This window comes from Chelon labrosus (assembly GCF_963514085.1).
Source record: "Chelon labrosus genome assembly, chromosome: 23".
Lineage (NCBI taxonomy): Eukaryota > Metazoa > Chordata > Actinopteri > Mugiliformes > Mugilidae > Chelon > Chelon labrosus.
In genome coordinates this window covers 2,871,357-2,942,643 of record NC_140356.1, presented here as the reverse complement: position 1 = coordinate 2,942,643, position 71,287 = coordinate 2,871,357, and the positions used below count along the sequence as shown (strand labels likewise).

Genomic DNA, 71,287 nt, shown 5'->3' with positions numbered 1-71,287 from the left:
GAAAGGTTATCTCGGGCGAAATTTCTGTGAAGGTTTCAGTCGCCATTCTTGAAAGTGAAGCAGGAAGTAGAAACAAAAATGAACCTGCCGGTATTAAAGACACAGCACCAACTAGCGTTTGGGTGGTGTTTTTACTAAATGAGCCAGACTGACAAGCGCACAGGTATAAATGGCTCGCACCGGCGTAGGCTACGTGTGTAGCTTACACAGCCTTTGTCTCGCAGAGGTATAAGCACAGCGATCCAGAGAGTGAGCGGTTTGATCACCGGTACATCGACCACATTTCCTTGAGCAAGACACTGAACCCTGAGTTGCTCACACACTAAGCTTGTGCTTCTGTGAAAGAATGAACACTTGCCATTGTGACTCTAAAGCGCTACCAGTGGCAATTAGTAGAAAACAAAAGTTCATCTGCTGCCTTTAAAATGTGGGTAAACTCAACCTGAAGAAAAGCTCTGTTTCAACTCAAAAAGCTTAGTCATAACTAGGGATGTCCCGATCCGATCACGTGATCGGAAATCGGGGCCGATCACGTGGTTTCAGACTCGATCGGAATCGGACGTTACATCCCGATCAGGGATCGAATATATATATATATATTTATATTTATTCTCATTATTTTTTTTATCAGATCTATAATATTTCAAAACAAATGGGAAAAATAACAGCTTAGTATTTGCTGTTATGTGGTGGTACAGAGTCAGAACAGAACAACACAGAAACAACGTATGCGGCATGACGTCACTTTGCTGCGTGCTGTAAAGGAAGCAGAACACGGCAGCAACTTCAAGCTAGTGGCGCGAATATGTCTGCGGTGTGGAGATATTTTAAAGTTGATGAAAGAAATTTCGCGATTGTTGATATCATAGAAGGATAAAATAAAAAATTATCCGGATATCCTGGATCTGTTTCTTCGCTGTTCTTCATTTTTTTTAATGTACTGTAGAAGTATCGGATCGGGACTCGGTATCGGCAGATACTCAAAATCAAATGACTCGGACTCGGACTCGGGGGCAAAAAAACCTGATCGGGACATCCCTAGTCATAACTAATGGTGAGTGATGTGTCGTTTGAGAATGAGCCGGCTCTAAGTGCCGATTCTTTTTAGCGAACAAGAAGAGCCGATTCCTGATGGGGAGAGCAAAGGCTTCAGGGGGTCCCTCCCAATCACATGCGAGGACAGAGATGGATCGTACCATTATGTTAAAAAGGAAGGGGGGTTTTGATTAAAATGCTAACAATAGTAACTGTGTTTTTTTGTAACAAAAAATGCTCAAAAAGAAACCTTTTATGAAAACTGCAAATGAAAATCTGCTTACCAACACACAAACTATTGAAAATTGCTGAATTAGGATAAAAAATAGAAGGCTCTCTTCTAAGGGAGTCAAGCCAAAAGAGTCGAATCTTTGAAAAAAGGAGTACATCCCATCACTAAGCATCATTTCTTGTTTCGACTTGATACTATGAGTTAAAACAGCTCATTAGGTTACATTATCCATTGAAGAAAACTCATTTTGCACTCACAATTTCTCACTATTTAAAAAAAAACAACAACTACTACTATATTCACATCAAGAGCACTGATCTTGTTTGTTCAAAAATGCATCGTTTATTTAAAAACAAAATTTACAGGCTATATAAAAGCTGGTCTTGGCATATGAAGTAATGCTCTCTCTTAATGGCATGTAGAGAGGAGGACACTGTGGGATACATTAAAGGATTATCTTATCTTATTCCTGATAGGGAAACGGCTTCTAAAATTCACCCATCCATTATGATGCCGATGTTTTTGCTGTAATACCGTGGTTTAATCCTCTTTTGTAGAGGCTTGTTTCAAAGGTATCACCATCTTTTAGTAATAGTTCTGTCTGATTAAAAATACAAAAATGGTGCCAGCCTCTATATTATCCAGTATTCATATCACTTTTAACATTTTATAGCAGTCACACAACAGCAGTATCCTCCCATTGGAGACATACATTGATTTAGTTCTTCCTATTAATCTCAGGTCTACTTTATACGAGGCCATGGTCTAATGCCTCTTCACATGACAAGCACTGGTTGGTACAGTTGTTGGATTTGCCTCTTTCTAAGGAGTATCCGCTCCATCAGTGGCTTACTTGACGTCATCAAATGGCTTCGTAGTAGCTAGATATGAGTGAGTAGTTGTGGTGGTTGGCTGCTGTTGCTGTATGACTTCTATTATTTAGCTGCATTGCTCTTTAAGATAAACTACACTAGAGTAAGCAATCTGGGTGGTTAAAGTGCTAAACAAAGCATCGATCTGGGTGTTTTTTTGCGCATTGTGGTGGTTTTCGAACAGCTCATCAAAAACAGCATTATACGGCATATCTTTCTCAATCTCCTGCCATTATTTGGTACAATACACCACAAACTGCTCACAGTGTGCTTCCTTTGTCCGCTGCCTTCCTCTCTGTTTCATCCCCTCCGCCCGTTCAATCTGTACATTCGATTTTACTCCTGCAGCCCGATTCGTCACGGCCCTTTCAGTCATTCACACAGCGTATTCTGTAATTTCCATCCGCGTCTCTTCCTCCTCCTCCTCTCCCTCCACGCTCGTCTCTTCCTTCAGGTGTCTCAGCGTTGACCTTGAGAGAAATCAGTATTCATCGCAGGCAGACACCTATCAAAATGTAAATGATGACAGGTAGTATCAGGTAGAACAGTGGGAGTGGGTGCATTGTGCGCCCAATGAGCCGTGTCTCTGGGGGCCAGCTGGATCGATCCATCGAGAGGACTGCAGGAGCTTCCCGCAAGGCGAATGCTGGGCGGCTGTTTCGTCTCTTTGGCTGGCATGGTTACCAGCTCACACGCAGCGGGTCATGGCGAGAGGATTTAATGGAGATAATAGCTGGTGTTGTGGCTGCGATACTGTCATCATCGCTGCTGCTTTTCATTTCTCCAATCCGCGGTGAAGAAAAGCAGGCATTTATTCCTGAAGCCTTCTTGGCCGGCTCATTTCATGGATTTGGGTCTTATTGGGAATCCATGTTAAAGGCGAGACATGAGTTGCAGTTAAGCGCTGCTGAAGGGGTGTTCAGCCCACACCAGCTCTGACCTCAGTTGGGGTCTATGTCCTCAGATGTCTGACAGCAACATAGAGGAGCTTCACGAAAAATCACAGCAGAAATTGTTTTTTCATTGTATCTACTGCCTCTTGGTTCCATCCTAAGAAAGCATGGCATCCTTTCACTGTTATGCTGACTAAAGAAGAAGGATGCCTTCTCGCTCAAACCACTCCTGTTATGTCTTGAAGACATTAAAACTTGGATGGCCTTAAACCTGAAAATAAAATAAAACAGAAGTGATGATGTTTGGTCCCAGTGGCATCTGTGAACCCCACCCTGTTGATTTGTCATCTTATGTAAAGCCAGTAGTCTCAAATTTGGGCTTTAAGATGGACAGTGATTTTAAGTTGGATCGGCAAATTGGTGCAGTGGTTAAGTCCAGCTTTTTTCACCTTCGGCGGTTGGCAAAGGTTATAAGCACACTTACACACCAGCACTTCGAGACAGGAATCCATGTCTTCATCACATCTCGGCTGGATTACTGCAACGCACTTTATTTTGGGGTCAGCCAGTCCTCCCCATCCTTACCCTTCTGCTTGGTGTCTCAGGTCAGCTCAGAGGGGACAGAGTTTTGTCTGTTGCTGCTCCCAAATTGTGGAACGATCTACCACTGCACATCAGACAAGCCCCCTCACTGTCCATTTTTAAAACTTGTCTTAAAACCCATTTTATTCCATTCAGTATGGACTGACCCATTTGATAGAATGGGATTCTATCTCTTCAATTTGATAAGTGAATGGCCAACATCAAAAATGCTTCCAAAAGGACTTTCAGTGTGGATTGGCCTTTGTATGTTCGATCTGGGAAAAACTAGAACAATAGTGCATATTATAGGAGACCTACAGCAGATTTTATTATGATCATTCTCAGTTCTCTGCAACAGGAGAATGAAGGTGCATTAACTGAATTTGTTCCTTTGCTGCTGATATAATACACTGACATATTACCACCTTAAAAATGTGACTCGTTCAAATGTCATGTGGAAGAACAAAGCCCCTCTGCACATTACATGTTAGCCTAATGTCCTCATAGAAATTACTCATCCAGACCATTCATTCATTATCTACTACCGCTCGTCCTCTAGAGGGTCGCCAGGGGGAGTGGAGCATGTCCCAGCTATCATAGATACACACCGGACAGGTTACCAGTCTATCACATGGCTAACACATAGAGTCAAAGAACCATTCACCCTCGCATGCACACCTACAGCCAATATAGAATCAACTTTTAACCTAACAAGCTTGGCTTTGGACTGTGGGAGGAAGCCAGAGCGCTGGCACAGAAAACCCACGCAGGCACAGGGAGAACGTCCAAACTCCTCTCAGAAAGGCTCCAGCCGGCTCTAGCCAGTTAGCATCAGTGCTAACCGCTACACCACTGTACCGCCTTCATCCAGATCAATTTCATTCAGTTAATATTATAAATATCAGCCTCACTGTTTATCCTTTCACAAAGTGTTCTCTGTTAGCTCTAATGTAACCCTGCTTTTGTTGTGAAGAAACCACAGCACTATTTAGACGTCTCTGAATCAGGATAACTACGTATGATTATCAGAAAAACACAGAATAGTTGTGCTTATGTTGTATTTATGAGAAAATAGTGTCTCAATGAGTGTTTGGTGTCACATGAAACTGCGCTTCCTGTTATTGTGGTGTTAAGACAAGTTTTACCAATTCAGCCAAGGCCTGATTTTTACACATCAAATGTAAGACAAGATGTAAAATTCTTTAAATTATAAATGTAACATTGTGATTATTAAACAGAAAAAATAGACTAATACAGCATAATATAATTCATGGCCTGGGAGCAAGACCAACTTCCCCTCCCACAATTTTTTTGCTGTTGGTCTGGAGTCGCTCTGTTGGGAACTGATTACGCTCTGGCAAAGATCTGTCAGGCCAATAAAAGCGTTTGGGTGGGTCTTATGCAGTGATTGGTAGAAGGGTAACACTAATGTAGTCATATGGACTATGTAGGACTATCCAAATATGCGCAAAGGTAAATATTTCTCTTGAAACACGCTCCATAATCAAATCCCACTACGCCACGCTATATAACTCTTTGTCTTATTTGGACGTACCTTTTAAGCCGTGTCCCATCAGATGGAGAAATTCCCTGAAAAAGACAGAGGATTTCTGTTCATCACCGTCCGTTCGTGGCATGGCATGCCTGCCCTCGACAGGACAAAAGTTGGGATTAAAATTCCGATTCATGACAGATTTATTCAGCAACCAACCCATCTGCTCGACCTCCGTTGACCTCTATCAGCGACCTGTGGAGACAGATAGAATCAGAGGGGTCGCTCGTGACTGAGAGGAGCGGTAAAGCAATAACCATACGAGAAATCTCCCGCTCACTGGAATGGAACAGAAATCTCTATTCATTTACTTTCAAATAAAGCAATTTTCAGTTTTCATGTGTTAGGCATTCAGCGTATACCTCTGTACGGTTCCTAGCTGCTGTCACTTTCTAAAGCCAAGTTCAGCCAGCTTTGAAATGACTGACTTTCTTATTTATTTATTTATGTATATTTACTAGATAAGCCAGACAGAAAAACTCTAAATGATCTTACAGTTTTACCAGTTTGTATATTTGTCCTATCAATTCCATTCAGTTAAATTCAAATCACTTTATTTGTCCCCAAAGGGGACAGTACAAAGTACAATATTTCCAACTAATTTATAGTGTTTTGTGCATTCTTGCAACATTTAAAAAAAAGTTAAAATGTGTAAGTTTGTATAGCTGCATCCATGTCTATAAGTTAAATTGATTAGAAAGATGCTATAATATGACTGGGAGGATTATGTCAGTGCATTTGAGATGGTTCTGTAACCATCTCCAGCCTGATGAGCAACAACGACTCTGTTCCACTGCTCGTCCCATCATACACTTCCACAGAAAATGTTGTGTGAAGATCAAACTGTGACAAATCTGAGATTTCTTTAAGCAAACAGGGCACTGGATGACGCCTGAATCTCATTACGTTGATCGTAAACACTTCTGAAAAGATGGACTCGAAATGGACTTTGAAATTGAAATCCTAGAGGTGCACTTACATTTGCACCTCACAGATTTGTAATATTGGCACATTTTTCAGACTAATGAAATACAAAAGCATAATACTCCATTTTCATTTCATTTGTTTGATTGGGTTCTTTTTGTTCACTTTCAGGACTTGTGTGGAAAAAAACTTTTCAGTGAACGAGACAAAACACAAACATGGGGACAGGGTATGACAACAAAAGGGTCAGTAAAAAGAATACTTCTATTTTTAAAAAAAAAAAGCACAAGGGCTGGGCTAATGTGGCTCTAATGGATGTTAGAGCAAAGAAAATTTTCCTTATGTGTTATGAAACTCAAGTACCCTCCATCAGGGTTGTACCTGCCCTCTGTTACTATTTCTGACACTGACTCTCATCTCCTCGTTTATCTTGTTCACTTTGTGCTGCATTCACAGAAAGTGGGCAGAATGGTAAGCCAAGAAAAAAAAATCCAACTAGGAAGAGTTTACAAATTATTCCAAAGTGGTTAGCCTCCGTGGCTCTGTAGCGGCTTAAGTTAACGATTAGCTTAACAATTAACATTGGCTTCACAGAGTAACACATTTCTAAATACTGGAGGTCCTGACTGATTTATGGCAACACTCATAGACTGTATATAAATATGGACAATGCGTCCCCACGTCCTTGCTTTGGCCAAACTGATGCTATTGCAACTTGAAGTGATCATGATGTCACATCCTGTTTCTGTAGCATCAAATAACGAACTAAAATGAAACATCAGAAAAATGGACACTTGAGTATACATCAGCATTATATTAACTACCTAAAATGATAGAACCATCCTTGAAAAAAAATGATTTGATGTGTACTTTAGTGTTTTAATTTGGCAGAAGTCCCGTCCACTAACATGGAGGGGGTGGAGCTATGGCCTATATTGCAGCCAGCCACCGGGGGGAGCTCTACTTACATTGGCTTCACTTTTGAGGAGCTGTTCCGTCATCCATCAGTCTACAGTAACACTCCATAGGGATTTATGATGGGGCCTGTTTCAACTAGTGTGAAAATACCTCGGCACGCAGTTGGATAGTCCTTTGAGCAATCAGTGCAATGAAATACTTCAATGATTAAGGCATTCTTAACAAATGCCTTAATAACCCTGAATAACCCTGTTAACTGTTCGCCCTTTAAAGTTATTTTGCTATCAACATCTTTTACAACAGACATGATAGCGAACTCTAAACTGGTCGCCTTTCCGACGGCAGCCATTTTATTGTAAACATTTTTAACACAATGGTACTCAGATGATGTCTATGGCTACGTTGCTTTTATACATGGTTTAGAGTTGATCTGACTTCCTGGATACTCTGTTGCTATTTTGTGAAGGAAAAATCACAGTCGACGCCGTTTTATTTTACTACCAGCAGTACACAGAGCGGTGTTCCAATATCCACAAAGCTTGCCAAAGTGCAGAAAAGTGTAGGAACCGCGGAGGACATATTAACTAAGCAATAAACAGAAATATTGTAGTTTTGCCAAATCACAGCATTAATGTTAATCAGCTGCAGTTCAGAAAGTGTGCCAGCAGTTGTAATTATTGTCACAGGATCACAAACTTCAACTTTCACACTCTTAATCGTGCAAGTTATGATTAAAGTCGCTACTCTTGTGGTTTGAAGATTAAACTTTTTCGTATTTCAGTTAAATTTTCAAAGTTAGTGTTATGAAAGTGTTCTGTCCTGGCACACTGATGAAGTCATTGAGTTTCATGAGGCAGTAAAAATCTACCCGTAACTGCTTTTGTCCTATTGATTCATACGTATTGTAATTCTGGCCTGGTGCATAACACTTCTCTGATATATACAAATCAAGCATAACATTATGACCACTTTCCTAATATTGTGTAGGTCTCCATTGCATTGTCACAAGATGGTCAATGTTATTTACTTTTCCGGACTCAGTTCGACGATTTATATCATCATCTGCTTTTCTTTGTTGCCTGTATATGCTCTCACTACATGCGAGACGCTGTCAGTTGCTTGTGCAAGGTTAAAAAACAATTGTAACCCTCCACGTGATTTCAATGTTGGTGCTCTAATGTTGTAGATGGAAGCTGCTATTACCCTGAAGAACAATCAGCAAACACACACGTTCACATAACCATCTATGCTGGAAATGCAGCCAGCGTATACGCTTTTATTTTATTCCTCAATCTAGCTCCATTACAGCACATCTCTTGCCGTGGAAGTCATCTGAAGGTCTTCTTTGAATCTCTCTACTTCATTACCCCTGAGCTTCCATATGAGGAACGAGTCCAATAGATCATTATTATCCCCAACAGTTCGCTGCACAACATTTACCACCGCTCTGTTCCAGTGGCTGCATTGCCTAATGCTCCAATCACTGTTTTTTTTTTTTGTTTTGTTTTTTTCGTTTTTCTTTTTTTTGCATCACACCCAGTGGTGACGTAGGGTCAGGCCATGTGTTTGGGAGAACAGTATGGTTAAAATCAACATAAGTACTCCACAATCTACCAGCAGATCTGATAAATTGACTTTACATCACTTGTTCATGTGGTGATTAAGGTTAAGGAACACTTGTGGTAGTGAAGTCTGGTAATATTACAGGACAGGTTTAATAAATGATTATTTTAAGAAACACTCACCTGCATGCCGTCTAGTTAAACTAAAGTAGATAATTAATCACTTTTAAAAGCATAATTGATCTGGGAGAATTTTTCTAATTAACCCTTTTATCCCTTTTTCATGCAAAAATGTTGAACATTCTTTTAAGCTTCTCAAAGGAGAAGCTTTGTATGATGCTTTTCTAACTTGGTAGCATTGGTGCATGGAGAATTGCATTGCACGGAGAGTAACAGATATTGTATGTTTCTTAATTGCTGTTTTGTATTTCTTATTGATGTTAAATTGGTTACTAGGATTCAAAATAAGTACTCTTTGACATTCATACAGCACATTTCTGAGTTCGAAAATAGGTTTTGCTGCTGGAAACCAACAATCTGACAATCATTCCTTCTTCATGCAGTGATTGGCCAGGAGAGAAAGTAGGCGGATGGAAAAATGAAAAAAAAAAGAAGACTATTCAAGTGTGATTCATTACTCTCTTTAAAACAATCATTAAGTTTCGACCATGTCCAATAAGGCAGGCCAGTTTTTCAGAGTCAGAAGAATAATGGTGAGTCCATTTTCCACGTGGGCCATCTCCCCTTAGTTTACAGCAGATTCTCGGTGGAACCCAGATCTGAACATCACCGTCAAAACACAGAAAAGTGAGTTGGAGCTTGGCTTGGAAGGCTAAGAGCAGAAAAAGTCTTCACAGCGTTTAATAAAAGCATGCACGGAACTCCGATTGAGTCGTCTTCCGCAGGCCCAGCGACTACTTTAGCATTCACAAAGAGCAGAAATAAAATGTATTATTAATATTGCTATCAGAAATGAATAAATGTCATATTAAGGATTTCAAATTTTTTAAATATGATCATATAAGTACGGTTGAACCCTGATACATGAGTATGTGCGCAAGCTGCAGCTCGAGGTTATGGAGTCATACATCATACAAAGATAATAGATCTGACACTTATGTGACTCAGTGTCATGTTGTGATAACACACTACAGAGTCATGTTTACCATAATTATGGACATGGCTGTGATACAGCCTTGCAATCTACTGTTCGCCTCACCACTCACCAACTCAATGGCCTCAAATGTAGAATCATACAAATAATAGCCACCTTCCTGAATGTCATTTAATAACCTTAAAAACAATAATATACTGTTGTACAATGACATGAGGAGACGGCACTGAGGCGTCACAACGTGACAGAGGAGCTGCATAATTTGCGTTGCGTATTTTTATTGCACTGCTTCAGGTCAGTGTTCATCAATCATGCCACTGCAACCTTCAAGTTAAATAAGAAATACAGGAAACTGAGATTATTATGCGCTCTGCAAGGTGCTGATAGGAGAAAAACTATCTGGAAAGGAGAGCACTGAGGAGGAGGGAAGGGGAAGCGAGGTCGCCGTCCTGGCGTGTGCCGGTGTTTGTAGGTGGAAGTACACCGGTGGATCGTTGCTGTGGTGGATTTTTGGAGAGACACGTTTAAAAGGCTCTCTGCACGGGTCAGATTTCCTCTCCAACTAGAACAGTTATGGGTGCAAACATGCGCCTGTCGCATGGATATCTCTGCCTGCAGAATAGTGCTGCTCCATTAATTAAAATAAGATTTTAATCTTGACCCAGGCCACTACAAACTCATTGTTGGATATCCACTGAATCAAAACAAGGTCATTTTTTTTCTAATGCAAACATATGCGTGACAGTAACGGTTGGACTGGAGACAAGGCAGGGACAAAAACACTGGACAAAACCCCAAAGCTGTACTTATATGCATGCCAACCTAGCATTACACAATAGCACAGCAAGCTAAAAATACATTTTGTGATAAAAGGGACTTGTGGGCAAAAACTAAGGAGACATATGTAACCTTAATTGACAGCACTGGCCTGGTCATCATTCATCCACACAGCTTTGTTACATACCATACAGTATGTACTGTCAAGAATTCATACATCATAAAAAGTACCTGTAAATATGGAGTTTAGAATTTGACAAAAAGTTGTTTGACAAACTCATACTGTGATAATCTCTTCTCCTTTCTTCCTTTTCCACCTTTCATTACAGGAACCAGGGGGTTCCTCTCATCCCTCCATCCATTTTCCCTCACATCCTGTCTGTTATGTTGAGTGGGACTCAAAAACCCAGACAAGGACCCAAACATACCATTCAAGAGTTCAAGCTAAAAAAATATAAAAAAATTGGAATTTAGACAAAGGTGTCAAAGGTGACAAAACGAGGCTCCAAAGCTAACAAAATCAAAAAACAGGAGGTCCACAACTGGACACTGAGAGTTCAAATGTCCAAAGGAGGTCAAATGAGACTGCTGAAGGCTGGCTTGGAAACACTGAAACGTCCACAGAGGTAAACAGAAGATGAGTGGGAGGACCTGCAAGGTCCTGAAATACAGCTTCAGCCATAATTGGATGAGCGAACACAGGTAAATCAGCAGGCCAGACTCAGATTGATGCCCAGCAGCAGCCGCAGCTCCAATCAGCACCCCTCAGACAGACAGGGCACAAAGAAAGGAACACAACAAGGTAGGCCACCAGAGGGCGACAAATCTCAACGTCCCTGCATCAATTAAGGCGTGTTCTTTGTTAGTGAAAGATAGTTGAAGCTTTGTTATTGTTTTTGGCTTCAGTTGATGAACTGATTAGTTGATGATTTGTTTTGCTCATCAATAAATCTCATGGGCCAGACTTGATTGTTATCAGAATGTGTCCATATATAATTTACATATAGTCTGGCGTGTTTTAGACGATACAAAGAATAAAATAGTCCATCAGTCAATCAGAGCAACAATTTATGTGACATTAACTGATTAAGGCATCCTCAACAAATGCTGTTAACCGTTCATTCGTCATTTGGCTGTTAATTATCATTTACATCAGGCGTGATTGTTACTCCGTTACCCCTCCCAATTGATTTTTCTCTTTGCCAGAGCATAATCAGTTCCTAACAGAGTGACAAACTGGCTGCTGGCTATCAAAACGTGCTCCTATTTGGCAATTCTTTATTTATTCATTTATCCCTGCCCCTAACATTTTGAGACAAGCACAAATCATATGTTGCCCTTTTGTCCTTATGAAAGTAATGCCAATTGTTCAACCAACAGCGAGAGCTTGAAAGATTAACTTGCTAGCTGGCATGATCAGCTGAGTTATGAAAGCTATCTGTACTTTCTAGACAACTACCTCCGGCTGGTCCTGCATTTTGATTTCAGATTATATTGTTGTTCAATAGCCTATATTTTGCAAGAGCCTTCGAGACAGGCCCGACACAAGCATTTTGGACAACCCATATAAGCAATGCTCATAGTGACAAAGCAATACACAGTTTAAAAATCTAATCAGATGTTTCCTAGCAACAACATGGGTCTGTATGACAATGCTGAGAAAACCCAAGAATGGGTTGCTCATAATACAAGTAATAAAGGTTGTTAAAAATGTTATCAGATTAACATTAAGCAAAAAGAAAAAAAGGAATTAGGACAGGCCTTTGACCTCTGGTAGGAGTGGGAGAGACAATACAGTCTCCAGGTCAACGGCAGTGCTGATAAAAATCCTAATCAACGTTCCTCGCTCTCCCTCAAATCAGCTGAGTCCGAAAGAGAGCGCACAGCTTGTCAACACCATTCGCTTCTGCCTTTGATGATCGGCAACTTGCTTGTCGGCCGTGGGGAACCTGTCACCGCTAACCTCCAGCTGACTCCGGCTATCACTGAGCCCCATTCCACAAGCCTCAGCAGAGGCTGCATGCCATCAGCTTTGGAATTAGACTGAGAAAACTTCTGAAATGGTAATCGTGAAAAGGCAGGAGCTCCTTGCCAAAGAGAAATGTCTGATATTTACTGTCGCAAAATGACTCATGCACATCAAAACATCAGCTGTTTGAATAGATGTCTCAATCAAAGTGCAATTGCCTGACCTTGAGTATGGGTGGCAACTCTTTAGAAAGGAATCATTTTCAGAAGAAATAAACTTCGCTGTCATCAGGACATGAAAAACAGCCCTCATGCTCATTATATTTCCCTATGTAATCTAAGGTGAAATTCAAATTGCAAACACTAAACTGTAGGTACAGTTTTTAGTCAAACATTTAAATTAAACTCCTTTTTTCGGTACAAAACTATAGATATGAATGAATGTCAATCTGCAGTTTACATCCTTATAATATTTATGTCCTGGGTATATGCGTCGTTGTTACTATGAAGTGCTTTGGGTACCAATAAGTAGAAAAGCACTAGATGAATACAAGACCAATTACCATATATTGTAGAGATAAGGCTCTTTGAATGGAGCTGGATCTTGTGGATCCATTCTTTCAAAGAGCTGTTCAAAAGACTGGCTCATTTTGTCTATTTGTTGAATGTTATTCATTCATTCAGTCATTCATTCATTCATTCATCTTCTGTAACCGCTTATTCCTGTGAAGGGTCACAGGGTCTGCTGGAGCCTAACCCAGCTGTCATCGGGCAAGAGGCGGGGTACACCCTGGACAGGTTGCCAGTCCATTGCAGGGCCAGCACAGAGAGACACACCTATGGCCAATCAGAATCACCAATGAACCTAATGAGCATGTCTTTGGACAGTGGGAGGAAGCCGGAGTACCCGGAGAGAACCCACGCAGACACAGGGAGAACATGCCAACTCCAACACCTTCCGTGCCGACCAGGACATCTCGGACCCAACATCTCCGTCGCCAACGCTGTCTCAAAGCGAAGCAGGAGCGTCGTTCATTTTAAGGAGAGGGTCAATAAATTTGATTCATTCACGAACGTCACATCTATTGCCATATATTATATTTGTGCAAACATGTTCACCTGCTGTGATCATGGCGTATGGCATGATCCAACAATGCTTCCCAGCAGAGATTGCAACACAACAAACACCAGACCTTAGCTTTGGTCTCTTTCACCCCGCAGTGAGTACACAACAGAGCTGCCCGAAAGCCGGGGTCGGCCCAGTTGATATCGGCTTGCAGAAGGTTTGGGAGTAAGTCAGTCACCAAGAGCTAATGGTGATGAACTCATAAATGGAAGCCAAGGGGTCACTTGTGGTATTGCTGCTTGAGTTTAATATTAAAAACTAGTTGTTCAAAGCAATGTGACAATATTAGGTTAGGTTGCTGTTAATTTACCCACTAAACTGTAGCCCTCCCAAAGACATTTATCAGGAGCCACCACAGTGTAATACAGCACAAAAATGAAGTGCCGGTATTTTATATCCAGAGGTTCAAAGGTCAACTTTACAGGGACATCATAATATTCTGCAAAAACACTTAATTCCTTCAAAGTCTTCACCACAGACGATATATAGAAACAGATATACAACTAACCTGCCAAAACTAACCAGCAATGCAGTAACTATAGTTATGTTAGCTTTTCTGTTCTATAAATCCATTTAGTTATTGTTGCCCTACTGCTCTTAGAGAATTTCTTGACAGTGTCCAATATATAAACGACAGCTGATGCTGATCAAATGGGGAGTTTGAACAAATAAAGCTACTTTTTAATCAGGTTTATCTTTTTGTTTATGTTAAACTGTGACTCGTCCATAAGACTAAATAAAGTCGAGGTTTTTATTTGGTCTCTCTGTCTCTCAGAGCGCAGTTTCAAGAAAATACTCTCTTCATTATCCCGTTTATGAGCCGCTCCACGAGCAAATGCAGGGCACGCATTTTGAATGCCGCGCATCCTGGGCTCGCAGATGATCTTGTCAGTGTAAATAAATCGTCTGTGTGGTGCATCAGTGTTCGGTTATCAAGTTCCCCCGTGCAGCCGTAATGAATAGTAGCAGCAGCTGTAATGTGTGCGGAGCTGCACGCGGAGATTAAAGAGGCAGCCAGGGTTTAGATGTGGCTGTTGGTGTGATACGTTTCACGTATGTGATGTACAAGTAGCGAGGGACTTGTCACTTGCATTTATGCCTGTGTATAACAATGCCTTTGTCGCCTAATTTTAAATCAGGTTATACTCAGACACGTGCAGTGGAAGGCAGAATAGGTGTGAATAATGCCGCTATCACACCTTATTCGTAAGTATTCCCTGTTGTGGCGTGCATCTAATAACGCCGCAGCCTGGCAGCGGCGTTGTAAAGGCGTACGACAGTAATACACACATCACATCTGTTTCTGTAGCTCCAATGTTAATTCAGTCTCCATCACGTTCCAGCTCGTGCTTGAATGAGCTGATGCGTCTCCCCGAATGCCAATAAAATCCCTATTTGTCTTTCATGTCATTCTTGTTTCATCCTCCAAAATTACTACAGCCTGTCCCAGGTGAGTGAACATTTGCTTATCGTCATGGCAACCTGGACGAATTGTGTTAAAAATACAAGTCGCATGTGGGTCACGTGTCTCGACATGAGGATTTCCCACATCCCAGAACGACACGCTATTACTGTTTGCCTTCTTTTTGGTGGTGCTCATGCTGGGTGGGACACGTCAGGCCTACTTTTATCGTCACGTGTGACGCTAAAACTTCTGTTTAGCACACTTTGAGCTTGTGTGCTCACTGAAGAAGTGGTAAAAACATGTCACCGGTGGATAGGAAAGTGACATTCCAGGCCGCTGATGCCATCAGACAAGCAGGACAAATGCTAAAGCAGCATGAAAACAGAGTGTCAAGACCAGAGCACTTACTGCTGCTGACATGGAGGATAAAGAAGAGGCTGCTATTAACAGTGACTAGCAGAATGTGTGTGTGTGTGTGTGTGTGTTGATTAGCCCGTTCGAATCCGCTCACCTCTCTGTCACCACCTCGATTATCCATAACGGCACATGCAAGACAGCGAGGGGAGGAATGCCTCAATTCACACCACTAGAAATCGGGGGGGCCAATTATGGCAGGCGGTTGCCATGCCAATGGGAGGCGGTCCTTTTCTATAAAAAGCCGGTAGTGTGTTACTTTACATAATTCCAGTCACTTTGGATTTTCCACTCTGCTCCTAGAGACTAAGGGGGCTACATTACTCAAGCAGGTTTAAGGAGGCACGTCCAATCACGGCCCCATAGTTCCTGCAGCTCCACACCGTTGGGTTAGACCTGCAGCTAATCTCCAGATGGGTCTTTTTATGTTGATTTCATTGGTGGGTGACGACTGGAGACATGGTGTTGTAGTACTATAAAGATTCATGAACTTTTAATTCCCTGTCCATTCGTTAATGATGTTTAGACGGACTTCATCTACTTACGGTCTCCTTCTGTTCACCAATGGACATGATTTATCCAAAAAAACCTTCAGTTCAGATGATATCTTTGAGGATGAAGTTAGTCCTTCATGACTGAACATATGCTGAGCTTCATAAACAACCGTCTATGTCCTGAAGAGTTTCTCATACTGACATTTAATGTCACACATAATACCCTGATCAGCCACAACATTAATACCGCTCACAGGTGAAGTATATAATAATAATAATAACTTTATTTATATAGCACTTTTAAAAACAGGGTTTACAAAGTGCTTTGACAAACAAAGCAGAACAAATAAAAGGAACACAGTTAAATTAAAACTCAAAACTTAAAAATTAATGAGTAAAACGAAGACGACATCACAAAAAGGCGAGTCTATAAAATTGAGTTTTAAGAAGTGATTTAAAAGAGGTTACTGATTCTGCAAGCCTTATCTCCTCAGGTAGGTCGTTCCAAAGCCGAGGGGCAATAACAGAAAAAGCTCGGTCACCTTTAGATTTAAGCCTTGACTTTGGAACCACCAGGAGGCCCCCACCCGAGGATCTAAGGCTGCGAACTGGCTCATATGGGGTCAACATTTCTGTTATATAGCGTGGAGCCAGGCCAAGACGAGCTTTAAAAGTGATCAGTAAAATCTTAAAATCAATTCTATAACACTGACCATCTTGTAGTAGACAGTACAATGTTCTGCTGAAACTTTTGGACCTGGCATTCATTCATGTGGATGTTACTTAGACATGTAGCACCCACCTAGACCAGACCAGGCACCCCCACCCCATAGCAATGACACTCCTTTATGGCAGCAGCCATCCCCAGCAGGATGCAGCCTGACACAGACACACACACACAAAAACGGTTTAGGAACAACTCAAAAAACAGGAAGAACAGCACAAGGTGTTGACCTGGCCTCCAAATTCACTAGATCCCAAACTGACCAAGTATCTGTGGGATGATCCACAGAGGTCCTTCCCCCTCAACCCATAGGACCCAAACTCCCCCACTAACAACATTCTGTTACCAGACACCACAGGACACCCTCAGAAGGCCCATGTCCATTCTCTGATGAGTCACAACTGTTTTGGCGGCACAAAGGAGACCTACACAATATCAGGAAGGTGGTCATAATGTTATGCCTTATCGGTGTAAGTAACGCATGAAATATCAGGATGATGCAATAACCAAATGGAACAACTTAAACAGCTGAATAATATATGATGGAAACACAGAGCTCCCCAAACCTTTACCATAGGGAAACGCTGTCCTCGACTTTGCTTGCCACCACCAAATTCATCATGCTGACAGTGGTGTTGACGGTATTTTCTTTTCAGATAGAGAGCGGTGACAGCAAGGAGGCCTGGCAATATTTTATTTTTACTCTGAAACATTTTGGGTGGGAAACAGACAAGAGCGTCACCTTGGTAACGACCAACTATCAGCTGGAGAGGGATGGGCGACAATTTAAATTGCTTTGTATGTGGACGGGGGTCTGCGCTGTTTGACAGAACTATGGGAATGAAGTACAGGTGTTTTATTATATGTATGAAAGGAGTGGCAGTTTAACTAGCGTACTGACCGGTGCTTGCTCTCAACCTCTTGCTTCGGTTGTGCAGCCTTGTAAAGCAATATAGTGTTCCCACTCACTGTTATGGGCTTTTAGTAATTTTCTGGGGGAGGAAACAAAAGCAATCACTTGTGAAACTGTAGTGGAGACCCAGTGACTAATATAGCAGCTAATCTGTCTTTTCTTGCAGACTGATGTGCTTGCTCTGTGGGTTATTTTTAGCACAGACCAGTGATTCATTTGAGGAAAAGAACAATATTTCTCTGAGCTCACAATTCCAGCACTTCTACTTCAGATTAATCGACGATGAGTGTCCTGAAAAAAAGTTTCATTCGGAGGCGTTCTTACCTGCGCTCCTCATCTATCACGCGACCCTCTGCGACGCCCGGGCCGCTGCTCCACTGAAGCCGTGAGGATTTTTCCACATTACAGAGATGGAATTTATTAATCTCCCACTGGTGTCAGCCTGCTGGCAGTGATTTAATGAGCCAATTAATGTTAAACAGAGGAGTCGCGCAGATTAGGGGCAATTCATATGAAAAATGACTCCTTAATTGTGTTGAACGTGTAGATGTACTGTACGCGCTCCTTACTTTCATTGGAATTAATAGGGTGCAGCAGCTTTAGACGAAGACCACTGGACTGTATCAAAAAAAGAAGAAGTAAAAGTTCTAGATGAGGAAAAGATTATGCATCTAGGCATTTTCTTTATTAATGCTAAACAACACTGGGGTTATTTAATTAATGATCAAAGTTTAGAACTTAAACTAAACTTCAGAATAACTCCATGTTTTCACTAAATCTGGAATATTAGAACTAAGGGGTGGCTTGATCACAAATTTTGATAAATGAGTACTGACAGAAAGGAAAATCCTTACAACTAAAGTAGACTAAATTTAACTCCATCATTGGACATGTGAATGAAAGTGACTCCAATTGGCTGAGTCAACCAGTCAGCTGCTTAAGATTAGTCTATACTTCAGCAGCAGATACAGACCCCTACACCGTAAGGTCTGAGTGGCCCATGTTGCATTTATACTTAAATGCTGCATCTTTCGGTACCTATGCTGCTAAAACAATTGACTGGGCCTATTCAAATGTGTTGAGTTTCCGTGTGTACTTCAAAGAATGGCAACAGGAAGTGATGACCTTCACCAGTCCTAGTTGGATAGACGTTTGATCAGATGGTGTGTCGAAGGCGTGATGTGAATAAGCAAAATCTCTTTGGACCACTCACAGCTGCTGCTGTCTTCATCACCGGAACATGTAGTTGAATTTCCGGGGACGTGCATGTCGAGCAGTGTTGACTGATCGGTCAGTTTTACACCCATTAAGGTGGTGTTTTGCAGGTACTTAGCAAAGTAGCCAATTTTCAGAAATCAAAAAACGTGAAGGCCAAGGTTTAATTTGCATGGCACAGTGCAATTAAACACTGTGACCAATGTCAAGTCAAGATGGTGAACGTTTAAAGAAGCACTTTTCCCCAAAATACTTCCTTGGAAAAAGACACTTTCAAAAAATGCTTTGAAAAAGTTGGGGTAGTGTATGGGTGTGCATCCTCACACACACGGTGAATGTTCGACATACTGTATTTCCTTTGCCTTCACCGTATTAATCATAGACACCATGTTCAGATGTTGAGAAAGAAAAAAGAATTGCTGAAAATAGTTGACACAAACTTCCTCATGGGACTAGAAGAAATGCAATCGTTTTCCAAGCGAATGAGTTACAGGAAAAGTTGTATGCTCACAGTGAAAAGATTACAGACTTAAATCATTCATCTTCTGTAACCGCTTATTCCTGTGAAAGGTCACAGGGTCTGCTGGAGCCTATCCCAGCTGTCATCAGGCGAGAGGCGGGGTACACCCTGGACAGGTCGCCAGTCTATCGCAGGGCTAACACAGAGAGACAGACAACCATTCACCTATGGCCAATTAAGAATCACCACTTAACCTAATGAGCATGTCTTTGGACAGTGGGAGGAAGCTGGAGTACCCAGAGAGAACCCACGCAGACACAGGGAGAACATGCAAACTCCACACAGAAAGGCCCAGTTGCCCCATGGATTCGAACCCGCAACCTTCTCGCTGTGAGGCATCAGTGCTAACCATCTCGCCACTGTGACTTAAATCAAAGTGTGAAAAATGAAACATTATCATGGATGGAAAACATCTCTGAGTCTGGCTAATCTACAGTCACTGGGATACAAAACTACAATGCTTCTGTGCCTATTTCAGACCTAGAGTCGAGGTTTGATGAAGTCACATTGAATAAATGTCTGTCAGATGCCTTCTGATTCACTGTCATTGAGTCATGACAGACGTGCTCAATCAACGTAATGGAATCTCCACGTTCGATCAGAAGTGGAGTCAACATGTTGTGTCTCTGTCGTCCCTCAGTGGTTCAGCAAACTACTGAGCGTCACGCTTCAGACGTTGTGGACAAGATTTCCTTTCCATTATCTAATGCCCTCTGAGTCTCTAAATCTGTAAATCTGCCTCGAGAGAATCAGGACACGGTACATGAACGCCAATAATTTAACGAAGGGAGGCTTTCATTCGACATTCACACTTAGTGATTTGACATGACGCTGGGACAGACTGAAGAAAGTAGACTTCGTATGGTTCAACACTATTCAGGCTTCATGTCTGGTAGTTCTAACAAATATACCAGCAACAAACACAAACAAAGCTCTGAGTTTTGTTTAATTCTCCGTCTCTTGTAAATGCAGTCATTGGGTTAGGGTTAGGGCTAGGTCGAGGTTAGGTTAGGGTTAGGCAAGCGGAATGCAGGAAGGTGAAAGAAGCTCCTTTAAAGCCACGGTTTTATAGGTTGCAGTCAACTTCAGACACAATGGAAGCCAAGAACTTTACTTTTCCATGCCATCTCACAGCATGCAACACCAGCGACCTATATTCTCGCTGATGTGGGAGACAAATGGGAGACATTTGCACTGCCCAGAGCATTACAGGGACCACGATAGGAGCAAGGCAATCCTCGTGGTCTGTGAGTCTGGGCGATTACTACACTGGTCGACATAATAGAAGCCCATTATCTGAGGGCCAGAGAGGAATGACAGAGGTGGCGAAGTCACCCGGCAGATTAATGAGATTGCCATGTAGTTCGAGGACAATGCCTCTTGGCCCAAGCCAAAACATTTAGCAGAGAGTGAGCTGTGAAGAGAGATGTCAGATGAAGGGAAGGGACAATTATTATTGGCAATTATCTGTCAAATGCAGTCTTTATTTTACATGAAGGAAGGTGAGATATACACCAATCAGATACTTGAGCAGTTTGGGATCTAGTGAATTTAGAGGCCAGGTCAACACCTTGTGCTGTTCTTCATGTTTTTTTGAGTGCCATCAAGGAGTGTCATTGCTATGGGGTGGGGGTGCCTGGTCTGGTCTAGGTGGGTGCTACATGTCTGAGTAACATCCACATGAATGGAGAACACTGAATCGTCACAAGATGGTCAATGTTATTTACTTCTCCTGTTAGTAGTTTTAATGTTGTGGCTGATTGGTGTAATTCCACTGAAAATAAAGGTGTATTAATTGCTGTCTACCTCTCTGTCTCTTAATTTAAATGGGTAAAGCTGTTGCAAAGGTACCCACTGAACACAAACTTCCATCAACATCTAGACCTCAGTGTGCAGCTTCACCCATTTTCCAAGAACATGTGTTGGAATGTTCCTCTGGAGTAGTGGGAAATGTCACTGGTTAAGCAAACCTAAAGTAGTGAGTCACAAAAAAATATTTTTTCTGACTTCATAAAGTTGTTTGACTTAGGAGTTATGGTTAGCTTTACCGCACGGACTGAAATCTTTTCTGAATCAATCTGTCATTTCCTTTGGACTTTTCAGTCACGCGACTCCCCTGAGGTTGCGTCTTTCAAGCAGCAAAACAGTGGAAACAGCGATGGAGTCTATATTAGTGCGCTCATCCATCATTGATTCATACAGACACACTATTTGTATGCAAATCATCCCTCATTCGGCTCTGAACTGGGCAGTTAATGGTGTTCTCTGGGGCCATCTGTCATTCCGTGTACTTGACAAGGCTTCCTCATTCGCTGACATGTCTGTCCTGCTCCGTGGGATCGGCGCACCTCGTCTCTCACGCAGAGAAGCGCTTGCCTGTGTGGTCACGGCGCTGATGACAGCCACTGGTGAGTGGTCTTTGGATAACCGTGAGAAGCTCGCTCACACATTCAGACCCATTCACACACGCACCCCTCGCCGCCTCTGCAAACATTTAAAAGCACTTCCAAAAAAAAAACAAAAAAAAAACACTACTTGATACAACCAACCTGGTACAGAGTGTTGGTGTTGGAGCTGAACTAACACCTCTAAATTGACAATCTCAGCAAAATGTGTTGACATAAAGTTATTTAATTCCTTATAACTCAACAGGTGGAATCAAGATTGAATGCCACAAAACAGATGTGGAAGGTTCAAAGCTTCAGTTATTTTAGTGAATTGCAATTCAATAAAATAAGCTCATGACAAGAATTACAGTGGTTTAAATTGAGATTGTTATGCTAAGGGTTTTACACTGATCAGGCATAATATAATGCTTATCCTTATGATCATTCTAATATTGTGTAGGTCTCCCTTTTGCCTCCAAAACAGTTGTTTTAGCAGAGAGCAAGCTGTGAAGAGAGATGTCAGATGAAGGGAAGGGACAATTATTATTGGCAATTATCTGTCAAATGCAGTCTTTATTTTACATCAAGGAAGGTGAGATATATACACCAATCAGATACTTGATCAATTTGGGGTCAAGTGAATTTGGAGGCCAGGTCAACACCTTGTGATGTTTTTTTTAGTTGTTCCTAAAGCATTTTTGTGTGTGTGTCTGTGTCAGGCTGCATCCTGCTGGGGATGGCTGCTGCCATCAAGGAGTGTCATTGCTATGGGGTGGGGGTGCCTGGTCTGGTCTAGGTGGGTGCTACATGTATAAGTAACATCCACATGAATGCCAGGTCCAAACGTTTCCCAATAACAAGATGCTCAGTGTTATTCACATCTCCTGTCAATGGTCATAATGCTGTGGCTGATCGGTGTATATTATATTATTATAACATAAATGAATCAAAAATAAATAAGTGCACGCCCCTGCTCGGTGTGTCATCATCTTTAATTCTACAAAAATTACATCCTGAATATCTTCCTGTTGACAGTTCTTAAAACAGAGGGAGAGAAAATTAAAGATTGATTTATTGATTTATTTAGGTAGAAGTCTATAAATAACTGTCAGTCTTAAAGGTGGTTGGAACAGGAAAACAACCTCGTTGTTTAGGCTAATGAGCAAGAAATTACTTAACAGCACCTGAGCCCTTGAGTCCAGGAATATTCCGCCCGGAAGATCTGAATTATTCATTTATTTTATACAACCAACAGGAAGTCAACCACCTTGGGCAGTGGGAGTCTAGGTGGTGCATGCTCTGCTTGACTATGCCTTCTCACATTGTGTGAAACATCTGGGTTATTATCATTTTAGGCTCTTAAAAACACCAAAAAGCATCCCAGCACAGACACATTCTGTCTGGACAACTTTTTTTTGAATGACAGTCACTTGGACCCTGGTGCAGACAGCCGTGGCTCCTCACTGCCTCAGTGATCTGACTCCTCACTTGGCTGCTCTGCCGACTGTCAGCGATGATGGTGGCCATGATGTCTGCCTCCAGGAGGCACTGACCTCAGGCGGCTGTCACCTGGCTGAGTAGGAGGCCAGAACCCATCCGAAACAGAACAAAGGCCTGCCGAAGGGAACTCGTTTCACATCAGCTGATTTGGAAATTCTCAATGAAGAGCTGGATTGATCAGCTTGTTAAAGTTGGCAAATCCACATTTCAGTCAAGAAGTCCAAACACAGAACACACAGTAGTTTTCCATGCTTTTTTCATAATTTGCTAAAATTTAGAATGATTTGAAAGAAAACATGATAATAAAATATTAAGTTGTGCGGAAAGGACTACACCACAATGATATAAATTTACGCAAATCTACTGAATTTGCAGGAAGCCAATCCTCAAGAATCTTCTTAAATGTAAAGGTGTTAATGTACAGTGTATTTTACAATCTAAAACTCGAATTACATGGAAACCAGTCAGCCACAACATTAAACCCACTGACAGGAGAAGTAAATAACATTGACCATCTTGTGAGAATACAATGTCCTGCTGGGAAACTTTTGGACCTGACAATCATGTGGATGTTACTTAGACATGTAGCATCCACCTAGACCAGACCAGGCACCCCCACCCCATAGCAATGACACTCCTTGATGGCAGCAGGACACCCTCAGAAGGTCCATGTCCATTCTCTGATGAGTCACAATTGTTTTGGAGGCGCAAGGGAGACCTACACTATATTAGGAAGGTGGTCATAATGTTATGCCTGATCGGTGTATATAGAGCTGCGTCTTATAAGGGATTAAATAGGTAGCATTAGCAGGAATGAAACTCCTAACCCTCATCTTGCTCCTCCCGCTGAACTACACCTACAAAACGCCCCAACAACACATTTAGCTTGTTATAGAAACCACTATAAGAGAATATATAAGAGATTTCCTTTCGATGAAATTCTAATTAAGGTGATCCCACGTCACAGCGTCACTGCGTGTCTGAATATTCATGCCAAGGCTGTGATTGGACTCACGTCACACACGCTGGAAGCTTTGTAAGGAAATAGTCATAAATATTGCTGGCACAGTTGGCCGCTCAACTGCGACTAAAAAAAGGACACCCACGTCAAAGCATGAGGAGCATCACTGAAAAGGCCTCAGAAAATGCCAGTTATAGTTCATCAAGGGGCTGCATGAAAGGAAATCAGAGGCATTGGAGCTGGATTTGGACAAAGTGGCTTTGTACCCACTCGCAGTTATATTTTCAGGCTAAACCTGAACACGGTGGCTTAATTATCATTTGAAAAATGTCCCCTTTGTCCCCTGTTTTCCTGGTTGCTGCTTACACTAACACAGAGAGTCACTCACCGTGTTCGGCGTAATCAACATCAGCCAAACCTGTTCCCGTTATACGTGGTCGAATGCAGATTAAATACTCTGAAGTTAGGGTCATGATGATGTTAAACTCACATAATGTTAGTGTTATTATAAGAAATGTTGGTGGAAAAAGGCTAATAGAAACAAGCTGCACCAGAAAGATCCATCCATCTTTCCATCTTATATATAGTTTTAGCCTCTCTTGCTCCAGAGCTTGAGTGCATTTTATGCCTCTGCAGGCCATTTCCTGCAGATGTTTGCATCTCCGAACCTCCTCAGTTAACCTTTCCTCAATGTGTTCTATCTTGTTAATCCAAAACAATCAATTTGAAAATTGAGGAGATGGAGAAGTAGCTGGAAATACTAAAGCTACTGCCAAGCGGACCAATCACAGCTCCTGCGGTCTGCATCACCATGACGCATAGTTGCATTTCTTGGAAGGTGCACGTCAGGCTACGACATAATTGGGGTCTTTACCATCCCTGCAAATACCAGGTTTGTTAACGCTTCATTGTTAAGCTACACAGGTTATCTACACTGAGTTTATCTGGAAAAAAAATGAATGAGTTTGCTTGGACCATGAACAAAAAAGTTAAAACCAAAACAATGAGCTTAAAGAAGCTAAAACGCCCGTTGCTACAAGTGTCCTCTTTCGCTGTAAATCCTCAACTGTCACTCAAATCTTGGTATGGACTCCACACGGTTAGTTTTTTGACAACCCTTTCATTCTTTCCTGTCGTGTAAGGAGTAATTTTACCGTCAAGGTGAGGGAAGTCATGATTGTTTCCCCCTTCCCTCTTATTTCTGGTCGCTGTGATCAATTTCACGCTCGGTTTAAAAGGAGGCCCAGTTATTTGAACTGATTGTGAGGATTTCTTGTCAGCCTATGATCAATTTCACGCTTCGTTTGGCCAGATTGCCACATCATTCGGGCTGCCGTACCGCTACAACGCAAAGTGAAAATATTTTGTGAAGATATTTTCATTTGTCTTGCTTTTGGAATTTGTCTAATCATCCACACTTGGCTTCTCAACTCATATGGTTCTGAGATTACCGGATGGCTGTGGCTGGTGGTCCGCATTCAGAGGAAGGTTTACAGTCAGTAAATGAAAGCATGGATTGTCACTGGTGTGATTTTTCCTCGTTGGGGAGAGGTCAAAGAAGAGCACAACTGCTGTAAGCCCATGTGTATCCCCTACAGTAGCTTGAACTGTGTGCATGTCACACTGTTGTACTGAAAATTCAGCTAATGTAGAGCATGACAACATGAGTCCGAGATGTTTGGAATGTCTGAAATGCTCTAAACCTTTTCCTGCCTGAAGAGGAAAAAAACTTTAACATACTGATTATGCCTTTGGCCACGTCCTCATGCCATACTGTATATTCTAGTTCTACCAATGTTGCCTCCACAACTGGATTGCTGTAATTCATTACTCTCTGGTTGTCCAAATAGCTCTTTATAAAGCCTCCAGTTGATTCAAACTGCTGCAGCGAGAGCATTGACGGGAATTAGCAGGTCATATTACTCCAGTTTTAGCTTCTCTTCATTGGATCCCTATAAAAATCTTCTCCTTACATACAAGGCCCTTAAAGGCCTAGCTCTATCTTATCATCTTAAGGACATCATAGTACCATATCACCCCAACAGATCACTTCGATCTCAAAGTGCAGGCCTACTTGTGGTTCCTAGAGTTTCGAAAAGTAGAATGGGAGGTGGAGCATTCAGCTACCAGGCTCCTCTCCTGTGGAACCAGCTCCCAGTTTGAGTGTTAGTTAGTTAGGCCTGGCTCAGGTGGTCCTGGACCATCCTTTAGTCATGCTGCTATAGGCCTAGGCTGCTGGGGGTTTTCCCATGAAGCACTGAGCATCTAACCTCTAATTTCTTCTCTCTCACTATGCATGCGTCAGTGTGCTACCACTGTATAGCATGTTATTAGCTGTGTTTCCCTCTCTCCGTCTTTAGTTTTTATGAGCCCTCCGTACACCCACTAAAGCTTCCTACAATGAATATTTTGAATGCTAGCTCTATTCATTCTATTAATTCGTTATCAGTCTCCCATGTAACATGCATCAGCTGTACCTCATACTCTTGTCTGTATGCTTCAGTCAGATGCATGTAACATCACATTCCTCCTGCTGCTCTATCCTCCTCCTCTTCTTCTCTTGTCTTTTTCCTCTTTCTGTCTCTACCTAACCGGCTTCACGAAGATGGGGCCAGCGTATATGTGCTGGGTTCTGCTCAAGATTTCTTTATGTTAAAAGAGAGTTTTCTTAGTGCTGTTCCTGGGGGGTTCACCTTCCATAATTTATTAATTATGGAAGCAATAATTATTTATTTTTGTTTTTTTTGCTATACTATGACCGCAGACTCATTTGAACTCTGTGTGTGCGTGTCTGTACACTTTTAGTTTAATGTTTGCAATGAATGAAATAAAGTCACTTTACACAGTAGTGAGAAGGTGCTGGAGAGATCTGCACCTACCATAGCTGCAGAACTGCTGCTGCTGCACAGATCTCAACTGATTCTATGTAGTAGTAACTAATAGTAAGTCATTTATTTGAAGAGTCAAATCCAACAATTCGAACCATAACAGCTCGCATCACATGGTTTGTCACAATAAAATAAATCAAATTGTTTTTCCCCTACGAATCTTCAGGTCTCACCTGATAAACGTTGCTCACTTACCTTCCTCTTCAGCCATCTACGCTAGAGAAGAGGCTGATGACCAGGTGCTTCAGAGGCAGAAGAGCCTTCAAGCTTTCTCCTTAGCCAAACTGAAAAATCTGTGATTACACTAATAAATTCCACTTCTTTGCTCAAATGTGTGTTAATAGGTAATCCTCTGGGGACTCTTAAAGGAGTCCTTAAAAGCATCTTTTTTTATCTGTGTGGTTTTACACATTGGAAATTTGCATTTGATCCATCACTGGGAAATCGTGGACAGCGTCTAGGAAGCAGTTTGGTAGGTTAGGTGCCTTGCTCAAGGGCCCTTCAGTCATGGATGCTCAGGGAAAATGCTGCTTATTAGCCACATGCATTTACACTGTCCTACGCTACTCACTACCTCAAGGGGGAAACTATAGGAACTAAGACAAAAGCTCCCTCTCTGAAGAGCTCCCACAAGAACATCTGTTTGCATCCATTCTCAGTTCCATTTTGAAGGCTAACATGCTGCAGTCATTCGCTCAACGTACACTCATTCAAGGTTCCTCTTGTGCATGGAACATACTGTACCTACCCTCAAGTAGGAACCAGCACTGCAACAAATGGAATTACTGTGATGGATCAGCACGTGTGAACTGATAAGCTTATATTGCATTTTACTTTTGCTTGTGTGATCATCAGAGGAAAGAAAATGTTTCTGAGCAGGTTTTTTTTCTCCTTCTCTAGTTTGTGTAAGCGGTTCATTTCTCCAACAGTAATAGGAACTCTGGAAATATTCCCAGGCTCCGAAAGTATCTAAAGGGAACTAGAGTTCATGGGTTAGTGTCAGGTTTGGGGTTGGATTACTAATGCAATTTACTAAGACATCATTCTGGATAAGCCAGGTAAGCTAACTTGGTATAGAGAGGGGGTTAGTTAAAACTGTTCTCTGCTCTACCCCCACCAGTTACAAGGAAATATTGGATCCTACACTATACTTATTTGTTTAATTATTTTTTCCAACGCTCATGGTCCTACAGGAACACTTCACAGAGCGGTTGGCATGGAAACTTGGAGTATTCACAAGTAAAAAGTAATAGTCATATACTGTTTCCTGTAAGTAAAACGAACCTTCTCAGGAAAAATGGACACTTGAATATGCCCCAGTATTATATTAACTGCCTAAAATAACTGAAACCATCCTTGGCTGGTTAAAAATTATTTCATGTGTACTTTTCGTGTTTTAATTTAGTCCTATCCACTGACATTGAGGGGGTGGAGCTTATACTGAACCCAGACACCAGGGGGAGCTCTACATGCTTTGGCTTCACTTTTAAGGAGCATTTGCATCGTTCATCTTTATACAGTCTATAGTCCGCATGCATTTACTGATAAACTTTTTAATTTTAATTAATTTACATCTGCATGTGTGATCATTAGACGGAAGTGGAGCAGTTTCTTCTGATTCTCTGATTTCTGACATACAAGGGATTAGTTTCTCCAGCAGTTATAGGAAATTTTAAAAACTTCCCAGGGTCCAAAAGTGAACTGAGTGAACTGAGTTCTGCTACTCAAACGTAAGTTGTTAGTATCAAGTTTGGGGTTGGATTACTTGTGCAATTCAGAATATTTTCTTTCTGTTTGACTGTATAAGGGGTTTATGTGCTGGATTAGCCAGGTGGTATGGCAATGGGATTGGGTTTCTAACATGGCGGTACGAGTTCGGCTCAGTGGGGGCATATGCAGGTGCAGGACAGGTTTAGTTTTCAACCTTTGCAGAATACTGTTTGAAGCACTGTGCATGCATTCAACAAATAACAGTCTTTTTCCATTATAGCAGTTACAGTGAACAACAGAAAGGACTTAGGCTAACACTGCAACTAAAGGAAAATAGGTTGCCATGTACAGAGTGTCTCTCAGTAACAATAAGAACAGAGTCTTTGGACTAAAGTGACATCGTCCCCGGAGCTTGCACACTTGAACGTGATCCATCGTTCCCCCTTTTTTTTTTCCTCCTCCCAACTGGGTCACCTTTGTTTTAGTGAAAGTGATGAGTCACCGCCTCTTCTCAATAGTCCTCTGCCAATGTTATCTAACCCACCTTTACCGCTCTTCTTTAGCGTTCTTCTAGCCACTTGCAGTAGCTCGGAAAAAAACACATGTTTCGGGGAAAATTGCAGCCTCCCTCTATCTCTCTCTCTCTTTCTCTCTCTCTGGGAACACACATCCGTCGTGTAATTGTGGTGGTGGTGGCGTTCTTGCCTCTCTGTCACCGTCTCCCAAGATTAGCCGTGAAGGGTCAGCAGGGGTGCACCGATAAACTTAGACTGCATTTTACTTCCGCTCGTGTGATCGTTCGGAGGCAGGGAAAAACTCTTTGAGCAGTTTCCACTCACTCTCTGATTTGTGGCATATGAGGCGGTGAGCTGTTCATTCATGACACAGCTGGATAATTGTGGACGGAACTCGGAGAGCAAATGCTCAAAGAGATGCAGTATCTCTCAAAACCTCTCTCTCTCTCTCTCTAACACACACACACACACACACAGTTGCTGGAGCGATTTTTGTTGACAGCCTCTCTGAACGCTGACATCATGCAGCACCTCCCCACCTCACCCATAGATACAAGTCTTTCAGCTCCGGTCCTGTTTGATCCAGTGGAAATAAGAAACAGCGTGTTGTATCCAGGCAACAAGTTCGTTGCCAGGTGACAGATACAGAGGTCCTGAGACCAGAGAGTGTGTGTAACAATTCCCCATGAATAAGACAAGGCAGAACATCAGTCACCTCCTGCAACTCACACATTTCTTTGATAATTCTGCTTGGATTATCTTTCATATTAAAGCAAGCAACACACACGCGATTGTTTGCCCGCACATAAGCCCCCTTCTTCTGTAATGCATGCAACAAACCCTCTGCACGTGAGCAGATGAAGTGACAGTAAAACTCGGTGGCTGGCAACTGAACCTTTTGTGAACTTTAATGAGCTCGCCTAATTGCCGCATGGAATCATGATGTACACAGCGGTGGCTTATCAGAGAAGACATATCCGCCAGCAAATATGAAAACAGCCGTAAGTGGTGGGATTATCAAACATGTTTCTTGCCAGAACGCTGGGCCTTTCATGTGGCAGCCATGAGCAGAGATAATGATCATTTCCTGGGCGCTTCAGCTGACAAATCCACCGCCACCATTAAAGGCTCCCACTCCCCCCCCCAGAGCTGTGCTGTGTGGGGCGACTGCGTACTTTTACTTTGATTTAGATGCAGCTGTGTTAGCAGGGGGCATTTGTTTACTGAGACAGGTTTAAGTCAAGGAAAAATATATTTGTAAAGCCAATAGCGGATGGTACACTGAATGCTAGTTTACGCTAATGAGTATTTATTTGGTTTTCGTCAAAGCCGCATCAAATTATCACCTGACTTTGACTTCCCCTCAGCTCTATGGAGCTTTTCAGCCTCTGTTAAGCTCATTGTTTCGGTTTTTACAGGTTGCTTTCATCAACCAGCCATAAGCAGCACAAGCAAAACAAGTGAGGCTACATCCACTGTATGGACAGAAAAAGGAAAACTTGTGACTAAATGGCAAAGAAATTCAAACACTTAGAAGCCAAAGCCCCAACAGATTCCCACAAATGTTGGTTGATATAAAAATTGAGCAAAAGGGAGCTGGCTGATGGTGTCCAACTTTTGGAAATTTTTGGATCTGGCATTTGTGTGGACACGAAGCACCACAAAGCACCTACCTAGACCAGACCAGACCAGGCACCCCCCCATCCCATAGCAAGGACACTTCTTGACACAGACACACAAACACAGACACAAACACAAAAACGCATTAGGAACAACTCAAGAAAAAATGAAGAACAGCACAAGGTGTTGACCCGGCCTCCAAATTCACTAGATCCCAAACTGATCAAGTATCTGTGGGATGATCCACAGAGGTCCCTCCCCTCAACCCATAGGACCCAAAGGCCCCCACTAACAACATTCTGTTGCCAGACACCACAGGACACCCTCAGAAGGCCCATGTCCATTCTCTGATGAGTCACAACTGTTTTGGAGTAATACAATATTAGGAAGGTGGTCATAATCGTTAGAGAATAATTTCTCTTCCCTATAGATAGTTTGTGTGGTTAATGTTAGATTACTACTGGGGTCAGTTATCTGCCCTATTTTCTCTTTGAGAAACATGCCAAGGCCATGGTCCCTCTTTTGGCGTCTTCAATCTCACTGTCTGGCTGTCAACAGACACAGCTGGAGAGTTAGCTGATAATGCCATCCGTCACTGTCCGACAATTTGTGTTTCCTAGCTGGTGTGAGTCCTTATCTTCATGTTTATGTACAACAGCGAATTGGATGTTGACACATCTCCCCTTTGCTGCCTCGGCCCACCTTTCTGGTATAAGAATGTGAGCTTTACTGTTTGTCCCTTAGAACTGAGGTGAACTCATGCACTTATGTTGTGATGACGAAGCTTCTGTTCTCCTCGTACGAGCCTAAATAAACTCCTTCAAGCATAAGACATACAGGACTTTGGTACTTCTTCTTCTTTATCGGCATCACCACAAATTCCTCCCTAACAATAATGTTATGCCTGATCAGTGTGCTCAAGGGTAATATAAGTACTTGTGTTAGCCGAGCCAGTGAGTCTGACAAATTGAAAACCGAAAGGTGTTTCTTGTTTACGTTCTTAAAATGCAAGCAGCATATATATGCCCAGCTATCAGAGGGTGGGACACCATCAGCCATTTTTTGATCTCAGCTTCCCTCAATATTTGACATAAATTTGACAGGTGACAGGAAGCATGACTCTGAATGCTTATGTTTTGTGTTAATGTGTCGTGGCGTAACAACAGCATAAGGTGTCAGACAATTATCTAAGTCGAAATAAATGGTAATCTGGCACAACCTACTTTAAAAGCATTAAGTTAGTGGACAGCAACAGGGAAGCAGACACGTGAGACAAAACACATTCATCCCACATTTATTTCCCTGCCATGTGAAAGAACGGCAGTCATGTCAAGTTGCCGGTGTTGCCACTAACATAATCAGACCGTTGCTGCCACCCTCTGGCTGTAGCTGGTAACAGCCAGAACATTTTAAATGATTAAAAATATTGAGATGGGAACCAACCAAACTGTGTACACAAGACGTTTTTCAGTTCCAACTAGAAAGCTTTTTTTTTTTTTTTAACAACACACTAATGGTGGTGAAATAGAGAAAATGTGTTTGATCAGTGCAGATATTTGAACTGTAGATGGAAATGTGATTTCTCTTATCTTATATGCAGGAAATAGCACAGACTGGACTCGAACCCAAGCCACTGCATTGCTACAGCCGCTGTTCATTTTGCTTGCAGAGATCCTGTATTTTTTAAATTCCTGGATAATATTTTATGTATATCTTATGTATATGGTTCCTTCATTCATGCGATCCTTTAAATACACAATGTAAGCTAAGACATATTGATCTGTGTAACTACTTTTTGCATTACATCCTTATTTAGTACACAAAAGGTCATTGGTAATAGAGGGAAACTGTATGTGTCTGCCATCTAGTGGACAAACTTCTGCTCTACAAGTCTCTGTCTATCATATTTTGCTTGAGGTTCTATGCATAAAAAAATTTGTTATGAATCTCAGGCCAATTATACATACCTACCACCTGTCCTGGTAGCAAACCTGCATCACAATACTAAAATAAAATAAAATAAAAATAGCCTCAAACCTGACTTTTCCTTGTATGGAGCTAAATTTATTTATTTTCCGGACACAGTCACATACATGAATGTGATTAATCAAGACCGCATAATCAAAAGAAGGGTGCTGTATTTGAAAACCAGAAAACTGTTTTTGTTTAATCATTGTTTGATTTTAAAGGTGAACACCATCAGCATCACGACAGCTGAAATCAACAAACCCATGCTGAACCAAACAATGCATCTGTTAACGTAAGTGCTCCTTTAATTGCTAAGCTTCAAAAAAAGAAAGAAAAAAAAACACACCACATTGTGACTCTGTATTCATTAGTTTTACAGTGTTTTAAGGGTTTCATTTAAATCTTAGTCCAGCCCTCAGAAGACCTCCAGGTCTGCAGAGTTGTACACCACCGCTGTGTCCTCAGTGCCCACAGCGACTTCTCCCTGAACCTCCTCTTCCTCCTCTTCCTCTGCAGCCTCCTCCAGTGACTCCAAGGCCTCATTGGTATCACTAGCAAAAGTCTCCCTGGAGACGTCATCGTGCTCCTGCAGGTTCAGTGTCCCGATGGCTTGTTTCATCTTCTTGGCCACCACGTGCCGCCTCCTCTTCTGGGCGGCCTTCTTACTCTTGCAGTCTTTCTGTTGCTCCTCGAAGAATATCTGCCTGATCTGGGCCTTGGTGATGCTGGGTGTGTTCTTCAGCAGGTTGAGATACACCCCGCCTGGCGTCCGTCGCCTGCTGCCGTCCATGGTGTACACGCCACCGCTCTCCTCCAGCGTGGCGGTCTCCCCGAGCAGTTCTATGGCCTTCTTCTTCCCGACGGTTTTGACAACACGAGCTATCAGATCTTTCTTAGGCTCCCGCAGCCTGTGAGCGATCTCATCCGTCACCTTGTCGTCAGGGTCGTCCTCTGTGATCTCATACCGGCCCTTGATGTCCATCTCAGCCAGGGGGCCAAGTCTGTCTTTAACTGGCCTCTTCCTCTTTGAGTCCCCTCCTGCTCTCTCGTCGGACCCCCGGCTCTTCATGTACTCCTCCAGCTCTTCATCCAGCATGCTCACTTCTCCTTCTAGCTTGGACTGCTGCTCCATCTCCCTCTCCTTCTCCATCATCTTACGCGCCAGGACAAAGTTATAAGTCTCCACATTTCTGCTGGACATGCCAACACCCTCCATGCCAAATATGCCAAGTTCTGCAGTTATAGCGTCTTGACACTGCTCCTGGACCACGGAGCCCCAGATGTTATTCACCTTGCGGCTTCCTACTCCTCCGGGGCAAGGCACAGGGGTCGGCGCTGGCCGGGAGGAGCACGCAGGCGGCTGCGGAGCGTTGATCACTTTCTGGCGCTTCCGGCGCCAAACTGCCGCGTCGTCATCCGACGAATCCGGGTCACTGTCGCTGGACTCCGCTGTCCTACCGGTGCTGCGGTAGGCGCTGGCAGGAGGCTGGGCAGAGGGTCTGGTCTGGAAGGACTGGGCGGTAAAAGCTGGAGGAACCTGAGGTGGAGCCTGTGCTGCGGTTCCCATCTCAGTATCCGACCCGGAGATCTCTCCATCTTCCAGATCACCGTCCATTAGAACTCCAACATCCGCCATTTCTTATCTAGAAGCCACACCAAGAATAATGGCTGTTGACTACTGTTTTAACGCATCAGCTAGTATTAAGGCCACTCATTAGCTGTAACAGCTAACTCTCTACATTAGCAGCTAACAATACCGCAGAACTTCATATTAAACTGAAGAACAAACGCCTCTGGGTTGAAAGAGAAATACCTTCAAATGTATAAAACAGCAACAGACTCGCTACTCTGCACGGAACAGCACTTTAGTGTTTCTTGGTTCTTCCAGTGTCAATGAAGTGCTATTGAGAGGTTGTAGACTAGACTAACTTGAGACCCTCCGAAGAAAATTCGCGCTAGGCTAAATCTACACTTCCGCCTTTCAACTGTCAGGCCTTTTCAAAATAAATGCGACAATGGAAGCACAAAAATAAAGTGTCTTAGGTAATATCTCGCCAGCAGTACAATGTCAATAACAATAACAAAAATTATGACACTGCTTTGTAATACTGTGAAAACATTGTCAATTGCAATTTTTGGGAACACATAAAAATAACAAAATAACATATATATATGAAATATAATATAAAATATAAATCTTTATATTCATATAGTTTGTTACTTCAACTAATTGTCGCTTTATTCTGTTGCTGTGATAATTTTCACATGTTTGTACGTCTCATTTTTATGTCCTTTATTCCGTTAAACAAGACATTCGTCATCTTTGGCGGATGTTGCGTCATCAAAAACAGCGCTTGCGCAGTGTTACAGGTAAACATTATGGCAGCGTCCTTACAGCGCCTCACTTCTGCCGGGAGATGTCTTCTTCAAAGACATTTACTGAAGACAAATTCTCTAAGCAGGGTAAGTAGAATGTTTCACGTTACGTTTTCAGTCCGGCGGCTCCACCAGAGTTCATTGACACCCGTCACTTCACTGCCTAACCAAGGAAAAACCTCTCGACATGGCCGCTCAGGATCACTGTTTGCTAACAGTTAAAGTTAGCTAACAGCCGAGGCATGCAATGCTACACTAAGATGAATTTGTCGTTTTGCCTGTATAATACAGAAAAAAATATCGACGCCATAGTTTAATTAATTTAAGCTTATATCAATGAGCTAACATAACAGTTGACGTGAGTGTCCGAAATTTTGAAGTGTCATGGTGACTTGCAGTGAATTCCTGTCTGTCCTCCTCCTGCAGCTCCCTGCTGGGCCCCACAGACTCTTGGCTACTCAGGCTGTTCAGCAGGTGGCTCTAAATGTTCCTGAAACCAAGGTAACCACTTTGGAAAATGGACTCCGGGTGGCTTCCGAGGACGCTGGGCTTACCACCTGCACAGTAAGTTAAAGGCAGTCCACCTAAACATACTCACACTTGCTGTTTGATCCTACTACTTTTATGCTTTTACAAAAATAATATGCTAAAGTGACAATTAAAGCTCAGGGTTCCATGAAGCAATTCATTTCTTTGTGGTTTTGTGTGAAGAATACCTTTTTATAACCTTTCAAACTCTTAATAAGAAGAAAATATTGTCCATCTCAAAAGTAAAAAAAGTATATCTATTATATTCATCATTGATTTTCTTGATTATTTGAAATCTAAGCAGAATAGTTTACATGTAACTGCCCAAGACAGTGCCTTTATCATTTGCTAATACACTCAACTGTTACAAGACTGGCCTGTAATCATGTGGATCATCTCGGACCTCTTCCAGGTGGGCCTGTGGATAGATGCCGGCAGTCGCTATGAGAACGAGAGAAATAATGGCACAGCCCACTTCCTGGAACATATGGCATTTAAGGTGAGGCGGTAGGAACGCTGCAACATTTGTACGTCTGTTTACAGGACTTTCTGTGCTATGTGGGTTATTGACACATTTGCAGAACGAGAAAGAATATACACTCACAGGTCATTAAACGCTACATTGTTTTGGGTATTTGGCCTTATCCACTGACTAAATGTGGTTGTATAAATAATAGATACGTGCCGGTACAACACAACACAATACAATTCTGTCGTACTACAACCCACAGCTCCCAGAAGGAAAACAGTTTAGTAGACAGCTTTCTGTTTTTTATTTAAACTAATGCTGAATACTATAGCTTTCATGATAAAGTGATTTAGTGCAGTACTACTATTACATTAATATGATTTCCACTCATGTATCAGTGACTGCAGTTGAAAAATGCCATTTGCACAAAGGCCACTAAATCTCATCTAGACACAGTGGAAGTTTCAGGTGCAGCCATTATGCAAAACAGTTTCCACTGGTTGTTCACATCCCTGCTTGTATGTGTGTGTGTGTGTGTTTGTGTTGGGGGACAGGGCACCAGGAAACGCTCTCAGCTGGATCTGGAGTTGGAGATTGAGAACATGGGGGCTCATCTGAACGCCTACACGTCTCGGGAGCAGACTGTGTACTATGCCAAAGCTTTCTCTAAGGATCTTCCACGAGGTACAGAGGAGTTTAAAATTACAATTGGACCACGTTGGCCACGATAGACAGAATGCAGTGCAGTAAACAAGATGTCGATTTAACCACCAAATGCAATTTTAACTAATTTATCCTAGTTTTCATGTGAAAAATAAAAACATTTTGGCAGAATGTTTTATTGTCATTTCACATTCTCAAATGTATTGTCTACCACTGACATGACCTCAAACAAGTGTCACAAGATACATAAGCATAACAACATGTTATGTGTTTTCTGCCTTCAAGCCGTGGAGATCCTGGCTGACATCATCCAGAACAGCACACTGGGTGAGGCTGAGATCGAAAGAGAGCGAGGTGTGATCCTCAGAGAGATGCAGGAAGTGGAGACCAATCTGCAGGAAGTGGTCTTTGACTACCTGCATGCCACAGCGTACCAGTCCACAGCGCTGGGCAGGACCATCCTGGGCCCTACAGAGAACATCAAGTAAGACCTAATGTGTTATTCAGCATTAGTCAGCTGCCTTGGTTTGGTCTGGCTGTCCTGCTGTGCTGTATACCTTTCCTTCATGCTTTGAGTCAGTTGTGTGTTTGTGTTGCAGGACGATCAACAGAGGAGACCTGGTTGAGTACATCACCACTCACTACAAAGGACCCAGAATAGTGCTGGCTGCTGCCGGAGGTCAGAGCCGATTGTCTCCTCACATGTTGTGTTGCCATGCAGCTAGATCTTATACAACAGCCAAACAGTATGTAGAAAAGTGAAATGAACTAAGCTTAAAGTTGTTCTGAGTTTCTGTGATCTGTCTCTGATCAGGAGTTTGTCACAATGAGCTCATCGACCTGGCCAAGTACCACTTTGGAAAACTTCCTGGCAGATATCAGGGTGAAGCTCCAGCACTTCCTCCATGTCACTTCACAGGGAGTGAGGTAAGATAAGATAAGATAACATAGGACCTTACTTATCGCAGTGGGGGAATTAAGGTGTTACAGCGGCAGGGAACAACAGTGCAAAATACAAAAAATAGAATAAGGTAAGACAAGAGAAATTATATAAAATGAAATACAATCAGGGTAAGAAGAGAGGCAGATGAAGAGATGCACCCATCATGCCTAGTGCGTACTGTACAAGCCTGTGGGGGCAGTGCTATGATCTGGGGTTGATAAATATTTGTATGGATTATCGTTAATATCCCATCGTAAGTTGACCGTTTTGACTTGATATTTAAGTTTCTTCCCGTGAGGTATTTAAAAAGCCCTCACAGTTCATTTGATGAACGCTGCTCAGTTCCTGCGTGCTGCTGTTTCAGATCCGTGTGTGCGACAACAAAATGCCTCTGGCTCATATCGCCATCGCCGTGGAGGCTGTTGGATGGTCTCACCCCGACACCATCCCCCTCATGGTGGCCAACACACTCATAGGAAACTGGGACCGCTCATTTGGTGGCGGCGTGGTGAGTGCCGAGGAAACACTCATAGTTCATAGTTAACGCTGTTGGAAAAAGTACACTCTTTCTGTGGACCTACACTGCAGGAACTGAGAACACTCGTAGTAGTAGTAGTTCTAGTTCTAGTTCTTCTTCAAACTCTTTTAGGTTCTTGTTTTAGCACATACTACATGGTGGGTACATTTCCAGTACAAGAGAAAGTGTTTAATAATTGATCTAGAATTAGGTGTTGGTTGACTGTGTTAGACTTAAAGAATTATCTACATCTGGTGTTATTGTATGTTGTTATACCACCCAGCAATAGGCTATAACTATCACATCATTATTGTTATAGAATACATGAACCTTAAAGGCATGAAGTTCTTCGTGAAGCACAATGGGTAGTTAACCTCCTACTCTGAATCTGATTTAACCTGAAAACTAAAACAAAGTCTGAACCCTCAAATAACCAAATTAAAAGTCTGTGCACATAAACTGAGAAACACATGTACACACATACACTTGATCTGTACACCATTAAGTTGCCATTTAGTTTTGGAACTATCTCATACATCTCTGTTGGTTTCTGTCCTGTGAATCTAGAATCTGTCTAGTAAACTGGCCCAGATGGCCTGTCAGGGGAACCTGTGCCACAGCTTCCAGTCCTTCAACACCTGCTACACAGACACAGGCCTGTGGGGGCTCTACATGGTGTGTGAGCCCGGCACCATCAACGACATGATGCACTTCACTCAGATGGAATGGTGAGTGCAGTCACTCCTGAAGGCCTTTTAATAGTTAAAGGTGCAGAAGAGATGAGGAAACTTTAAGTGTATTTAATGTACATATTTTCTTCCTGGTCAGGATGTCTCTTTGTACAAGTGTGACAGAAAGTGAGGTGGCTCGGGCCAAGAACCTGCTCAAGACCAACATGCTCCTGCATCTTGATGGTAAGGCAGCACGAGGGAGAAGTACGGGTTCATAGAGTTTCTGGTTTTGTCATCATGTAACTGGAAGTGCTTTCTCCAGGATCCACCCCGATCTGCGAGGACATCGGCAGACAGATGTTGTGCTACAGCCGCAGGATCCCGCTGCATGAACTGGAGGCCCGAATTGATGTGAGTAGATACAGTTAACGTTGTCTTGGTTGAATATGGAGCAAAAAAAATAGAGAATATTTGACTTGTCAGAATGTATAAATTATAAACTATAATCTTAAAAAATCATTGTGTCGACTTAAAAGATAACACGGCATTCACATCATGTCATTACAGCTTGTTTCTGCTGCCCCAAATGTCTAAAAAGATGTTGGTTTACAGTTCAGACTGAAACTCAACCACTGTTTAATGTTCAGTCCATCATATCGATTCCCTTCCATGTGGTCTGATGTGCTATACTGTTGCAAAACCCAACAATATGTAATCCCTCTCAACAGGCTATCGATGCTAACACCATTAAGGACGTCTGCACCAAATACATCTACAACAGGGCTCCTGCCATTGCAGCAGTTGGTATGTAGTTGTTTTGTAATAATGGATTTCTAAGGAGTTAAGAACTCATTCTTCTCTGAGCATGCAGCTTTTCCAAGTCAACACAATGTGATTAAAATAATTATCTATTGCTCATAATTGCTGTGAGTGGATTTAAAGGGGATCGTTATAATTTGTGTTACTGAATTTATTACTAAGCATAATTGCTGTAAAGGTCAGCTGCACCTTCATAGCAGGTTAAAGTTTTATGATGTGCCCTTGTTTAGATTTGATGCCGAAATCTGAGATCTTGTGTTATTAATTGCAGTGTCACTAAAATATATATATTTTTTATTCTCCAGGTCCAATTGAACAGTTGCCAGACTACAAACAGATCCGCAGTGGAATGTTCTGGATGAGAAGCTGAGCGGAACAATCGACTGTACAGCAGAAACACAAACACAATATTTAAGACATGTCTCTAGTTCTTTTTTTCCTCCTTTAATTTTTTATTATAAAATAAAGACCAACACAATAATGTTAAAATAACACAGATACTATCATCTTTTGTGGTTCTTGTCATTTTTTATTCTTGCCCGCCACTTGTTCCTGAGCAGCTTTCTTGGCTTTAACCATCTCCACCAGTTCCTGTCAAAAGAAACAGGGAAACATGTTAGATTCAAATGATAACATTACTATTTAACAGCACAGTTACAAAGTAGCGCAAGACTGACGCCATGGTTTTAGTTATGTGTACCCAATAAACTGGCATCAGACAACGTTCACAAGGATTTAAAGGACAGACTGCATCAACGTACCTTGTATCTCTTCATACAGTCTTTCTTGCTTCGTCCGGGGACAGCCGCTGCTATCTTCTCCCACCGCTCAGGTGTGCTGACAGGGTAGGTCTTCAGGGCCTGTTCCAGAAGTTTCTGTTCCTCTGTGGTCCAGGGGGCTGCGTTACTATCACTACCAGAGGCTACGGGACCAGACAGAGCAACACAATAGTTATGTTTAGTTGACGTTAGGATGTTGGAATGACCAGCATCAACAGCACCGCAATAGTAGTCATGGAGGTCTTCAGGAGAAATAAAACTACTACAGATCTGCTTTGACAGATGTGTTTTTGTGCCGTTTACCATCAAATCTCTCTGAGGGATGAGCGTTGTCTATGGTGGGCGGCACTGAACCGTGTTCCTTCTTGAACTTTTCAAAGGCTTTTTTGTTGATCTCATCTTTCTGGCCTGGATCTGTGGAAAGCATTTCACAAACCTTTTAAAACAATATCGATCAAATATTTTACTGGAACGTACATTTTGTCTAGTATTAGCAGAGACATGTGGACGGTGCATCTTAAATAGCCTAATAAAGTCCTACCTCAAAAGAATTCAGCTTCAGCTGTGACTATTTAAAGCTGGGATGCAATACCGAGTGGTGTGTGTGTAGATTGAGGGAATCTTTCTTTATGCGTGAGCTTACCGAGCCGTTGCAGATTCTTAGCTTTGTTGATGACATCTTTGGCTGTCCTCTTCATGCCGCTGGTGGAGTGCAAGTTCATGTAATTGGCAATAACTTCCCACCTGGCAAAAAAAAGAAAAGAAATTACATATCAGATTTGAATAAACAAAGTAGGACAGACAGATTAACAATATGAGTCTCAGTATTAGGGTGATGACATTAATCTTCTCTTTCCCCGTTCTTGTATTAACAAGTACCTGTGGTCACAAAGGTGTGTCTCTACATGTGTTCCAATTCAGCACTTGAGATTCAATCTCAGTTTCATGCTACGTATGCATTGTTATTATTTATTTCCTCTCTGCCCTGACCTTAGTTATTTTAGAGACCTGGACAAAGCTCAGATTATAACTAGAAGCTTAGATCCTGCTGTGTGGTCACTTTCAAATATGGTCCGACATATATCACTCAAATGCACCCTGGGTGTGGTCACACTTGTGATCCGATTGCCCTGGACAGGTGTTAATGCAAGGTCTAAACATGGACTTTATGATAAAGAGTCCCATCCTGTTCTGAGGAGCCCTTACAAATTTGCAAGTACAGTATTTTTTTTCCCCCCACATAAAACAACATGATGTAACCTCTGCTGAAGACCGAGGCGAGTACCATCCTCTCTAATAAAAGAGAACACATGGTAAGCGGCTGCTCTCATTACCTGGCGTTGGTCCCAGCGGGGAACAGGTTGACTGCTTTGATGAGCAGCTGGAGGTCTTCCTCGTTCCAGCCCTTTCCCCCAGCTCCTCCTCCTCCGCTGGCCTGGTCGGCGCTGCGAGCCGCCTGCCTGGCCTGGACCTCGGCGTCCTTTTCCCTCTGCAGCTGGGCGTTCACTTCCTGCACCTGTGACAGACACACCCACCTGTTGGTTTACTACGTACTTCATGTATGACTTTCATTTACTAATAATGTAAGATAAACCAAAAATGCTAAAAAAAATAAAATAAAATCTTGAAAGACAAAGTGTTTTTTTTTGTTTTGTTTTTTACCTGCTTCTCCACTGCTACCTTGCTCTCCTCTTTAGAGCCAGATGCCAGGGTTTCATTCAGGGACTGCAGACTGGAAATAGGACACAAAGAAATGCATGTCACCCTGCATCACTAATGGGGATAATCGCATAATGCTGACAGACAGCATCTTTATTTGCACATAACCAATTCTAATGTGTATATTAATGAGCTTGGAGTACATAAAATGATAAAAGTTTAAACTGCTTCTGACTAACACTCATGGGATGACATACACAAATGTCTCTAAAACAATTCCGATAGTATTAAAGTTCATATTTATAGTACCTAGTGAGTTCCAGCCGGTCGCAAAGTTTCTCCACTTCCTCCATCATCTTCACGCTTTCAGCTTCATTGTCAGCAAAGTAATTCCAGTTCTGTAGATGAACAAACGGTTTGAAGGCAGAAAACACAAACGCCCATTTCAAAAGTACTAACTGATCAATGAGCAAAGCTTGAAATATCTGAGACTGAGTGTTTCAGCGAGAGCTAACCTTGCATGTGGTCCTGAGTTTCTGCCTCTCCTTCTTGATGGCCTTCTTCTGGATCTCCTTCTCTTTCTTTGCCTGCTGTGCTGCTTGCTTGGCCTCCTCGTCCTCCTTCTCCTTCGCCAGGCGAGCAGCCTCCAGCTCTGCCTGCCGGGCCTGTCGGACGCACACAAAAACACGCACTTAAACGAGTGGACGAAGGATTTGTTCCATTTATGTGTTCCTGAGCAAATATTCCCTGATGTTTCATGAAACATCTGAAGATATTTCTGTTAATAAACCCAGTAGATGATGATTCAGGGCAGTAGGCAAGACCTCAATACCACAGTCAATACTTGATTCATGCTTCAACAGTGAGAATGTGAACATACCCTGTCCTTCTCCTCCTGCTCTCTCTTCTTGGCTTCAGCCTTAGCCTTCTTCTCCGACTCCTTCCTGGCCTTTTCCTCTTCTTTGAATTTCTTTATTCTAGGATCACAGCTGTATGCAGTATCTGCAGTCAAATAAAACAATCACTTATTTTCAGCAGAGACTCATAAACCATGTAGTGTATTAGACACAATTTTCCCTATATGGTCCCTGTATGATATATCTTAGTGTGTTTATTAGAATCTGCAAGTGTGTGCAGCTCTGAGAGACTGTACCAACTAGTGTTCGTATTCTGTTCATCTCCTCCTTCTTTCTCTGCGCCCTGGAAGCTCGATTCTGCTTTTCAATCCATCTCCTCTCATCTCGACTGCAGGGGAGAAAGTTAACGCGTCAGCTTAGCATATAACAGCGTGTTTCACTGCAGTGGACCGGTGCTCTAGGTTCTGTAAAGCGTCTTGAGAAGTTTTAAATCGTTATACAAATAAAACTGATTTGGACATCGGTGATAAGCAGCTTACCATTCAGCCTTTTCCTTTTCCTCTTCATCCAAATATGAGAACTCCCTCCATGAGTCAAAGTTGTACCTTTAATAGTGAAAACAACAGTTTGTCTTTGCCTCTGGTTATTTTTAACTCACAAATCAACATGCAACAGAAATGAAACTCTCTCTCTTACCAAAAAGAGTAAAAATTATCCACTTCTTCGAAAGAGGACTTCATGGTCCCGAGGGAGGGCACATGCTTTTTGGAAGACCACCTGGCATTTCTCTCAAAAACAGGAGTGAACACCTCAAAAAAGTTTTCTTTGCCTTCGCTCTTAGAAGGCACTGCGTTGTCGAAGGTGGGATCGACGCTGTCGAAGGCTCTCCTTTTCACAGGGTCGAACAAGATCTCTGCAGCTGAGGTTCAAAGGCCACAAGGAGAAAACACTGATATTCAGTGTCAGGGCATTCCAGAGGTAATGTTAGTGAGTTGATAACAGCTGTAACTTATAATATGTACCTTTAGTTATACAGGTGAAGTAGTCATTGTCTCCTTCTACAATCTGCTCTCCTGCAGCTTTCCTTTTGTCAGGATGGTGCTTCAACACAATGGATTTGTCTGTAAAAGAACGGCAGAGGATGAGTTGAACCTCTCAGTCAACCAGAGAACCGATTAATGAGAGCAGTGGAGGAAACATACTTACGGGCAGCTTTAATCTGTTTCTGTGTGGCTTTATACCTCAAGTGAGGGAGCCCGAGGACAGCGTAGTGATCTTGATTCTGACGAGTTATGGGAAAAACAACAACAACAGTCATATTTCATTTATAGTTTGAAGTGGATAGGATATTTCATGTATTTATGTGCGGGGTGTCAGGGAGTCTCTAGCTCCAGATAATAAGACTGAAGCTTAATCAATAGTTGTGTGTCACTTCTACACAGTAGCTACCTCATAGCACCAGACCCTACACTGTAGCCTACACCGTAACCTGCACTGCCACATCGCTGCAATACAGACCGTAACAGCTGTGACTGGTCCGAAATGCATTTCCTTGTTCAACTCCAATATGAGCTGCTCAGTTCCATACTACATTGTGTAAGTAGAGTGAACCTTAGCAAAGCTGACTAGTCGCCACCTGCTGTTTTAGTGTTGTAATTACAGAACACACTGGGCACAGATGTTAATGCCCCATTGCAAGAGTATAAATCAAGCTTAACATGCGGTAATAGAATAAACTTTTCAAATGTAGAGACAAAAATACACATAAGCTGCAACCTTTAATAATAATGTTTCTGTACGTGGAGTACCTCAGGGGTCAGTTCTTGGTCCACTACTCTTCAATTTGTACTTGTTTTCTTTAGGCAATCAGTATGCTTTTTACACAGTGATACCCATCCCAGTCCCCCTGGAGACTTTTGTCATGTGAAATAAGTGACTGAATGGGCCCACATGTACAAACTTGGATATCCCAAAGCTTGTTCTTAGAGCAAGACCAATGCTCCGAAATCCAAGAGTGTGTCTTTGGTTTGAACTGGAAAAGTCACCAACATCAAAAAATCTGCTTTTGAGTCCTAAGCCTTTCAAGTCACTCAAAGAACAAAGTGTACCTGGAGTCTTGTATCAGAAGGATGCAGAAAAAACTACATATATCCATTTATTTCTTGTTGCATAATTAAAATGCCGCCCTCACTGCTCTGCATAAGACTACAGCTAATCCAGTTTTTAGATTATTAAAGTTTAAAACAGACCCTTGTTTTTTTATGTTACTGACATTTCTCTCTCTCCTTGTTTAAGCCTTGTTTAAAGAGAATCCAAAAATGACCGGGCATGGTTACAGATAAAATGTCTTTTTAGTGGGATTAAAGGAGGAAAACAACCAAGGTATGCTTGGTTGAATCAGTCAAACTGCAGGGTGAAATGAACACGGGCTTCAGTGTTTCAGAAACCTTCACATACCTTCCAGTCTTTGGGGTCGAGCGTTCGGAGCATGGGGTACTCCTCCAGCTTCAAGTCCTCATCCTCCGAATCCTCGGAGGACTCCTCTTCGTCCTCCAGCTCCTGGAATGAGGCCGACACATTCCTGTTTCTCCTCCTCACGTAAGCCTCGAACCATCGACCGACAGGCTCCAGCTGAACCTGCACAGACGCTGCGGGAAGACGAAAATGATATTGTTTTGCTCGTTAAGTTTGAAAAAGAATATACAAATTTAGTCTAGAAGATACAGGATTCATCAGGAAGTCGATACCGATACTATATTTGAATAGTTTTTCCCCCCAATACCAGATATACTAGCTGATATTTTTTAATAAGGATCCCTTCAATTTGGGTTATGACTTTAGACAGAGGATTAGATTATTATTATTGAGGTTTCTTGTAGCCTAATGTCAAGGCTTCTGCACCCAAAGAACAAGAAAATGTATGTAAATCTGCTGCGGAATGACTTCAGACAAAGGAGGACATTTGGTTTCTGGGATGGCTCACTCAGAGGGCAGCCCTAACAGAGAGATAATCTCAGAATGACCTCTGGGGAGCCGTTCACACCAGACATTTAGAGAATACGCATGAAAGAGGATGACTGATCTAAAAGTTAACCCTGAATGTGGTGCAGTTCTCATTCACAGCTCCCAGAACTGCTCTTGTGGGATTACTGCTGCCAAGTTATTACGGTCACAGGTTCACTTGTGTTCAAATGTGTTTGGGTGTGTTCAATACACAAACAAATGATTACAATTGACTGAGTGTATAATTAGCTTAAGAATATTCTGGTTTCCATACACGCAAGCAGATCACAGTTTCAAACTCAGTTCAAACTCATTTAGTGCTCGCTTGATTTTGACTACAGTTACAAGGATCCGGTTCTCCTTTTGTCTTTAGTAGAGAACAATGGGTTTAGTTCTGTCTTTGTGGAGCCAAAAGTCCCAAAACCTTTAGAGTAAGATAAAAATTGGTTACTTTCCGTTTACATCCAGCACACATGGAGTACACTCAGAGCTGGCGTTTAAAAAGCTTGTTTTTGTCTGAGGTGGTGGCAGGTCAGACCATCTGAAGGTACAACAGGTGCTCCGAGGTTAAGTAACAGCCATTGGCTGTATATACAAAGTAACAGCCAGACAGTGAATGCATGAAACCATAATAGGCTGCGAAATGCCAAACAAGCGTGTTAATATCAAACGCTGTGAACTAGCCGGTGCAGGTAATGACAGGAGCTCTAATAAATCACTGTTGCAGCCATGAGTGGGCAGCAGCTAGGTGACATTATGCAACGCAATACACAACATTTGGTATAAACAGAGAAACAACACAAAGTAAATAGGTAACTGGACTGTTCCAAGCTTTAAATTAGGCGATAATGTTAGTTTAGTCCTTGCTGCTGTTTAGCGGCATGCTATCAAGTACAGTCAAACTGGAACATTGGTAGCTTAGCTAGCTACCTTCCTCTGGCCTTTTCGGTACCTACCGGCAGCGGCTTTAAAGACAACCGTTTCGTCGCCGTCCAACGCTTCTAACAACATCTTAGAAAAACTGGCCACACCAACATTCAGGTGATGAAAGGGTCAAGTGAGAGCTACCTAAAGTGCTTAAGTTTGTGGCCCGCTCACTAACACACCACATGGGCCTCCCTTTACAAGTGCCTATCCGAAAACGAGCTCTTTTGCTGTCACGCCGTTGACTACTCCGTGTTATCATTAGAGTTCCGCCTTTTCAGTTCCGCGGTAAGTATTTTTTATTATTTCTTCACACAGTGAAATTCTATTCAAATCTAATTGATGGAAAATAACAAATAACCTATTTTAATCAAAATTTCCAATTTAAAAATCTAAATTATAAGAAAACGGTGTATTTGACAAAAATATTTTAAATGAGGTTCATCTTCAATACAATTCCGTCTTGTATTTCCGGTATCTGGCGCATAGCGGCGGAAGCCCAAAGCTGCTGTGTAATTGTACAGTTTAGCTGCCGAAGCAGCTCAGTTTCTTTGTAACAAAACAGTTTTCTCCCACACTAAATATGCCGGACTATCTGGGAGACGACCAGAGGAAGACTAAGGAAGAGGAAAAGGACGACGGGCCTATCAGAGGTTGGCTATATCCCAAATATATATTTTATAGCCCTTTACTGAAAGGAACGTCGACATTAGCTAGCTGTGTAGCTAACGTTAGCTCAGCTATTTAAAGAAACGTTTGTTATTTACCCCTCTTTAGGAGAACTGCTGCCATTTAAAATGTGTTACATTTAGTATGTTTATGGTGGAAATCGTTTAGATAAATCTTGTAACCACGATGATACCGCACTGCTCAGTTCGACAACAATGCTAGCGGCCCACCGACACTGTCACTGAGTGCAAACTCATGTATGTTGTTTTCTTTATCTTCATCACAGCTTTGGATGAAGGAGACATCGCTCTGCTCAAAACATATGTAAGTATATGCAAGAATTATTTACATTTGCATGAGTATAATAACTTTAATGTTGATCAGATGTGTTGATGTTTATCACCAGGGTCAAAGCACCTACTCCAGACAGATCAAACAAGTAGAAGATGACATTCAGCAGCTGCTCAAAAAGATCAACGAGCTGACAGGTGGGTGATGCATCCATAAATACACTTGTAGGGCAAATTAGTTCCTATTCCTAAGCTATTCTCAGTCAGTCGCCAGCTCCAGATGCTGTGACCGGAGCTGTGCATGAAGTGATTTGTTGTGCTTTGTGAACCTACCAGGCATTAAGGAGTCAGACACGGGCCTTGCTCCACCTGCCCTCTGGGATCTGGCTGCTGACAAACAGACTCTGCAAAGTGAGCAGCCGCTGCAGGTTGCAAGGTAAAACGAGGTCCTTGTGTTTCCCAGCTTCCTGTTTTGATGTTTCAAGTGATACAACTATTTCTTATAAACTTTCTCATCCCTCCTGTTGTATTAATATGAAAGTCTTGTGTGTGTAACATCCTTAGTCAAACCCATTTCAAACCTTTACCTAATCCTATTCATCACAGAAGTTCAGATTTAGGCAGATTTAGAATCACCAGTTTTCTTTGTCTCATTCATCCAGATGCACAAAGATCATCAATGCAGACTCCGAGGATCCCAAATACATCATCAATGTCAAACAGTTTGCCAAGTTTGTGGTGGACCTGAGTGACCAGGTGGCTCCGACTGACATCGAGGAGGGCATGAGAGTCGGGTGAGGCGAACGTATTATTGAAAAAAAGCCGCACATCTGTTATTTATGTCACCTGGTGACGCGGCCTGCTAAGTGTAGCGTCTCTTCTGCTCCTCCAGCGTTGACAGGAACAAGTATCAGATCCACATTCCTCTGCCTCCTAAGATCGACCCCACTGTCACTATGATGCAGGTAAGAATGGAGCTTCTTTGGACTATTTGTGCTTTATAATAAATCATGAAGAGATAAAATGTTGCATGTGTAGCGGATCATTTTCAGACTAATGCTTCTTTTGTCCACATGCTGTCTTAGGTGGAGGAGAAGCCTGATGTGACCTACAGTGATGTTGGTGGATGCAAGGAGCAGATTGAGAAGTTGAGAGAAGTAGTTGAGACTCCACTGCTCCATGTGAGTGTTTCAGCCTTTTCCACATTTAGTTTTTCCTCATCAAACACCTACCAGGTGTGAAGCTTGGGGCTCCACCTTGACCGATCATTTGTCTTTTTCTTCTTCTCATCAGCCTGAGAGGTTTGTCAATCTGGGTATCGAGCCTCCTAAGGGTGTTCTGCTGTTCGGGCCCCCCGGCACTGGGAAGACCCTGTGCGCCCGCGCTGTGGCCAACCGAACAGACGCCTGCTTCATTAGAGTCATCGGCTCTGAGCTGGTGCAGAAGTACGTGGGAGAGGTAAGATCGCCAGCGAAAAGGCCTGCTGTGGTTTAGATAGTTAATGATAGCGATTGTCAGAAACGTCAGATGCTGTATTTGGTTACAGGGAGCCAGGATGGTGCGTGAGCTGTTTGAGATGGCCAGGACTAAGAAGGCCTGTCTGATCTTCTTTGATGAAATTGATGCTATTGGAGGTTAGTGTCCCTTGTAGTTCCTTTTTTTTTTAATATATATATTACAAATTTATTAATTCTCTAATGCCTGTCCCATATAACGCCTGGTAACCTGTTGCTGTTGAACTTGCCAGGTGCCCGTTTTGATGACGGCGCTGGTGGAGACAACGAGGTCCAGAGGACCATGCTGGAGCTCATCAACCAGCTGGACGGCTTCGACCCTCGAGGCAACATCAAAGTTCTGATGGCCACCAACAGACCAGACACGCTGGACCCGGCCCTGATGAGACCCGGACGTCTGGACAGGAAGATCGAGTTCAGCCTGCCTGACCTGGAAGTGAGTTGGACGTGCAGACGTATTCTCATAGATGACGCCAAAATCTGTCCAGAATTACAACTTGGACTCCTTCTGTGTTTGCATGCATGTGTTCCTTGTTTGTCCGGTTCAATCATTGCTCTTTGCGTTGCAGGGCCGCACCCACATCTTCAAGATCCATGCCCGTTCTATGAGTGTGGAGAGGGACATTCGCTTTGAGCTGCTGGCTCGTCTCTGTCCCAACAGCACCGGTAAGACTCATTCGGCAACATTCGTCCCTCTCATTGGTCACTTGTCCCAAGACTCACTAAACATAGCTATGTAGATTAGTTAAAGGGGACCTGTTGAGCTTGTACTAGCGTAAAAGATACTGTTGAAAGCATTCCCTGTGAGTCAAAATCTCAAGCTTCAGGCTACCCTGGCCAAGAGATGGGATTTGAAGAGGCAGGATCTGAAAACTAGATTCAACTAAGGGGCTCCTTAAAAGCCAGATTTAAATTGTGAATCACAAAATTGTGCACTAGTGGGGTTATAAAATTAATGTACAGAGCTGGAAGTGAGCATGATAGGCTCCTTTTTTAGGTATTGTAATGCTGATACGTGGCCACAGGGGTGCAGTCTAACAATATCCTGTTGCTGTCCAATGAAAACCATGCTGCTCTAAAATACAACTCCATCTCTGTAACAGAAACACTGCAGAATGTTTGTCCAAATCCTGTTTAACTTAGTTAGAATAAAGTCTAAATCTGATGATATGAACAAATGATTAAATATTTGTAAAGTAATACTTGAAAGTCGTTCTTCAGACTGATTTTGGTGTTGTGTGTTTCCTGTCAGGCGCCGAGATCCGCAGCGTCTGCACAGAGGCAGGCATGTTCGCCATCAGGGCTCGCAGGAAGATTGCCACAGAGAAGGACTTCCTGGAGGCCGTCAACAAGGTCATCAAGTCCTACGCCAAGTTCAGCGCTACCCCAAGATACATGACCTACAACTGAGAGTGTGTGTGTGTGAGAGTTTCTAATGTGGGTTTTCTTTTTTCTTTACTTCAAAAGAAACAGTCAAATAATTGTCTCTTTTTGCCGTCATTCTTGTTCACTTAAAAATAAAGTTTATTCCAGATTTGAGTGTCTTTGTAAAATAACCACATGGTCACTAGAAATGCAGTACTAGAAGGAGTCTTCACACTAAAATGTCCACAGACAGAATGTGAAAAGAGGTTAAAAGTTGCACTCGGACTCAAACAGCAGTGCAAATGAATACTGACCAGTTCTGGTCATTCATGTTGGTTTAAATACACAATGACATTAAAAACACAGCTAAACAAAAAGATAACAGTCCCATCATGACAGAGCTCCTCAGTAACCACTGACTTTTGGTTCCAGCATGATAAAAGATGGTCAGTTTCACATACAGTAACACCACAAACTGGACTCTGTCATTTAGACGAGAGCTGCAGCAGCTGACCTTAAAGTGGACTTCTCCCAACAGACCAGTGAGAACTTCAGCTGAACTACAAAAAGGCAATAAAAGTGCAACTTTCAAATCTCCCATCTTAGCTTGCACTGCTAAGCTAAAGCAGAGAAATAAGGCTGAGGGAATGTCAACTGAAGTTGTTGATCAGATACAACTCCACAAAACACACCTTCCTTTTTTTTTTTTTAGCATTTTAAATTCAACTGGGACACTTTGGAGTGTTTCACGAGAGGGAAAACATCCACCTGGGCTATACTCCTCTCTCTCCCCTATATGAGTGATTATTCAGTTCCTCTTTATTGAGATGTTGAAACACAACTGGATATAAGTTCCGGCAGTCAGGTTGTGGGACCTCTCAGATCTGCTGTCCCCCAAGTCAGGACGTCAGCTCCCACGATTCGTCCTCGGTTACAGGTCACGCCTCGCTGGTCGGAGCTGCAGGTCGTTGGGAATTTAATCGCTGACATTGCAGCACCGCGTCGTGGACAGTGGGGAACACCATGTCTGTGGTAATGTCCCCCGTGAAGAACTGTAAGCTGTCCAGCTCAGCCAGCAGGTTCCCTTGTAGATCGAAGCAGAGGTCAGATCAGTCAGGCGGCTAATAATGCAAAAAAGAGAATACAGAGAGAAGTCTTAACGTCTTACTGTTGCAGCTGGCGATGACCACCCGAACATCCACCGCTGCATATTCCTTAATGACCTGCAGAAACAGAAACAGGCAGTCTTGAATCTGGGTTGTGACCACAGAATTCACATCTCCAATTCATCATCATCATCATCATCATCATCATCATCATCATCTCCCAGTGTGCCGTACAAGCCTGAAGAGAAAAAAAATGAAGAACCTGTTTGATGGCTTTGGCTCCCACGGAGTCGATGAAGGTGGCGGCCGTCCAGTCCAGGATGACGGCGTGGATGTCGAGGAACGCGGCCTCGTCAGAGCTCGGCTCCTGGCACCTGTCCTTCAAATCTCCGTTCTTCTGCTCCTCCACCACGTGGTTCAGTGGTATGACCTCATGGGTCACGGCCTCATCCTCGTACTAGAACCAATCAAAGGAAGAAATAGCGGTTGCTAAAAAAAATTGTCTGAAATCTCCAAAATCTACACAGAAGAGCTCTAAGTGTCTGCACAGTACGACTTTCAGCTCACTCTTACTACAGTAGTAAGAATGGCTTGGATAAATGCATTGTTGTCCTGTTCTGAATCCAGAATCCTTCGTATATTATTTCTTTCAGACCAGGAAAGTCCTGCGAGACATCAACTGTTAAAGCCTTCAGGAGGGCCAGACACTCCCTGATACCGCATATCATCAGGAAACAAGTTCACTGCAGGATTTTACAATCACACATGACAGGACAGGCGCAAACAGCGAGATAGCAGCAGACGCTTTATATTGACACTGTCAACAAACAGACAAGAAGCGGCCAGGAAAAGAAGACTCACCTTGACATACATCTTCACCGGAGAGGACTCCTTTTGCTTGTGTTTTCTTTTGCGGGCAGCTTGTAAGTGCTGGGGGTTCACTCCCGTCTATAAAGGTGTCAAGAACAGAGCTGTTAAAAACAATCACCCTAAGTCCTAACTAGAGTTACCCCCTTGTGGTTTTATGCCACCACCCACCAGTCAAGTTGCAAGTTTACATTCACCCATTCATTCAATTTCTGTAACCGCTTGAGTGAAAAATGACCTAATGTGGTGAGGAAGGCAGTGACTGAATTACATATTTCTGAGAAGAGGCTACTTCTAGAATAAGACCATGCCTACAAAAAGAGTAGATACAGCCTACAAACGTGGCTCGTTGGTCTAGGGGTATGATTCTCGCTTCGGGTGCGAGAGGTCCCGGGTTCAAATCCCGGACGAGCCCAAGCATTTACTGATTTGAAGGGTTAGTGGTTAGAGACACAACAGATGGATTAACTGACCCTCTAACCATTTTAGGATTATTTTCCGTGGACTTGATGAGCGTAGAGTCAAACTGTTTAAAGGGCAGAGATCCCGATACATCTGGCGTAAACCAAACCCTGATTTACCTACATGAAAATTGCCTCTTTAATGTGGACTTCCCTCTCACTCTTGGTTAACGTGGCCTACCTACAGTCAAGCATGGAGGTGGCAGCATAATGTTGTGGGGATGCTTTGCTGCTGCATAAAATTTGGTTTTGGAGGAACCAGGCTAATCAAAGCCTGTTTCTCAATTCAGGTGGAGTCTGAATAGAGCAGCTACAGTATATTTGAAGTTGCTGAATAAAGCAGTTCTGCAAAAATAGTGGGCTGAAAATCTAAAATGATCCACAGTTATCAGATGCTAACATACAGTTAACTGATGATGACTGGCTTAATATTTGTAGGACACTGTCCACTACCTCTAGCTCAGATCTGTGGAGAGAATTCACCTGGAAAAACATTCTAAGATGTTTTTCCGGATGCTTTATAACTCCCAGAATCAAAAGTTTACAGACCAATAACCCAGCTCAAGGACAATGTTGGAGAGGGTGTGGTAATGCGTCAGCTGGCCACTTTCACATATTCTGGGAATGTCCCATAATTTAATTTTACTGGGAAGACGGTATAGCTGCAATTGAGTCAATAATCTAATCATTTGTAGCCTGATCTCAGTTTCAGTGTTGTATATTTAGGATCTCTCTCTGTATAAATATACATTTATTTAATTTTCATGATGTTCTTGTTCCGTGTGTATATTTATATGTTTGTGTTTTGTTTTGTTTCACTGAAAAAAACTAACTAAAACGAAACTTACCCAAAAGATTGACACTCGAACATGCATCAACATTATATTAACTACCTAAGATGACAGAAACCATCCTTGGAAAAAATTATTTGACGTGTATTTTAGTGTTTTAGTTTGGCCCAAGTCCCATCCACTAACATGGAGGGGGTGGAGCTTATGACCTATACTGCAGCCAGCCACTAGGGGGAGCACTACTTGCTTTGGCTTCACTTTTGAGGAGCAGTTCCACGTCCATTTTTATACAGTCTATGGTGTGAACATCTCACAGTTTAGTATGAGATGTGCACAAACACGGAAGAAATCAGAACTGAGCTCAACACATTTTTGCAACATTGTATTTCTATATCTGTATTTCTATGTCTTTGGTTTCGTATAAGACTTTCACAAATGCACCACACACAACCTTTATTTACTACACTCAACTAGCACTATATTAGGACTATATACTCATATACACAGACTTGTAGCTAAGACAACATGTGTCAATTTCATCCTAGCTCATGTACAAAGAACATTGTCCTGATGTTTGTAGGCAACTGTAAGCAAGTTGCCTTCTTCACCACACTGATGCTCTCACAGTAGAACTGTTTGTCCACATCTTCAACAGTCAGCCAGCTCTACACTTCACTGCATGTCTGATTGATTAAAACCAGTAAAACCCCAGGGATAAAAGATAAAAGATAAAAGATGTTTCTAATGTCCCTAATTTCCGCAGTCTCAAGCACATAGCGGCTGGGATTACCTTCTCCTTGAGGGCGTTCACATAAAGCTCACTGTTAGCAAAGTAGATTGAGGAGTTGGAGTGGAAAATCTTGATCCCCTCATACTCAGCCGCCTGGGAAAAAAGACACAGATCGCACACATTCATAGTTCAGGTCAACGGAAGGAATGGGATTTTTTCTTTTTCTGGGTTTGGACTGCAATGTTTTCTCTTCTCACAGACTCACCTCTTCATACTCATCCACATCACAGTACAGTCCCGTGTCAGGAACATGGCCCATGATCGCATTTTTAGGGCTGTAAGACAAAACCTTAACACTAAGTTCCTCTGTTCCTCACATTTTGATAGATAATAAAAAGTTAATGAAAGTTAATAATTATGTGATATGACAAAACTGATCACATATCCCAGCTTAAGACAAGCAGCTGCCTGTTAGCAGTACCTCTGCGTCCTGTAGATGACTGTCAGTATGGCGAAAGCGATGGCCACCAGGAGGCCGTAATCCAGACCCAGCAGCAGAGATGCTACGAAGGATACCAGCCAGATTGCCTGAGAGAAGAGAAACAAAAACACAGCAACGTGAAACACTGCTCTCTTCCCATATCTTTGCGCTGAGAGAGAGAAACCATGTCATGTGAGGTTCATCACCTCATGTGCCTTTAGCAATTAAAGAAATAAATCTCATTTAATCTGAAAGTAGCCACTGATGCTTATAAATAATACATTGAGTGTATTATTTATTTCCGGACTCAACGGGGAATAGCACTCGCGGCGGATAATGCGTTATTTAGAGGCTGCGTTTCGGTGCCCCAGTCACTCCCACTATATGGATATACGCAGATCTAAATATCATCTGAACGACTCCAAATGACACCAAGTTATATGAGTGATTAAACGATCGTATTTTATGCCAGAAATAAGGTCCAGGTTGTAAAAAACGGTAATTCCCCTTTAAGTACATGTAGAAGCACCAAGTAAGATTCACTGGCTCACTGGTCTGGCTAAAAATGCAGCCTTAGTTGCTCACGGTAACAGATTATTAAAAGAGAAGCTCTGAGGGAGATTAAATCAGACCTATCTAGAACCACAGTGGACTACTAAGCGCAGAACAAGAGAGCTCCTTTTATATGTTGAGGTTTGTTGTTGTTGTATATTGAGGGGTTGCTGTCTGAGAAACTTCACTACACACTGACATTTTGATGTGTAGTGTGATTTAACAAACTGACCAGTTCAATCTTGCTGGTCCTCCACAGGCTAGGAATGTCTCTGAACTGCTTGAACATCCCCAGCAAGTTGACCACGATGATGGCACCTAGCGCAGTCTGGGAAACAGAGACCAACGTGAGATTAATAATCTGAGGAGCTGCCCGTCGGTCTGTCCAACAGACTGACTGAAGAGCTGCCAGACACGAAGTTTGAGCCTGTGATTTCACCCACCTGAGGGAGCGGCTGAAAGACAAAACCGATAGCCACCACCACTAGGAGCACGACGAGAGACGCCAGGAACCCTGCTATCTGAGAACATACAGAGAGCAATAAGTGAGTCAACAACATCACTCACCCTAATCACGGTTTTACAACACCAATTTGGTGAACTGAGATAGCACAATCACTCATGTAGTGCAACTGTGTGAGCGTCACCTGGGTTTTCCCTCCAGTGCTCTCCTGCACCAGACTCCTCGACATGGAGCATGTGATGGCAAAGGTTTTGAAGAAAGAGCTGATGAAGTTGGATAGGCCAAGGGCGATGAGCTCCTGAAAGCAGCACACGTAAAGTTTGAAGGATTCAAAATGCCATACTGCTCTGCAGCTTGTTTGATAACATAACTCGAGGTGATGACCCCCCCCCCCCAAAAAAAAGAAAAAACTACAGTTAGTCAATAAACAGAGGCAGCTGTTGACACTGAGGAACAAAGAGCAAACCACAGTGAACTCCAGAGAGGTTTAACTGCGTCATTGAGACGTCAGTCATGTTAGCTGAGACTGTGATTTTCCATACCTAAACAGACACAACATTTATTAAACGGCATATTAATTAAAAGTAGCGCTTTCTTATTGCATAAATAATGTGGGGAAATTACAGATGAATACTTCAAAAAGATCTGAAGGCTGAAAGTCAGAGATGAAATGATTACGACTGCCTCCAAGAACCTGTGACTGACGGACAAGCTACACAAATTGCGAATGACAGTGTTGAAGTGTTCTCAAAAACATTTGTTTTTTGTGAAGGTGTCCTTCTTGTATTTGAGTCACTATGGTGCATAACTTTACCCTGTTTGGAGCATGTTATCGGCTCATCGATTCACAGTTACCTTGTCACTGCACAGCCAAAATATACAAGGTCATTTTTTTCCTGTGGCACACTTACACAAGGTAAGAGAACGTTTACGTGCACTGTAGAAACCTGGTTAACCCATACAAAAAGTATAATACTGTATGTAGATTTTAACCATGAATTACTTTTGATTTTATGAAGGTCTTTATGGTGTTACAGCAGTTTTAATGTTCAGCTTGCGAGTGTTGGAAACCAACTCATTTAGACTTAATAGACTTAATAGACTTAGACTTAAATCTTAATTTCTTTGGAAGGAGCTGCCCTGCTCTGCTCTCTCAACAACATTTTCCCTAAATATGTTCACACAGTTGTATTAGAAACCACACTGAACTCTATATAACAATAACTCAGCATTACAGACAAACAGATAAATCTGTGTCAGGAAATTAGGGCTTTCACACCTAGTTTGTTTTTCAAAACCGGGAGCACTTCCCTACCAGGTTCCTACCAGGGAACAAATCAACCAGGACCGGTTGGAGAGGGTGGTCTCAACCTGCACGCAATCACTCCCCGGACCAATAAGAGTGCTATTTATAAGACTGTAATTATAAAACCAAGCTGTTTAACTGCTGCAGAACAGGTCGTTGTATGCCTCCAGAGAGTGTCTGGTATCCTTCAGAGGTGTCTGGCAGCAGCAGTGCGCCTTCTCAGATGATTCATCAAACTGAACATGTTGTTCATATACAGAACACTGGCACATGAATCACAGAACCGCCAGGGCTCACACGTATTGCTAAGGGGCAAAGCTTCAATAGACCTGTGAACAAGAACTGAACCAAGCTGTAACACTGTGACAATACTGTCTGTATCAATGAATCGGAACAAATTACAGGTGTTAAAAGACCACTTTAGTCTCCTGATTACAGAAAATAAACACTTTTACACAAAGGCCAACTGTAGCCCGTTGACTTAAGTGCATGTCAATAAACTAGCTCATTGTGCCTAGATCTGTAGCTCTTCAAGAGATCCTCACATGACCCAACTCACCTGGTTGCCGTCCACGCTGTAGCCGTGTTTCAAGGCAAAGGTCTTGGCAAGTGACATGCCCATTGAGAATCCTACAATCGCCACAGCGAACGAGTCTGTGACCAAGTTGGGTAACAGAGAGAAGTCTGGGATAGCAGGGGGCTGAAGCCTGAGAACATACGAGGAAAAACTTCAACTTAAACGTAAGCCTAACTTAAGTTTAGGTTGACTAATCTAATCCTTCCAGAAATTCCTCTGAGAATGTGTAACAGCTTACCCTGTTGGTATTGGCCCGACCACTTCCACCTGGTAGTCTTCTGATAAGGACAAGCCATACGAGATGCCAGTTGACACGATGACCACAATAATCTCTCCAGGAATGGGAATGGGCAGCTTCTTCTTGAAGCGTTCGTTTAGGACTTTGATCACATACAGGAACACAAGGCATCCGAGGCCCAGCAGGAGCGTGGTGACGTTGGTGTCTGTGATTTTACTGAGTACCGCTACGACGCTCTGTGGTGACAGTCATGACTAGGTAAGTGACACAGATCTCCCAAATAAATCCAGGTGGCTCCTACACACATCGCAAAAGCTATTAAAACTCACATAAATGGCAGAGAGGGGCCCAGTAAAACGCTGTGTTTTCACCCCCAGCATGTACTTCAGCTGGGAGATGACAACGTGCATTGCTGCTGCTGTAGTAAAGCCTCGCACCAGAGGTTCTGTGAGGTAGATTGCAACAAAGCCAAACCTGAGAAGGCCAAAGACGATCTGAAAGTAAAAGCAGTTAAGAAAGAAATAAGATTGACGTAAGGGAACAGCTTTGTTGCAAATAAAAACACAAAAAATCGAGGTGTTGACATACCAACTATGACTCAAATATCCTTCTGTTTTGGGTAAATAGGGATTTTCGAGCGTGGGAAAATGTGAGCACTCTGTATCACTTTACTGTGATGTCCTAACTAAATAACAGCCTCTCTGTGGGGATTGAAGGAAGATGTTTGTTATTTCGAGGCTGACCTGGATGATTCCCACCAGCGTTGTGAGCACCACGGCCACCTCGACCCTCCTGGCGTCACGAGCACCCACGTCCAGGACCGCGGACATGTTGGATCCATTGGCGGGAATGAAATAAAACATGGAGTCCGGGGCCTCCCTCACCGCTATGCCCCCGATCATCAGGCTTATAACTGCAAAGGTGCCTGCAAGTCATAAACACAAGGACAAAACTTTAACAATCTTCAAACTTCATGCATTTTATCTTTCGAGGCACGTTCTTGGACAGAATAATGATACTGTAATGAGGTTATGTGTGATCATGTGCACAATCCCTTTGAGGGAAAAGGCTGTCTTTCCCAGCACTTTAACAACAGCCCAGTTATTCTCTTTCACTCAACCAGAAGGGATCATAATTTCCACAGCAACCTGCTAATTGCATTCATCAGATGAGCTGATCTGATGATCTTTACTTACAACAGGTTTTGGTCATTGAACCAATATTAAGGATGGACCACTGACAGGGCACAGGGTTCACTGAAATGACACAGTCCTGCTGTTAACGTCATCTCCCAGTCAGTTCTTTATCAGTCTGGTATTTGGGAATCTTTAGATGGCTAACTGAGCTGACCCCCTGTATGCGTGATACACAGAGTTTTTGCCAGTTTGAGATCATCACTCTGTCCCTGGCACTGACCGTAGAAAAGGCTGTGTGAAAAGGCCACCGCGCCGGCTGCATTAAATACAGCCATTAATTTAGACCAGGATAAACATTAACAGATTTAACGGCGTGGGGAAGGGATCCAAAAGGTCACAGGGATACATTTTCTCAAGATTTTGCGTAAAAGGTGGTTGGTGTGGCGACAACATGAAGCCATACCAAGCTGCCGACACTCACATCTTTCACATTACAAACATAACATGCATTATACATTGGAACGGTATGCTAAACGTCTGATCTTTATCAGGCGCAGTCTCTTATTGGTGCTGGCTCCCACACCAAAACAAACACAGCCCTCTGTTAAACATCATTATGTCTGGATGAAAGCAACACTTCACGTCAACCCCACGTATTTTCAAGCTCTATGTGGTAAGCACGAGGTCATGCACTTCAAGTATGTCTTTACGTGTGAGTGAAAAGGCCATCTTGCCCAGAACTTGAACAGCAGCCCAGTTACCCGCCTGACCCCCACTCCCTCTCTCTCTGCCAGAAGTTGAGGTGTCATCATTTCCATGCCGTGTTGCTATTAAGGGAAACTGTGACCCAAAGCCATTTTACAGTGCAGTCAGTAGCTTCCTGCAGTGTGTTCACTGTTTAGTTTGCTCTAGCTTTTGGTTTAAAAGGTTAAGGTAGCTCCTTGTGCCCATTTATCAGATGGATTCATAGGTTAGTTGACATTTGAGAGGACTTGGAGCCACTTCAAGGACAGCAAATATGCAGACGGATGAGACATGGTCACAGGGTGGGGTTAACGACATTTCAAAATCTTGCTGCTCACGTCAGATGACGACACAGTTATTACAACTGAATGCAAACATTTCCTCATCTTTCATCTCGTAATCTGAGTCAGTCTGTAACTTTGGCACCAACTGAGCAGATGTACAAAGCAGTGTGTGTGTGAGGGACAGAGACAGCTGATTTATATATTTTAGCTGCTCATATAGTTCTAGTCTAGTCTCGTGTCATATATATATATATATATTGTTTGGAAAGTCCTTTTTAGTCACTTGGAACCCAAAAAATGGACCACATCATTATATTCATTCATTATGTGGAGTTGAAGGTTATGTACAAATTTCCAATAAACACACATGTTGTATGTTGCATTTTTTCCAATGCATGGAAACTGGTCATTGATGCTATCGTTGAGATTAAGCCACCACAATCAACGTGAGCTGAGCTAAAGTTTCCCAAGACAGTAAGTGTGTACATGTAGCTCCCAAGTGCATTAAGGGCCATTATACAAGATTCTTGCTTTAAAGAAGTCAGCCGAGAGACGTTAAGACAGCATTTTCAGTCATGTGGAGCAGACATTCTCTTAATTAGCTGGCTTAGAAAATCTAGCCAAACGGCTGCCGGCCAGAAACAAGAAGCTTCTCTTTTGTTTATTGTTTTGTTTAGTGTTTCATGACATTTTATATGCCGGACTCCCAACTGTATTGAACTGTCGCGGTGAAGAGGAAGCTGAGCTGGAAGGCGAAGCTTTCTATTGACACTGCAACCCTCACCTAAGGTCATGAACTTCTGGGTAGTGACCAAAAGAATGGCATCACAGAAAACAAGCACACACAGTGAGGTTCCTTTGTAGGGCTCAGCCTTAGATATAGGGTGAGAAGACTGGACGTCCAGGTGGAGCTCGAAGTAGAGCCGCTGCTTCTAGGCATCAAAAGGGACCAGTAGTAGTGGTTCGGGCATTTCAAGAAGATGCCTCCTGGGTGTCTCCCCTAGGAAGTTGATTGGGAATGGCCAATCAGGAAGACACCCAGGGACTTAAACAGAATTTTCTGGAAGGATTATATATTTAGATTAGTCTGAAAGCACCTTGGTATCGGGAGAGGGATGTCTGGAACACCATGCTTAGCTTGTTGCCACAGCAACTTGACCTTGAATAAGTAGATTTAAATGGACGGATGGATGGATGGACTCCAAAACATGTTCCATGTGAGAACGCAAAGCAACAGTAAATACGTGGGCAGGGCTCAGGGAATACAATTGCAAACTGCAAAGCACATGCATGTGTACAGTTATCCTAATCGGACATAATGCAACAACATAAAAAGGAATCGTTACACTTCATAGTTTCTTTTGTGTTGCATCGTATCCATTTGGGCGCCACCCATAAATGGTAGCATTCAATCCCAGCTTGGAGGTAAAGTGTTAACACAAAAGAAGAGCGTCTGCAGGAGACTTTGGTTTGATTTCTCACCTACTGATACGTGTCTGGACGTGCCAAAGAAGGTATACAGCAGAACAGGGTAGAATGACGAGTACAGACCATAAACTGGAGGCACAGCAGCCAGCATGGCGTAGGCTAGACCTGCGGAGCGGAGGAAAAAGAGAGATTTAAACAAACAGTCCCGGGCCAAGTGGTTGCATCACAACGTCAGAGCAACAGAGATCCCAAAACAAAGACAGCGTGAAGCCAAAAACAGCTCCTCAGGACTTGGCAGCTGGCCCGTCACACTATTTAAACCTCATATCATTCCAGATGACTTGCTCAGCTCATGGCTACTGTACTGTACAGTGCTACTACGGGGACTCCAGGGTGCTACTAACCTTGAGGGAGCTGCACAACGCCCGTGCTGAGACCTGAGACCACATCTGAAAAGAGGTACTGCCTGACTGGATAGGATGGCAGCCATGTTAGAATAGGCAAAAAACTGAAAACTACTGCCTTGGCCTTCTCTGAAGAACATCTGTGAAAGGAGATAAACATATTCAGTTTGTATGCATTTAAAAATAATAACTCAGGCTTTTCGGGACTCATCATAGAAAAGGCATTTTCTTCATTTGGGGTCATGATTGATCTTCTTTTTAGTATCAGCTAAATTGTCGGCCAAATTGTTCCAAATTGTCCTAGGATTTCTCAGTCAGTGCTCAGCTCTCAGTTGTTTTTCTGCTGCAGTTCCATGAAACAATGAGAGTCCCTCTTGGTTATATGAAATTTGATCTATGAATATGAAGCATGCTCTTCTTCCTTACTAGCAGAATTTAATCTGGCTGCGTTCTCCTTTATCATCTTAATGGGTAAACATTGAGAGTACATATTTGTTCATTCTCATAGCCTGCCCCCTGAGTGTAATTGGAGGTTCGAGACATTACATATATTATATTGTGTTATTGCCCCTTCACAGATTTAATGACAGGAAATGTCTCCATTACTCATAAGAAGCAGTCTAAGAAAATCACAGCATGTACTAACAAGGTCACATCTTTAACCTGCTATGAAAAAACTAAACCGATGGTTTACATAATAATTTATAGAGGTGATCGCAACTGCTGGGAAGGAAGTGATTTCGTAGCTCAACCAGTAAATGAGCGATATGCTTCCCAAACACGCAGTTCCGTTTTTTTTTTTTACCCTCACAATTAAGTGTGATTGGACTGTTAATATGTCACTTTGGGTTCTGGGAAATTGTAACACGCATCAGCAGAATGAAAACAGTTATTTGCCGCTCCAAAACGACCTTCAGTGTCTGGAAGGATCCAGCTGCTGCGTGCGTGTGAGCACAGCTGCAGCAGCTTTTTTCTGGTTGTGATGCTGAAACTGTGTCTAAATCTGGTTATTATTTGACTGCAGCTGTGGTTCAATATATGACTATGTCTTAGTGTAACTTCTTGAACCTGCGGTGCTCCTGTGGCTAATCTAACCACAGGCGTTCAGCGATACATTAGCTTTAATGCAACACTCTGGTCAGCTCAACCGTCCCTCCACACACGACTGCAGCACGTAGTAGCAAACGCGTCACCGCCAGAATCTTACCACGGCTGTCTGCTGAGGCTGCGAACATACTGTCTGAACAGAGGTCAACGAAAAAGCAGGCAAACCAGCCTTTTGAAACTACCTTTTGAGGTATAGACTTGTGCCTGACAGACATGACTGAGGGCGCACTGACCCTATATTGGGTCACAACCAGGATTTGTGGGGCCAGGCTCTGTAGATATTAGATTTTTGTCTACATTTTCTGCACCCATGTATACCAAATAAACATATATGGGCGCATTTTTTCATGATCATTTGATTGATTGATTGATTGATTCATTCATTTTCTGTACCCGCTTGTCCTCTGGAGGGTCGTGTGGCTATCCCAACTGTCACTGGGAGAGAGGCGGGGTGCACCCTGGACAGGTCGCCAGTCCATCGCAGGGCACGATCATTTCATATGTCTTTTAATTAAATGGTCAGTTTGTCAATAAGATGCCACTATACAATGATAAAATATTCTGCGTTTGTTAAACTTCTGGCATCTTGCAAATGTTGGATTCAAAAAGTGGCTGAAATAATTAGCCCATTGTCAAAACTGTCGGTGAATGGGTTGATGAGTTTATCAATTCATCAAATGTATACTTTTATACATTGCATATTTAAATGATTTTTAATGTTTTATTGTTTCAACGTTCTTTTTTGAGCTATCTGAATATGCTGTGCCTACACAGATACAGCGACTCGTTCAACAGGACAAGTCAAACTTCTCTGTCTGGACTTACTGGAACTTCTCTGCCAGCCTCTGACGGAGGGTGGTGGAGTTATTTTTGCGGTGGAGAAGCTGCGTCCGAATAAGCTTTTCGTCGTAGACCGGACGCTCTATCCTGTACATCAGCGGCGAGTCTCCATCCTCGCCAGCCGTCGCCGCTTCTTCGTCTTGCTCCATGGCAGGGGAACGAGGCCTGGTTGTATTGAGTCAGTGTATCGCCTCCGTAATTTATCTCTCCCGGCTTTTTATCTTGGTCATTGTTATAGCCGGCGCGCCTTCATTCCTTAAGCGGCTCCGATGTTAATCCGGCGGCCGTCCTCGCTCTGCTCAAAGGACAAGAGAAGACACGACAGGAATGATTTCAACAAGCATCAGGTGTTGATAAGCAACCACCAGGCATGTGCGTTTGTGCAGCTCTCTGCTGATAAGAGAAATTTCAGTTTGGTTTAAAAAGCTACCACTTTTGAGTAAATGCTTTATCAGATTTTGAGCAAATATTTGGTCTTTGAACAGCTTGTACAACTACACTGGCTGCGTAATGCTGTGACCACCTGGTAGGATATCGTTTGCTATATAGAAGCAGAAGGTAAAGCAAAGTTCCCGTTGATAGGTCAGAAAATGGTATTTCACAGCACAGAATGCAGGCCTTTGTTACTGGTCTCAATCATTTTGCAACCACATGCCTCAATTTTTCACAATCTGGGTCATAGAAGAAGAAATATGCAATCACTTGCTAAAACACAAGGTATACTAGTAAAAGCTACTGTTCTAATGTTCAGTTTACGTTGAGACAGAGTCAGAAAAGGAGAAATTCAACTGGATGATCATTTTGGAGGATGTAGTTCGTGGCGCTGTTAAACTGTTTGAATTAAACACAAGCGTTTAAGCCCAATGGCTTTAATGTGGTTGTCAAAATAAAAGAAGCATGTGTTAGTACACTACAATGCAATAGTACTACAAAACACAGTCTCCAAAATGAAAACAGAGCTGAATCAACAGCTCTCTCAGTTATTTTGATGCTGAATACCAGAATCCAGTGAACCTAGAATTTAGTGCCGGACCGTTAAATTACAATGTGTTCGTTTTCACTTGTGTGCACAATAGACAGGTTAAGTGAGTTTATGTTGTTGGGTCGCCCGACAAGGCGTTGCATTCAATGTCAAGACAAAAATCGGAAACTATCAAAGGATTTGATATACACCTTGAATGAAGAAATAATCATATAAATGGCGTTTTTGAGTGACTCACAATGAAATGACTGTGAAATTCTCTCCAGCTTTAAGTTATTTATAAAGCACACACAACTTCTGTGTACATTTTAAATGTCAAATAGATGTGCAAATTATATAAGGCTGTTTCCATGTTACAACTGTTTCGACTAACGAGCAGCATTCTAAATAACGAGCGGTAAATAAGGAGTATATTGTGTTAGCCGCCTGAAATAGACGCACTTTCTGAAACATGTTCGGGTGCTTTTGAGTTTATTAACATCTTTCTAATGTGACATTACAGTAGCAGTAATGAGACTGGACAGACTCGACTCATCCGTTTCCGATTTTATCAACTCTCCGACGCACCGACACGAGAGCCTCGAGGTTCTGCCCGTCTTCCCTTATTTTTGTTTCATAACAAGCTAAATTAAACAATACTGAGAAGAGGACACGAATTTTGAAATATAATTAAACAGCAGTGTTTGGGGTTACAGGTATCAGCCAGGGCTCAACTACACTAGCTACCCTCTCTGCTATGACAGGAGAGCTTTTCTGCCCGCTCTTCTCAGTTGGGCACTGAAGCTAACGCAAAAGATGCTAGCAAAGACTCTTACCTGTGTCCTCCTCCTGCGAGGATGCTGCCACCTGAAGGAGAATACTAATTTATAAGCCGGTGCCTTTGGTTGAAGTTTAACAAGGACAACGTCCTCTGAGGAGATCGGAACGCAGCAGCCTCTTACCGGAGATAGCGTGTGGCGAAAGGATGTGTTACTCCGTAGTGAAATTCCCTGTGACTTCCGGCTTCCAACGGTGGGCGTTGATCGAGCCGCATGCGCTGTCCACTTACAAGCTGGTCCGTTTCTAGTCCTGAAATAAAAGTTTTTGGCTCTCCAATACAGCCCTCATAATTCCTTTGCGTTCATATAATATTTATTCCTTATTCCCCATACATTTTCCAGTTATTACCAGTTTATTTTCACATTATATGGTATGTGTGTTTTTGTCACTAGACACAATTAAAGGTAATCCCGGGGAATTTCAGCTTTTTTGGTGGTGTAAGATAAGTATTTCTATTTATAGTGTTTATAGTATTTTTACATAAAATATATATATATAATTTCAACATCGCGCTAACAGGGCATCGCTTTCGAAAACGTGCAACAGAAAGACGGATCAGGTTTCTGTACTCAAATGTAGTGACGGAGTGGGAGCTCTGTTCGTCATGCGGCTCTCTGGTTGTTTGGAGCCGCTCTGACGTGTTGCAGTCACGGGGCTCCCTCCTGTGATCGTCTGGTAACGAAGATGTGCCACGAGGAGCGACAGATAACATTTATTCACAGCGTTTGAAAAAATAACAACTAAAAAGGTTGCTCCTATTTAACCGTTATTTATGTTGCTTTACCGTTAACGTGGTTCACTATTCCATAAGGTGCCATTCAGTGTAGATAGAAACTACACTTCTATCTATCCTTCCTCTTTTCATATTTATTTAATATTATTAACCGTGGAAGTCCGCCGATTTTTCCACTTTTGTCATGTTAACTGTCACTTAAGCTTAGGATATGTATAATGACCTAAAACTGAGTATACTGCTGCATTTTAATACTAGCTATGCCATATATGGGCGTTAATACCCATATAATTTGGGAAACACGGAAGTGATCGAGCAGAATCTGAAATGTGGTTATAGAAAATAATTGTACCTTGCATATGTGAGTAATGCATCAAAACTTCCAAAAATCCCCAAACCTCCGCATAAAAAAAGAAGAAAGCCTAAAGAAACAGTCAGAAATGAATAAAGAAACACAATAACACAATTAAATTGCATTAACTAATACCACACATCCTGTACAAATACAGTATAAGGTTCTTATCTCACCCCAACTGAATCCTGGGGGGAAAAAAAGAGAAGTGATGACATCTGGGGTAGTTTATTTCAATAACCAATAGCAGATGGAACAAAGGGCAATCTGTATCCACTAGTGTACATATAGGAGGACTAAAGATTGCCCAGATTGAAGAATGTGGAAACAGTATATATATATATATATATATATATATATATATATATATATAAAGAATGGTGAAGGTCCAAAACAGTGGTTTGTGCCTTTGAGATGATCCTCACTTGTTACTCACTTTTTAGGTAAGAGCTCACATTGTACAGAACCACATTTCACCACTCATCCAGGTGGTGTCCTCTTTTTCCACAATTAATGGTGCTCTAACAATCCATTTGACAGAAAGATGTGAATGGGGAGGTGACCTTTTAGGGACAAATGTGTCGTACGTGGTTGATGAGTGGTGTTACAGTCCACCAATATCCAGAAGGTCAAATAAAATAACATATAATATTCTATATAAGTTAGTTATGTAGTACAAATACTATACAAATAACATCTAATCTGTTCTAACTCTACTATTACAGTGTTACTCTACTGCGTGATGTACTGGACAAAGAGAAAAAAAAAGTGACTGGAAGAGGCAAAATAGACAAAAATAGATATCTTTTCATACAGACTTGGCCATACGGTAGCATCTGATTAAATTAATTCAGTTATAATTATGTAGCCATTGTCTTTTCCACTCTTACCACCGCCTGAGCTGCTGCTGTTTACTGTGGAGGAAAAGGGTGAGTAAGGATTTAAGACTTAAAGGCAGATAATTTGAAAGAAAAAAAAAAAAAACATCCAGCAAAGCTCCATCTTCTATTCTACCGACAGCATGTATACAAGTATGTGAATATATGTTGGGTAAGAGGTTTTATTGCCACTGTTGCCTTGCTCTGGGGATTTCAGGCTTTGGGTTCTGTAAAGCATCTTGAGACAATATGAATTGAACTGTACTGAATTGACTTTTTAGCCTGGGTTCAGTCCATGAATGAAGTTTGGGAGAAGCTGGCCACACTCCAAGGGAAGGATCCATGTCCGTAACTGGTTTCTAATCTTATAGGACACTCTTCCTCTGTCATTGTAATTCCTGGGTCCCCTTGAGCATTCATGTCAGCCATGTGAACTATTGTAATAAAACAAGCATATGCAACACTGCTTGCAAAACAGTTCAGCCACCAGGAGACTGCTTCAACTATTGTGGTTACAATTGATCATTTATTCATTAAAAGATTAAAGAGCTGTTCTGAGAAACCATCGAAGGCATATAAAAAGATTACCAAGTGTTACAAGTTATACTTCAGGAAGGAGCAGAAAACTGAGGGCACAAAACACGCAACATCCGTAGAGATCTATGAAAAAGACAGTGAATGGTAATCTGAAATGTAGTTATAAAATACCTGCAATAATATCTATATATATATATATATATATTTATAGATATAATTAAGAGTATGTGTATTTGGTTACCTTTTCATGTCTAAATTACACAATTTATGTAACTATTTTATTAAGTAATAGTTAAGTAAAGTAATACATCCTCTCTAATACACACACATAGTATAGCACCAGAAGAAAGTCCAGGACTGATGACACATGGGGGATAATGACATAGTTTGGCCTGAAGGTGGCGCCAGAGGTACAATAATGAGAATATCAGCGAAATCTAAAAAGTTTCTCAGGTGGGGCAGTATCTCATGCTCAGCTGTGACGAGACAAATGTCAACATTTAATATAGTGTTTAAAAAAATAAAAACTTTAGCTTTAAGTTTGATGCTTTGTTTGTCAAATGCTCAACAATTTCAGGTGTAGGAGTGGAACTCCTGGATATAGTATCTTTGGGCCTCAGACTCTCCCAAGAGTGCCATAACCTCAACTAAAAGCAAAGTAAAGGCGTTTTAAATGGCCAAAACAATATAACGTGAAACACAAAATTCAACAAAATAAAAATGTATGCATCATTTTAATTATCAGTCAGAGCGCAGCAGCCTGCAAGCAACTACGGAGGAGACTGTAGTAACGTAGGATCTATGCATTCAGTGTCTCCGGAGACCAGACAGAATGAAATGTCGCCGATTATCCAGATGAAAAAGAGACTGTCTGTGTAAAAAGGAAAGCACTGTTGTTGAACAACACAGCACTGTTGCTGTGTTGTTCTCTCAATTAAGAAGAGACAGAACGACTGTGGATTGGACGCTTTTGAGTGACTACTTTCACCAGCAGGGGGAGACAAAGATCCCGCAGAGCTATACAAACTATGGCCATTGCTTTTGTTCTTGGAGAACACAGGTCATGGTTTATCGGCGAGTGATTTCAGTATTACTGGTCTCCTAATGTTTAAATTTACTTTTTTTTTTTTTTTTAAAGTATCTCCTCTACTGTGTTTTTGTTTGTTTGTTATTGATGTTGTTGTTGTTGTTTTTATTGATGGTTTAGTATCACAAACCATGAATCCAGTTATTATTAATATTTGAAATGTGATCTGTAAGGTCAGTAGAAGACTAGCTAAATATACAAGAACAATATGGATGAAGAAAATGTAGCCTCGTTAAACTATACCATCAACTACCAATGATGGTATGTTATCATCGATTTGCCTCAGCATCAGCAGAACGTGCATTTTTATTCCAAGTTTTTAAAAAAACAAAACAAAAAACAAACAAACAAGGGCATCTTTAAAAAGTATATTATCAAAGGTATGGAAATGCAGCTAATTATCACTTTCAGTTATACACTGTGATGGCTGTGAGGAGCCACATATCAAATCTTTTAATGTGACCCTGTGACTTGCCAACCGGTCGAATGCATTCGTTTATGGATGACATCACCAACAACATCGGCGGCATTGACAACACTTCACAGTGACTCGCTCTAAGTGTAGCGGGCCACTTTGGGCCATTTTGTAACTTTTTGCTTGTAGTGCGAAAGCAGCCTCAGCATTAGCACAGCTACGGAGAACACACACCTTTCAGCTGTGTTACACTTCAAAGAGTAGCACTACACGTTCAGAACAACTGAGTGAGGGAATCCTCTGAGTTCATTCCAATGATTCAGGACACTGGAAAGAACTGATTTGCACATTGGAACGTGGCAACTTATACACCACTGCTAGAGGACAATTAGTCCAGGAGTATTGTTCCTTGTCCTTGAGATTGTTTTGCCAAAGACGCATGTGTATAAGTTGACGTCTGTCACTTCAATTGGTGTTGAAGTGTCATTAGTCATATAAACAGTGCTTAGCACTGATAACATTGATTGGAGTTGTAATGTTTTATGACTGCAGCGGGCATGTGACAGTTATTAAACTGATTTATGAGGTGTGGCACTGGAAAAAGCCTCCCTGCCAATATAAATGACAGCAGTTAATAAACATTTTTTAATACTGGAACAAATCCTGTGAGTCACGCTGACTTGTATGTGACATGTCTCCCATAGAATATTACAGCATGTGGTGTTTCCTATGGATTCAACTTTAAGACCAGATACAGCTATTAACAATAAAAGCTGACTCATGATTTTTACAAAACCCCTAGCCTGAAACCCCCCAGAATACGTACCACGTAACACACACAGTGGAGTTGTGTTTATTTTCTTGCGTTCCTGAACAGGTAAAAGAGATCTGTTTATATGAGGAAGTAATCAAGAGTGACCTCATAGTCTGGGATATTTTACAGTGTTGTTTTATTCTGTGTACCACTAAAACAGACTTTACTGGAAAAATAAGTAGGTGAACATTGTTTCCCCTGCATATTTGTTTTCCTCCTCACAACAACCTCACACCCTAATCTCTGTCCTAATTAACTATGTTTGTACCAGATGTTCTTTTCTATTGTGTTGACTTTTGCACCCTATCCCAGTGATGCTA

General features: G+C 42.2%; 5 protein-coding genes across 5 annotated transcripts; 2 read left to right on the top strand and 3 right to left on the bottom strand.

Moving 5' to 3' along the window:
• Positions 1–32,421: 32,421 nt before the first annotated feature.
• On the bottom strand, positions 32,422–34,754 carry phax (phosphorylated adaptor for RNA export). Its single transcript, XM_084573265.1, has 2 exons — positions 34,603–34,754; positions 32,422–34,432 (listed from the first exon to the last, which is right to left on the bottom strand). Exon 2 carries the CDS (start codon positions 34,423–34,425, stop codon positions 33,205–33,207), a length of 1,221 nt encoding a protein of 406 aa, XP_084429391.1. The 5' UTR covers positions 34,426–34,432; positions 34,603–34,754; the 3' UTR covers positions 32,422–33,204.
• A 365-nt stretch (positions 34,755–35,119) lies between these two features.
• On the top strand, positions 35,120–40,278 carry pmpcb (peptidase, mitochondrial processing subunit beta; the record flags this gene model as incomplete). Its single annotated transcript, XM_084573194.1, is given in 14 exon segments — positions 35,120–35,134; positions 35,136–35,252; positions 35,592–35,729; positions 36,106–36,192; positions 36,717–36,846; positions 37,111–37,309; positions 37,425–37,504; positions 37,640–37,752; positions 38,133–38,276; positions 38,853–39,013; positions 39,114–39,199; positions 39,279–39,367; positions 39,685–39,760; positions 40,081–40,278. Coding segments are annotated over 14 exon segments (1,500 nt in total). The 3' UTR covers positions 40,146–40,278.
• dnajc2 (DnaJ (Hsp40) homolog, subfamily C, member 2) lies at positions 40,231–47,224 on the bottom strand. Its single transcript, XM_084573193.1, has 16 exons — positions 47,030–47,224; positions 45,528–45,718; positions 44,277–44,352; positions 44,093–44,191; positions 43,767–43,989; positions 43,610–43,675; positions 43,367–43,458; positions 43,094–43,215; positions 42,729–42,878; positions 42,523–42,611; positions 42,217–42,286; positions 41,889–42,070; positions 41,198–41,298; positions 40,858–40,968; positions 40,537–40,697; positions 40,231–40,366 (listed from the first exon to the last, which is right to left on the bottom strand). Exons 1-16 carry the CDS (start codon positions 47,082–47,084, stop codon positions 40,298–40,300), a joined length of 1,857 nt encoding a protein of 618 aa, XP_084429319.1. The 5' UTR covers positions 47,085–47,224; the 3' UTR covers positions 40,231–40,297.
• A 266-nt stretch (positions 47,225–47,490) lies between these two features.
• Positions 47,491–51,004, top strand: psmc2 (proteasome 26S subunit, ATPase 2). The gene is made up of 12 exons (XM_084573783.1): positions 47,491–47,650; positions 47,953–47,990; positions 48,073–48,154; positions 48,293–48,392; positions 48,619–48,750; positions 48,849–48,921; positions 49,042–49,137; positions 49,250–49,414; positions 49,503–49,590; positions 49,704–49,906; positions 50,040–50,136; positions 50,723–51,004. Exons 1-12 carry the CDS (start codon positions 47,581–47,583, stop codon positions 50,878–50,880), a joined length of 1,302 nt encoding a protein of 433 aa, XP_084429909.1. The 5' UTR covers positions 47,491–47,580; the 3' UTR covers positions 50,881–51,004.
• Positions 51,005–51,124: 120 nt separating this feature from the next.
• slc26a5 (solute carrier family 26 member 5) lies at positions 51,125–66,368 on the bottom strand. Its single transcript, XM_084573782.1, has 18 exons — positions 66,148–66,368; positions 64,336–64,645; positions 62,404–62,543; positions 62,054–62,164; positions 59,151–59,332; positions 58,737–58,901; positions 58,408–58,643; positions 58,152–58,299; positions 56,471–56,584; positions 56,267–56,344; positions 56,056–56,151; positions 55,272–55,378; positions 55,056–55,125; positions 54,851–54,943; positions 52,803–52,889; positions 52,204–52,398; positions 52,004–52,058; positions 51,125–51,919 (listed from the first exon to the last, which is right to left on the bottom strand). Exons 2-18 carry the CDS (start codon positions 64,497–64,499, stop codon positions 51,774–51,776), a joined length of 2,187 nt encoding a protein of 728 aa, XP_084429908.1. The 5' UTR covers positions 64,500–64,645; positions 66,148–66,368; the 3' UTR covers positions 51,125–51,773.
• Positions 66,369–71,287: the final 4,919 nt, after the last annotated feature.

Coding starts and splice junctions, on each gene's coding strand:
- phax (XM_084573265.1), bottom strand. CDS start 34,425: ATGGCGGATGTTGGAGTTCTAATGGACGGTGATCTGGAAGATGGAGAG.
- slc26a5 (XM_084573782.1), bottom strand. CDS start 64,499: ATGGAGCAAGACGAAGAAGCGGCGACGGCTGGCGAGGATGGAGACTCG. Junction 56,585..58,151: donor ACAGCGTGGACGGCAACCAG/GTGAGTTGGGTC, acceptor TGCTGCTTTCAG/GAGCTCATCGCCCTTGGCCT. Junction 52,399..52,802: donor CGGTGAAGATGTATGTCAAG/GTGAGTCTTCTT, acceptor GATTGGTTCTAG/TACGAGGATGAGGCCGTGAC.
- psmc2 (XM_084573783.1), top strand. CDS start 47,581: ATGCCGGACTATCTGGGAGACGACCAGAGGAAGACTAAGGAAGAGGAA. Junction 48,393..48,618: donor CAGCCGCTGCAGGTTGCAAG/GTAAAACGAGGT, acceptor TCATTCATCCAG/ATGCACAAAGATCATCAATG. Junction 49,591..49,703: donor TGAAATTGATGCTATTGGAG/GTTAGTGTCCCT, acceptor TGAACTTGCCAG/GTGCCCGTTTTGATGACGGC.
- dnajc2 (XM_084573193.1), bottom strand. CDS start 47,084: ATGTTGTTAGAAGCGTTGGACGGCGACGAAACGGTTGTCTTTAAAGCC. Junction 43,676..43,766: donor GATAATTTTTACTCTTTTTG/GTAAGAGAGAGA, acceptor TCACTATTAAAG/GTACAACTTTGACTCATGGA. Junction 43,459..43,609: donor GAAAAGGAAAAGGCTGAATG/GTAAGCTGCTTA, acceptor TCTCCCCTGCAG/TCGAGATGAGAGGAGATGGA.